Source organism: Quercus suber, unplaced genomic scaffold, assembly GCF_002906115.3.
Source record: "Quercus suber isolate HL8 unplaced genomic scaffold, Cork oak 2.0 scaffold_348, whole genome shotgun sequence".
Lineage (NCBI taxonomy): Eukaryota > Viridiplantae > Streptophyta > Magnoliopsida > Fagales > Fagaceae > Quercus > Quercus suber.
Genome location: NW_027069800.1, coordinates 79,691 through 150,804, shown reverse-complemented (window position 1 = coordinate 150,804; position 71,114 = coordinate 79,691). Strand labels below are relative to the sequence as shown.

The following is a 71,114-nucleotide window of genomic DNA, read 5'->3' as shown; positions in this document are numbered from 1 at the left end:
TATTGGACTCCTTTTGGTCTGTTGATCCCAGTCAGTTGGGCCTTTCTTTTGCTTTATGTATTTTAAATTCTGTTTCTTTCATGGATTGTTGGATCCCAACCCTTTATTTTCTCTAACTTCATTTTCATGAAATTGGCCCAACATGCTTATTTCTTTAGGCCTTAGACTGTGCGCAATTTTTTGAACCTCAACAGAATGCTTCTGCAAGCTTAATAAGCAACGTACTTGATTTGTCAGAGCATTGCTTTAACTCCTCGTAACACATTTGAATGAAAATGGAGAAATGTATAAGGCTTAATTAATTTAGCTCATACTGAGTTTTTGGTAGCATATTGAGTTTTTTATATGTATCTTTATTCGCTGTGGTTGATTGTCATACTTATCGTTTGTGCAAGAAATTAGGCTATATATTGAGATCCTTGCCAATTTATCTTCAACATGTGTTTTTATTACTCTTGACTCCTTAAACTTCGTGCAGTATGACTGCCGTTGCTGCTGAGATCCCTTATGAGTTCGGTCCTAGTCCCATGGAGGGTTCAGTGTTAGGGTTTCTAAAAGAACATTGATCATGCGTTGTTTGGGAAGGTGAGGTAAAATTAAAACCGACCACTTGCTGAATTTCTATATTCTCTTCTTATCCTTTTACATTATGTTGATTTTTTTTTTCCATTTCTAAAATTATAAGTTTGTCAATGGTATTACTAGCTTTGAATGCATAGTTATGCCCATTAGTTAGGTTGAGTTAGATTGGTTGACTGTTGCACACCCTTACATAAAGGTTACACTTAGATAATTAAAGACATTACCATTGATAAGATTTAGAGAGGTTTGACTGTTTCAGTCTTTTAGCATTGGACGAAGATAACCAAATTGAATTGTGAGAGCCAGAGAGAATCAACTTTTGATGTATGTATTCGTTGTAAACATGGTGGGTAATGGGTTGGATTGCTATTATGACAATGTTTACACTAGCATGCACGATATAAGTAGCAGGATAAACGGCTAAAAACAAAGGTATCAAGTGCATTGCATCCTTTTATTTTTCTCTTGCGGCTGTTGTTTTTTTTTTCTTTTTCTTTTTGGGATGATATTTTAATTTCCCTTGATAACCGCTTTATTTTTGTTTTTTGAGATCAATAGCTACAACCATATATACAAAGGTTATGGCATATTGCATCTCATCACCATGGTTCTATCATGTGCAGGATCTGAGGGCACTGAAATGCCGTGGTCGTAATGACGAGTTCCAAAAACGACGAGATCCAAGGGCATATTGCATCTCATCACCAAGAAGAAGAAAATGCTTACTGAACAACTTCAGGATCATCCATATTTTCCAAAGTATTTGCATAAAATGATGCAGCAGGAGATTCATAAATGGGGGTCGTATTTGTAACATGCTGAACTCTAACAGTAGCGTCCGCATCATCTTCATCACATTCAGCCGTATCATCAACATGAGGATTGGGAGTAATTTCATGGTCATCAACACCCCTGTCAAAGTCGCTTTGCTCAATCCTCTCTTCGTACTCATCTCTATCTCCAAAATCTTCCCCAAAACAATCTTCATCTTCATCTTCAACTACTAGAAGTGTAGAGGATTCACCTTGATGTGTACAAAATTGATCTTTGTATCTATTGCTAGGTTCGCTCTCAATTGTTGTTGGTGTCTTTTGAAAAGGGGGTGTATAGCCTCCCAATGTGGTGCATCAATCATCTAGGATTGCAAACTGTAGAGATGTAGTTGTTTGTACAATTTCCTTTACGCCGACTTCCACATGCGGCTCCAAAGTGACGTACAACTCAAAATTTGCTACTTGTTCCCATTTCTGCATCTTGCTAAACATGATCTTCACATGTTTGTCTTCTGTTATCACCATATATTTGTAATTAACGCACTGATTGAGGACTTCATGTGGAGAGCGAAAAGTAATATGTATGTCATGAAAAGCAAGGTTCACTTGCAGCTCTTCCATAATTTTTATTTTCAAATCATTCAGGGTCTTTAGCTTACGGCATATCATTATATAGTAGCACTGGATACCCGGACCTTGAAATAGGAATCCGTCGTCGGCATTGCTAAGGGGTCCACCGTAGTATATATTTATATGGATCATTGTCAACCTATAGATCATCAAATGCAATTGTGTTAGTGACAAATTTATAACTCTCAATCAACATCAATCACAAAACTTTGCGTATGAAATGCCAACAATACTAACCTCAACCGAATTTGCATATACTCACCTCAGGTCACATACAAAAATAGTCACTACCAATTTCATATTCTTTTAAAATTCCAAATCATTCTAGGGGCATGACTTTCAAAATCCATTCAAATAAGTTATGATGAACAAAAATATTATACCAACCAGTTATCCATTGAAATCTTTGTTACAAATCTTAAACAAATATATCTTCAAATAATTTATGGTAAAAAGACTACAAATATTATCTTATGTATCAAACTCACAATCCATTTCATACCCATGATAAAGACCTAAAAGTACTAAATATTCCTAACAATTGATCACAATATTTAGTACTAAATATTCCCAATAATTGATCACAATATTAGTTTAAAAAAAAAACTTAGCATATTATTAATCACAATATTTACACTAACAAAAAAAAAAAAAAACAAATATTCCCATATGTTGTAATAACATAATTAATCACAATATTTGGCACTAAATATTCCCAATAATCAAAATATTAATTTAAAAAAAAAAACACTTAGCAAACAATTTAATCACAATATGTTGTAATAACATTAATCACAATATTTAGTACTAAATATTCCCATTAATTAATCATAATATTAATTAAAAAAAAAACTAGCAAATAATCACAATATACTAACAAATAAATTAATCACAATATTTTTACACTAACAAAAATTTTTTTTTTTTTTTCCTAATATGTTCTAATTTTTTCTTAAAAAAAACCTAACAAATAATCACAACATTGTAAAAACATTACCTATGAGATGAGTGTTGTGTGAGAGCTTAGGAAAGTTGTGAGTGAGTGAAGAGAATACTGAGAGCTGAAGGTGTGAGAGCTGAAGAGACTGAGCGAGACGGGTAAGGAGCAAAACAAGTCCTAGCTAGGACCCACATGCTACACATGGAGGGCTGGGGACCATTCATAAAAATTGAGACTAGTAGGCTCGATTTCCAACTGAGTTATTATCCACGTGACCAGAGCGTGAAAAGCAGTGGAATGAGGCTAGTAACTCGAGTCTAGTAGACTTGATTTCCATGAACAAAAACCGAGTCCAGTAGACTTGATTTCTATGAACAAAAACCGAGTCCAATGAACTTTATTTGCAGGCCTACATGGACAGTTTGTCCAGCTCAGTTTCTGTCACAATGGGAAAACCAAGTGCAATATACTTGATTTATAACCCCAAAATCGAGTCCTCTGGACTTGATTTGTTAGATACCAAATTAGTTTCAAACCTTGGCTAACTAATAAAATAGTTTGGCTTTCATAGTTATTTTCAAAAAAAATCCAAGAAAGAAGAGCATGAGATGAACTTTTTGGTGCAGCCAAGACAAGATAAGAGAAAAAGACTTTGTGGGGGCACGTGTCTTACTAAGGGGGAAAAAAAAAAAAGAGGTTATAACCCACCTTTTCAACCTTCAGCATTTATACTTTTCACCCTCCCATAGTTCTATAATCTAGAAATGCCCAAATAATAAAACAAACTATGCACATATATCCTTACCTTAATAAAACTCATTTCTACAACATTAAAAGAGCATATATCTTCTATAATATCACAATATCAAAGCTTTATGCACTTAAAGTAAATAAGATAATAACAAGCATATAAACTCATAAAATTAATTATGTAATTAGGTTGGGGTGTCACACTTCCTCCCTGGTACAAAAGCTGATTGGATGGAGAGACAATTTTATCTAGTAACGGTCTAAGCCTTGCAACTATAATTTTTGGGATTAGCTTATATACCGTGTTGCAAAGGTTGATTGGGTGGTAATTCCCAATTACTTCGGGGCCTTGAATTTTTGGGATGAGGGTAACATTTATTCGGTTAAAAAATTCAGGGACTTTCCTTTACTCAAAAATTTTCTTGACCTCATTTATGACTGACTCTCCAGTGATGAGCCAGAACCTTTGAAAAAACTCCGCGTGTATATCGTCTGGGCCCAGGGCTTTGAAGGCCTTGATTGTCCACAGAGCACTCTTAATTTCTTTGGAAGTCACCGTACCCATAAGGCTATCTTTTTCCTTGTCAGTGAGGCCTGCTTGCGACTGGAGGCTTGGAGAAGGTTTGAGATTTGTAGAAGTGTGGTTGGTGGTATAGAGGTCCCCAAATCCCTTCCTTGTAAATTCCATAATTTGGGGTTCTCCTTGAATCCACTCGCCCACATTGTTCTTCATATAGGAGATCCAGTTTCTCCTTCTTCTCACAATGGTAGAAACATGAAAAAAATACATGTTTCTATCATCGAACATCATCCAATTAAGCCTTGATTTCACAGCCCATAACTCTTGCTCCTGGTTTAGCACTTCACTGTATTCCCTTTGCACCTGTCTCTCAAGGTCAACCAAGGCAGAGGAAGGCCGGATGGCCATTTTTTTTTTTTTTTGGATGCCATTCAGCCTAGCCATCAATCTTCTCTTCTTCATGAAAATGTTGCCAAAGTGAGTACAATTCTAGTCTGTTGCTTAGTTGCGAATTTTTCCATTGCTTTGGCCAAAGTACCAGATTGGGACCAAGAATCTGAAACCACCTTTGGCAAGGTCAGGTCTGAGAGCCAGAAGCTTTGGAATTTAAAAGGCCTTGGCAATCGGACATTAGTAGTTGGCTCACAGTCAAGAAGAATGGGGCAGTGATCTGAGTGCACTTTGTTGAGATGGGTAACTCTAGCATTGGGGTACATGATACACCATATTGGATTCACAAAGAATCTGTCCAATCTCTCATGTATAAGGGTATTAACCTCTCTTAGATTCGACCATGTGAACCTAGGGCCTAAAAATCCTAGGTCTACCATATTGCAGGCGTCAAGACACTCCTTTAAAATTAGAGACTTGTTCATATCCACCCTTCTCCCCCTAAACTTATCTTCATCTGCAAGCACCTTGTTAAAATCTCCCGTAATAATCCAAGGTTTATTATGGAGGTTAGCCACATGCAAAAGATTATTCCACAACACACATCTTTCATTAAATTTGGGACTAGCATACAGAGCTGAAATAAGCGATTCAAAGTCAGAGGGTCTAACCTTAACTGTGACATGAATTTCCTGTTTTGTGTTGGCTAGCGGGGAGATAACGGCTTTGTCTGAATTGCACAGCAACCACAATCTAGCAGCATAGCCAATTGTGTCTATATGGATCGCACCATCGAAGGGAAGCTTGTCCGTTGAACAAAGAAACAAAGAAAGCAGAGAGAAATAGATTGAGAGAAAACAAAAGGCAAAAGAGAGTTCTAGAATTCTTTATTTCTATAATGTAATCCCCACAATACATCACTGAGCTGTGGTAAGCATATATACACAATTAGAGAGAGAAAGAGAGGAAGCGTAAATCATGGAGGTTGTTATAACAGATTAACCACCTCTAACACATTATTATCACTACATTTAATCCTAAAATATCTGACTTAACCAAACGACAATGTTTTGAGTTTTAGTGATACGGTGCGTTGGCTTCTTCTTACTACGACACTGTTTTCATCTTGCCTTTTGCAAGTCTGAGAGCATCTGAAGGTTCTTTGTCTTCATCACCAGAGATAACTTCATCCTCTGCTATCTTATACTCTTCATCCCCCCTCAAGCTCATGGGGAATTGCCACATGAGTTTGGAAGTCAGCCACTGAAAACGAGGAGAAGCCAGACCCTTAGTCAGAATATCAGCCAATTGATCTTGAGAGGCAACAAACTTAACCAGAAGATCATGCCTCAAAACTCTCTCACGAACAAAATGGAAGTCCACTTCTATATGCTTTGTACGAGCGTGAAAAACAGGATTATAAGCAATAGCAAGGGTTGATACGTTATCACACCACAAGACAGGAGGATCAGACAGAAAAACACTAAAATCCTTGAGAAGCATTCTAATCCAACAGACCTCAGCAGCACAGGAAGCTAGAGCTCTATACTCTGCCTCAGTGGAAGAACGAGAGACGGTAGATTGCTTCTTGGCAGACCAGGTGATTGGAGAATTACCAAGAAACACTAAAATACCAGAGATGGACTTCCTATCCATAGGATCACTGGCCCAGTCTGCATCACTGTAGGCAGAAAGGGCCAATGGACCAGGTGTAAAGGCCAAACCTTGATGAATTGAACCTTGTAAATACCTCAAAATTCTCTTGGCTGCCTGAAGATGATTAGAAGTAGCACTACTCATGAATTGACAAGCCTGTTGGACTGCAAAGGATATGTCAGGTCTAGTGAAAGTCAGATACTGTAAAGCACCCACCATGCTATTATAAATGGTAGGATCTTGCAACAAAGGACTATCATTGGCTAGGAGATGAGCATTAGGAGAGCAGGGAGTCTTGCAAGGCTTGCAGCCAGACATGGAAAACTTATTCAGCAAATTCAAAGTATACTTAGTCTGATGAACAAAGAGACCACTAGGTGTATAGTCTATTTGAAGCCCCAAGAAATAATGCAACCTGCCTAAGTCCTTGAGATCAAAATCAGTACCCAACACAGCAAGAAGAGATGTAATAAAGGCAGCATGATTGCTAGTGACTATGATATCATCCACATAAAGTAAGAGAAAGACCAAATGAGAATCATGATTATAAATGAACAAATTCCTATCAGCACTAGAGGCAACAAAACCAAGATAAAGTAACTGAGAGCTAAACCTCTCAAACCAGGCCCTTGGAGCCTGTTTCAGTCCATACAAAGCCTTATGTAAAAGACAAACATGATTAGGATAGAACTGATCCTCACAACCTTGTGGTTGAGCCATATAAACTTCCTCCTTGAGAATACCATGAAGGAAGGCATTGCTTACATCCAACTGCCTGAGAGACCAACCATAGTTTACAGCAAGAGCAAGCAACAATTTGACAGTGGTAGGTTTGACCACAGGGCTAAAGGTTTCCTCATAATCCAACCCATATTGCTAAAGGTACCCCCTAGCCACTAGCCTGGCCTTATATCTGGCAATAGAACCATCACTGTGCCTTTTAAGTTTATAAACCCACTTACAAGTGACAATATTTTTGTTTGCAGGAGGTGGTACAAGAGACCAAGTCTGCTGCTTCAGTAAAGAATTAAACTCGGAATCCATAGCAGCCTTCCATTGAGGGTGCTTAACAGCCACGACAAAGTATGGAGGCTCCTGAAAGGTGTAATCAGTACCCACCTTAAGAACCTTAGGCTTGTGGATACCTAGTTTTGACCTTGTAACCATGGGATGATTATTAACAGGAATAGAAGAGGATGACTCAGGTGAGACAGACAAAGGTAAAGCAGGAACAGAGGAAGGATTAGAAGAGGAAGAGGAATTGGAATCAGACATACAAAAGTCAGATTGAAGAAGAGGAAAAGGAAAGGAATCAGGAAAGGTAGACAAGGGAGAAGAAGAAGAGGAGGGAGCAGCAAAAGAAGAAGAACTTGACACATTGGACTTGACAGAAAACCAGGCAGAATCTGAAATAGAAGTAGAGAAAGGAACATTGGGAGTGGTGAGATTAGGCCTATCAGCAAATGGAAAAACATTTTCATTGAATAAAGCATAGCAGGTAGTGTATATTTTGTTAGTAGTAGGGTCTAAGCACAAATACCCTTTGGACAAGGAGGATACCCGAGAAACACACATTCTATAGACCTAGGCTGAAGTTTATGTTTGTTGTAGGGTTTAAGGTAGGGATAGCAGGCACAACCAAATGTCCTAAGAGTTGACAAAGGTGGAGAACCAGAATTGACCATCTCCCAAGGAGAAATAAACCCAAGAGCAGATGATGGCAGCCTATTAATGAGAAATGATGCAGTGGAAAATGCATAGGACCAAAAATTTAGAGGTAAGTGAGACTGATACAGCAAAGCTAAACCAGTCTCCACAATGTGCCTATGTTACCTTTCTGAGACACCATTTTGTTGAGGAACATAAGGACATGAAGTTTGATGAACAATACCATTATCAGAACAGAGTTGTTGAAATTGAGAATTAAGGTATTCCTTGCCATTATCAGACCTAAGAATCTTAATTTTAGCAGAATATTGAGTCTCAACCAAATTTTTAAAGTGCTTAAACACAGCAAACAACTCAAATTTCTGTTTGAGTAAAAAGAACCAGGTATATCTAGTGTAATCATCAATGAATACCACATAGTAAGAGTAACCAAATAAAGAGGAAATGGGAGCAGGACCCCAAACATCAGAGTGCACAATTTGAAGCATAGAATTGGATTGAATATCATGTTTATTCAAAGGAAATCTGTGCATCTTTGCACTAATACAAGATGTACAAGAAGAGCAACATTCATCAATCTTATTGAAAGTAAAAGCAAGATTTACAGGTTGAATGACAGAATGGAGAAGTTTTGCACTAGGATGTCCAAGCCTTTTGTGCCAAAGTGAAATTTGAGCAGAAGTAGCTGAAGACAAAACAAATGAAGTAGGATGAACTTGAGAAGAAGTGTAAGCAATGGAAATGGATGAATTGGAGGACAGGGATGATGATGCAGGAATAGGATAGACACCATCCTTACTCAATCCTTCGTAAAGGATCTTCCCTGAAATTAAATCCTGGATAGAGAATCTATAAGCATCAAAATAGCAGAATGCATTGTTTTGTAAACAAAGTTTATGGACAGACAAAAGATTGGAAGAAAGGTCAGGAACACTAAGTATACCATCAAGCTTAAAAGTATGAGAAGGAGTAGACAACTCACCATTGCCAATATGAGTAACAGGCAACTCTTGGCCATTTCCAACAGTCACAGTTTCAGTACCTGAAGTAGGTTGTTGTTGCAAGGAAAGATGAGCAAGATCAGGTGTCACATGATCAGAACAACCAGTATCTGTAAACCAACCATTAGCTCCATGAACCTGAGCAGAATTAGCCACCATTGCAGCAAGCCTTGATGGAGCATGCTTGCCTTGAAAAGAAAAATCCATCCGATGATAACAATCAAGAGCTCCATGTCCATTCTTTCCACAAATTTGACACTGTGGTCTCTGATTCTGACCCTGAAAACTTTGCTGAAACCCTGGAGGTCTTGCTTGACCAGATTGAGGTTGATTGAACTGAGGAGGAGTGTGATTGAAAGGACCATTTGAAGAACCACCACTGAAATTTCCTCTACCTCCACCTCCACGGCCTCTATGATTATTGTACCTACCTCTACCTCTATGAAACCCTTGAGATTGATAATTTGCAGCCATAGCCATGGAATTAGTATCAATTAGACCAGACCTCTTCTTGATAGCCCTCTCTTCAGCATTAAGAAGGATATTAAGTTCTTCAATTGAAATAACATCACTGCGAGTTCTTATAGCAGAACTAAATGAATCATACTCTGATGGCAGACCATCAAGAGCAACATGAAGCAAATCTTCATCATCAAGAACAACTGATACAGCAGCAAGTCTGTCACGAATTTGCTTGATTTTCTGGAAATACACATCAATGGAGTCTGATCCTTTCTTCACTGCATTCAATTCGTTTCTAAGGCTCATCACACTAGACCTAGAAACTGAAGCAAATCATTTTTCTAAAACTTTCCAAACACCTCTACCAGATTTCTGCCCTACGGTGAGAGCAAGAACCGAAGGAGAAAGTGTGGAGTTGAGAAATGTAAACAAGGCCTGTTCTCGACTCTTCCAAGTGAGAAATGCAGGATTGATTTCAGTTGTAAAATTTCCTGAGGAATCCTTCAAGAACTGATCCGGAGCTACAGTAGTTTCATCAATAGCACCAATCATAGAGTAAGTCTCCAAGATTACCTCTATTTGATGCTTCCAAACAATAAAATTTGAGAAATCTAGTTTGACAGTCACCATGGATGACAATATTTGACAGTAGTAACAGTGAGGGATTGATGTGAGTAATGGGATTAACCATTGTAGGTACTGTGGTTGAAGTGGAAGATGAGGTTGAAGATGAATTTGTAGTTACAGACGCCATGAAAGCTAGGGCTCTGATACCATGAACAAAGAAACAAAGAAAGCAGAGAGAAATAGATTGAGAGAAAACAAAAGGCAAAAGAGAGCTCTAGAATTCTTTATTTCTATAATGTAATCCCCACAATACATCACTGAGCTGTGCTAAGCATATATACACAATCAGAGAGAGAAAGAGAGGAAGCGTAAATCATGGAGGTTGTTATAACAGATTAACCACCTCTAACACATTATTATCACTACATTTAATCCTAAAATATCTGACTTAACCAAACGACAGGGTTTTGAGTTTTAGTGATACGGTGCGTTGGCTTCTTCTTACGATGACACCTTTTTCATCTTGCCTTTTGCAAGTCTGAGAGCATCTGAAGTTTCTTTGTCTTCATCACCAGAGATAACTTCATCCTCTGCTATCTTATACTCTTCATTCGTGATTTCCTTAGCCCTTTCCCCTCCTACTCGGGTTTCCATTACCACAAGAATAGCTGGGTCGTGCTTTCTTACCAGCTCTCTGACATGATTCTAAAAATTGGGCTTCAGAGCACCCCTGTAGTTCTAAGCGATAATATTCATCACTAACTGGTGGTCTGGGGTTGGGCACTCATCAAATTGGGGTAGCAACCTCGCTTCCTCCATCAAACTCCATCCTGTCCTCCTGACCATCTCCATTGACTGTCTTGTGCTAGGCATCATTGTTAAGTAAAGCTCCTGTACTCCCATGTTCATCTTCACCGCTTTCACATGGGTGTTGAATACACAGATTAGTTAACACACTTGGAGTAGCTTCATTGCATACTGATTCCCCATGAAGCAGGATTCTACGGTTCTATTAGGTGGCTTCAGCATGGGTTTAGTATCAAACCCCAAAATAGGTCCGAGAGTGGTAGGGACCCCAACGCCTAGCTCACCAAAATTAAAGGGAATAACCATCTCCATGTTTCCCGAAGCTGGGTGTCGAACCAACCCATTAAATGGGTAGGGCTTGCTCATATCACCTCGATCACTACTGAGTGTATATCCACCATCTTTCCTTTTAGGTAACTCGCCCATCTCGACCCTTGGTTTGTTGGAGAAGGTGAAGCTGCCATTGATGGGTGAAGATTAGCTTCAGTGTTTGGAGACCACACTAGTGTGGCCTTGTCTCCACTTTTCTTACCCTCTTAAAGGACGGTGCCCTTGGTTAGGTTTGGGTTAGTCCTACCTCACGCAAGTACCTTTTTGCCCTTAATTGATGTTAGGCCATTCTGACTGACCGCCACCTTGGTGGGGGGGGGGGGGGGTCACTTATACTCAATTCTTTTGGGCTAGGCCCCTTAGAACCATTCAGCCCTACTTTCCCTCTTGTTGGGCCATTTGTGAAGGCCTAAGCCACACTTGCTTTTCTTTTGCCTTTCGAATTGGAAACGTTACTGGGCCCAGCTGGCAACTTATCATGCTTTTTCCCCTCAGCACTACTCGTACTAGTTCCTGACGTGCCTGACTTTGTCTGCATGGTAGTGGGATTGCTCCTACTATCCTTTTTTGTCCCATTTCTCCTGCGCGTAACGACCATCCAAGGACCATACATGTCCTCCCTAGGGCCCACCTCATGCACAACGTGTGAGTCTACCATCTGGCTCCCGCCACCTTTCTGTGAAACCACCTCATGCCCATTAATGTCCGCGATCTTCAGCGGCAGAGCTTCCCTTACTGAGTAACAACACTCCTCCTTGCGATGACCAATTCGACCACAGGAGAAGCAGAATCTTTGCAGCCCTTCATAGAGCACTAGTTGTTCAATGTTATCAATGAGCATTGCATTCACTAAAGGTTTCTCAATATCTACTTAGATGCAGAGTCTAGCGTACCTTCGTCTTGCTTTAGACGCTGTATAGGTATCTATTCTCAACACATTCTTGATGGCTTGCCTGATGAACATAAGGGCTTCCCTATCATAGTACTCGATGGGTAACTCATTGAGCCTCACCCATATGGCCACAGACGAGACAACACCCAAGGCTGGCTTGAAGTTGGGCTCCCATGGCCTAATGGACAAGAAGTTCTCTCCCACAAACCAGGGTCCCTTCTTAAGGACCAAGTCATGGTACTTTTTGAGCGAGAAACGGATTAGGAAGAAGTCCTTGCCTAAGTCAATGCAATCTATCCTCCCTGTCGGCTTCCAGAGGGCAAGGATCTTTCTATGAAGATAGTTGAATCCCACAATTCTCCCATATACCTTAACAATCAAGGCATTCGACCATTGGCCTCTGATACGTGACTTGGTGCTCTTAGGGATTTTTATTGCAACAAGCCCTTGCCTTAGTTCCTTGACCACCTTCTCCTCTTCCTGTGCTACCTTAACTCCCTCCTTGGCCTCCATTCTCTTCGCCAGATCAAAAGCTTGGGCAAAGGCCCCCGGTATCTCTCCCACCAATTTCTCCTTGAAGGAGGGTTTAGGAGAATCATTCCTTAACTCAAAAGTAGGCCTTGCTGAAGTTAAGCTTTCACGGGGAGTACTCACCGTCTCCCCATGGTGGACCTCCTTAACCTTTTTGTTGCTTCGAATGAGTTCCTTTTCCTCTCCATTCTAGTTTTTTCCCTTTTTGAAGATCGGCCTTCAAATTACCAGTCAGATGTCTTTTTAGTTTTTAATTTCCACCCTACACAACAAGTTAGGAGTACAGCAAAAGATTCTAGATTTGACTCTATGGCAATTTTCCAATCTTGGGAAAAATTTTGTTATAAAGGGAAAAATTGTTTCTATTGCTCTAAATTCAAAACTTTGAATCCAAATATATTGTTTGTTGAATGGTAATAGAATATTGGAAAAGTTAACGAATGTTTTGGTTTAGGAATTTTTTTTTTTTTAATTTTACAAATGACAGTTTTTCACAAATCATTAATGATCTCCATCCGATTTTCTCACATCACAATTATCAAAATTAGGTTTAAGAATGATTTGTGAAACTTTCATGTAAATAACATGACTTTACATATATCTATTTTCACTCTTTGGAATATACCAAAAAAATCATTAACTGAATTCACTTGATTACTTCGCATAGGGGTTATATACTTATGAAATTAAGATACCTAATTGGGTTCAAAAGTCATAGGTTAGATAAGGTTTTGAGTAAAGTAGTGATTAATTGTATGTTTCACTATAGTTGTTTATCTTCCTCAACAATTAATACCTATAATTGATTTCATTCATCACATTCATTCAACTGTTTGGAACGAAAGATATCAAGAACTCATAGAATTTTGCTCATTTCTCCTGATTGGGACAACTTGATTTGAATTAGACGGGGAAAAATGTAGAGAAAAATAAGTCCGACAAAATAGTACCAACACATCAATCACAGCCACGTGTATGCAGTGGTTCTTGATGATAAAAATCAGAGTACTACTATAGTTTCTAATTAACTCCATGATTAATTACCATATCACTTAGTCGAGATAATCCCTCTAGAAAGGAAAACAAATTTATGTTTGCTTGTTGCTCTAAAAAAGGAGATGATGAAGAAAAAATAAAATTTGGAACAAGCTATTATCATTTTGAGAGAGAGAGAGAGATATGGGTAAACCATAAATTTTTAGATATATTTATCATAGGATATAGCTGAGTACACGAAGAAATACAACTACAACAAGAAGACTCCCTGCAAGAGGAGCCCCATATATGGGCCTAACCCCATTTTATTTCTCATGCCAGTTTATTACATTCTGCGGCTGAAAACTGCTACTCCAACATCGACCTCTCACTTCACGCTGTAACACAAAAAAACAAACAAATTAAAGGCAGTACTTCATTACACACAACTTTTCAATGCTAGACCAGCTTTCGTTTACTTTGTCTTTCAATCTCTATAAAACAATGCTAACAATACGACATTTTTCATAATTTCTGTCATGATTTGTTATGATTAGATTAACTTCACTTTGATTTATTAGATTCATCATTACCTTTATTTTTATAATGCCCTAATCTAACAGGTCATATTATTAATATTAGTAAAAAAAATTGGTGCTGATCTTGTAACAAAAAAAAAATGTTAAAACCACAACTATTAAAGTTGTGTAAATATGCAAGCATAGAGAGACTTGGTTACTTTTTGCAGTTGGTGGAGGTGCTGATCTCGTAAGGAATATTGACTCCACACTTGCCAGGGAGAGAAGCAGCATTAGCAAAATCAATTCCAGAGATGCTACCAGCAGCTGTTTTCAAACACTCACAATCGGCCTGGCGGTCAGCTGTGGTCTTTGCAGCATTGTTAAGGGACTTAACCCCATTGCAGCAAGCCTGTGTGGGAGACCCTCCACTCCTCAGGAAGCCAATGCATGGAGCAAGGGCGCTTGTGACTTGGCCACATGTTATAGCGGCTTGGGCAACTGGTGCACCAATCACCATGCACATGAGTGCCAAGCAAGTGAGCCTAAGGACCAAGGAGTTAGCCATGACTGAGTTAAGGAGAGGGAGTAGTATTTGGAGAGTTGAGATAAGGAGTTTGCGTTTTAATTTGATTACTTGAGTGACTTAGTTTGGCTACTGAGCTCAGGTGCTTTATGTAGAAAAATTGGACGTATGGCGCCGGGGGGGCGGGGGCGGGGGCGGGGGGGGGGGGGGTTGTGTGGGGGCGCAGTTATTAGTCGGTGGATGGCATCATTTAATGCTTAATTTTGCAGCTGTTTAAGGGCAGGTTAATTCTCTGTATTAGCTTTAATAGAAATGTTTGTACAATGCGTCTATATAAATATGAAAAATGCTATTTCCACTTTATTTTTACAACAAATTATAAGATACAGGTTATTATTAATGGGCAAACAAATAATTTTAGTGATAGATTTAAATTAGAATCAATAGCAATTAATCACTTATAATTTGTTGTGAAAATATTATGAACGTAATACTCTTATATAAACATGAGAAATGCTATATCCACAATATTTTCACAATTAGAACATCCACATCAATGAATTTAAAGTCTTGCAAAATACAAAATACCATTCATTTTACACATTTTGACCAAAAAAACATCTACATCAATAGGTGTAAAATTGTGCATAAATGCACAAGTGTTACAGTAACCGTTCATATGCCCTTAAATTTAATTATTTGTTTAGATGTTAGCTACTTTTATTTATTGGGACAGTTACGAGTTACCCATCAATTCTTAATGTCTACATAACCAAAAATTATAATCTACTACTAATAGAAAACATCAATGATCTTGTTAGAGTAACTTTCCTCTTACAAATAGTGGCAGCTCTAGCAAATTTTATCAGGGTATTATTTTTGAAGTATAAATTACATAATCTAATAAAAATAAAAATTTATATATTGACAACAACAACAAAAAAATAAAAAAACACTCAAATACATAAAGTTTTACAATTTTCTTCTACGTGTTTTCATATTTTGAAATTGTTGCTTGAAAGGCTCCAATATATTGTTAAGTTGCCCAAATTATAGACCAAAACTTAATTTTATTTGCATAAAATTTTTTTAGAGTGGTCCCAATTTTTTTTAAAAGTAAATAAATATAAAATTTTAAATTATTATATATATAATTTTTTTTTTAGGTCAGGGTGGTCCTGGTACCACCCTGGCCATAAGGTGGCGCCCAACTGCGTACAAATTATATGCAACGATCACGCAAGATATCATTAAAAGAAAGATAAATTTCCCGAAAGTCAATATATTGGCACCTAAAATGTTCAAGTGATTAGTATAGGGCCAATTAGCCAAACTACTTAGCGATAAAGCTCAAAGGGGTGCCCCATGCATAAGCCCAAAGGTTTGCTAGAGAGATTTGCTCTGAAAAAAAAAAGGTTTATTAAAGAGAATGACATTTTTTTTTTTATACAAAAAAGTTTTACTCTTATTTTGACAATTTTAGAAAAATTTTGATATCACTTTTATAAAAAAATATTTTTCTTTTCTTTTCTTTTCTTTGTAAAATTTTTTTAAAAATATTTTTTAAATCAAAATATTCGTTAACTTTTTCCATTAGATTAGTTTGATTGGAGCAATGTTCTAAGAATCTAAGTTTAAATTCTTGGTGCACGGTATTTATTGATTTATGACGCCCACCACCTAAAAGCTACTAGAAGTTATGGGAGGTTGTACTTAAGGTCTACTGTCCCAGAGTTTTAACTATAGAGCTTTTGTAAAGCAGAGCTTTTAATGGAAACACATTTAATGTTATGACCGTTCGGAAAATTACAATTAAAACTAAAAAGCGAAATTTTTTTAGATTAATAAAGCATTAAGCATGAAAAGTAAAATGTAGATTTCTTTTCCTTAAGTTGCAATAACTTTAGCAAAATGCACGTGTTAAATAGTCATTTAGTAAAAAATTTAATCTTGACAATGAAATTTTTATTTAAATATAAGTCTAAACAGGTGTCTATTTAAGGTGTTGATACGTGTACATTTTTATAGGAGTTGTCGCAACTTAGTTTGCAACAAATCCTTATTCTTCCCAAAAAGCTCTTAATTTTATCTTTTATGTTTCCAAATCTCCAGTAAATTTTTTCAGAGTATTTCTTAAGAAGTATAAATTACATAATCTAACAAAAAGAAAAATTTATATATTGACGACAACAACAACAACAACAACAACAACAAAAAAATAAAAAAAAACACGCAAATACATAAAGTTTTATAATTTTCTTCTACGCGTTTTCATATTTTAAAATCGTTGCTTGAAAGGCCCCAATATATTGTTAAGTTGCCCCAATTATAGACCAAAATTTAATTTTATTGACATAAAAAAAATTTTAGAGTGGTCTCAATTTTTTTTTTAAAGGTAAGTAAATAAATATAAAATTTTAAATTATTATATATAATTTTTTTTTCAAGTCAAGATAGTCTTGGGATCACCCTGGCCATAAGGTGGCGCTGCCACTGCTTACAAATTATATGTAACGATCACGCAAGATATCATTACAAGAAAGATAGACTTCCCGAAAGTCAATTTATTGGCTCCTAAAATGTTCAAGTGATTAGTATAGGGCCAATTAGCCAAACTACTTAGCGAGAAAGCTCAAAGGGGTGTCCCATGCATAAGCCCAAAGGTTTGCTAGAGAGTTTTGCTCCGGAAAAAAAAAAAAGGTTTATTAGGGAGAATGACTTTTTTTTTTTTTTAATAGAAAAAAGTTTTACTCTTATTTTGACAATTTTAGAAAAAGGTTTGCTAGAGAGTTTTGCTCCGGAAAAAAAAAAAAGGTTTATTAGGGAGAATGACTTTTTTTTTTTTTTAATAGAAAAAAGTTTTACTCTTATTTTGACAATTTTAGAAAAATTTTAATATCACTTTTATAAAAAAATATGTTCCTTTTCTTTTCTTTTATAAAAAGTTTTTAAAAATATTTTTTAAATCAAAATATTCGTTAACTTTTTCCATTGAGATTAAATTTTATAAGGACGTGGTGTAAAACCCATGTTTTGCCCTTTCAATTCCAACATGCCACATCATCTTATCACATATTTAACAATAAATACAATCACACTCAATCAATTCTAATATTTATATATAAATCCAACCAAATTGGGAATCTATTGAGATGTTATTAGGTGTGGTATGATGTATTGAATTTTAAGTAAAATACTAATGTGACAATCACTTATTAAATAGTGTAAAATATAAATTTTATACCCCATCCTTATAGAATTTAAATTTCTTTTTCATTATATTAGTTTGATTGGAGTAATGTTCTAAGAATCTAAGTTTAAATTCTTGGTGCATGGTATTTATTGATTTATGACGCCCACCACCTAAAAGCTATTAGAAATTAGGTGAGGCTGTACTTAAAGTCTTCTGCCCCAGAGTTTTAACTATAGAGCTTTTGTGAAACAGAGCTTTTAATGGAAACACATTTAAAGTTATGACCGTTTGGAAAATTACAATTAAAACTAAAAAGTGAAATTTTTTTAGATTAATAAAGCATTAAGCATGAAAAGTAAAATGTAGATTTCTTTTCCTTAAGTTGCACAACTCTACCACCGACCATGTAGGTGTGTTGGTGCTGGGGTTTCCTAATGACCTGTAACTCGGGGGTTCTATCATCCGCACTTATCTAACCAAAAAAAAAAAAAAAAAAAGTTGCAGCAACTCTAGCAAAATACATGTGTTAAGTAGTCATATAGTAAAAAATTCAATCTTGACAATGAAATTTGCATTTAAATATAAGTTTAGATAGGTGTCTATTTAAGGCGTTGACACTTATGCATTTTTATAGGAGTTGCTGTAACTTAGTTTGCAACAAATCCTTACCCTTCCCAAGAATCTCTTAATTTTATCTTTTATGTTTCCAAATTGAAGGATCATTTTGAAGCTCTTTAGAGAAATTGACAATTTTTTGGAAATTTCTCTTGAACACTTCTTGGCATCGTCACCAAAAGACTTGAGCTACAATACTTGAGCAGACTTTTTTACAAAAAAAAAAAAAATCAAAAACAAAAACAAAAACTTAAGGGATTTTCAAAAGTTAGGTGGGCCAAAGATGAGTTTGTTGAACTTTCTTAAATATTTTGTTACAACTATTCTGTATGAGATGTTATCTTGTGAGACGGGTGCATGCCCATTGTCTCATTGACATATGGATCTAACGCATGTGGAACCCACATGTCAATGAGATAATGGACACATGCACCCATCTCACCCAAGATTTTTTCGTCTTGTATAGAAGATTGTAGTTGAATATTTGTCCCTATCACATAAGTCTACTTTTTTTTTTAGTCTGGCACTTAGGACATTTGTAACAAATATCATTATTGTTGAAAAGAGGCTTTTGTCAAAAATTTTGAGTCAATGATTATTTACATGGCCTTGACTAAACTTGTTAGTTTGCCGGACTAGAAAAGCCCAAAACGTGCCATAAAAATCATGGATTTTGTGAAGTGTAGTCTGCCATTTTTATTGGGTTTTTAGCCCAATGTGTACTATTTTTTACAGAAAAAAAAAAAAAAAAAAAAAAAAAAATCAAAAACAAAAACAAAAACTTAAGGGATTTTCAAAAGTTAGGTGGGCCAAAGATGAGTTTGTTGAACTTTCTTAAATATTTTGTTACAACTATTCTGTATGAGATGTTATCTTGTGAGACGGGTGCATGCGCCTATTGTCTCACTGACATATGGATCTAACGCATGTGGAACCCACATGTCAATGAGATAATGGACACATGCACCCATCTCACCCAAGATTTTTTCGTCTTGTATAGAAGATTGTAGTTGAATATTTGTCCCTATCACATAAGTCTACTTTTTTTTTTAGTCTGCCACTTAGGACATTTGTAACAAATATCATTATTGTTGAAAAGAGGCTTTTGTCAAAAATTTTGAGTCAATGATTATTTACATGGCCTTGACTAAACTTGTTAGTTTGCCGGACTAGAAAAGCCCAAAACGTGCCATAAAAATCATGGATTTTGTGAAGTGTAGTCTGCCATTTTTATTGGGTTTTTAGCCCAATGTGTACTGTGCTTTCCATTGAATGCCATCAGGCTTCGAAGCCCATTTTACGCCCTTCCCAGATAATTTTTGGTAGTATTAATTTCTTTCATTTTCTTTTTGAGTGGTAATATTTTGCTCTTTCTTTTGGCTGAAAATATTTATATATAAAAAAAATTCTAATGTTCTATTTTGTTGGGAGGATGGAAAAATGGGTGGATAGAAATGTGTCCTCAGCTTGGGTTTTTGGCTGAGTTTGAAATGTATTTCAAACTTGTCTTTAATTTGCAATGGGTCTTTTTACCATGTTTAATTCAGTATTGTACTTAGGTTTTCTAATCAAATTTAATTGTATTTTAAATTGGCTAATAATTAATATTGTTGAATTTAATTGTTTTTTGTGAAAAATAACACTATTTACACATCAGTAATTGATACAACCATGTGATTGAAATTGATAAAAGAAATCTATGGTAAATAGAGTGGCAAAGCTAGAATTTTTTTTCCCTAGGAAGCCAATAAGTAAAATTATATATATATATATATACACACTTATATATATATATATATATTTTTTTTTTGGCTATAAAATTTAAAGAGGGAGGAGGGGATTTAAAAAAAAAAAAAAAAACCTAGGAGGAAATTGTTCTAAGCTTTGATGTATACTTCATTTTTACTACCAAAAAAAAAATTATACTTCATTTTTCAATCTTTCAAATACTATTGAGTGCTTAAATCGATGTTCATCTAAAGTCTCTAGGTCCTATTTGTTTAAATGTGCCACTTGAAGGTAAGGGTGTATATCTAACCAACAAAACCGATGAAACTAACTCCTTAATCCAACCTAATGCCTTATATAGGTTGGTTTTTCGTGAGTTGGTGGGTTAAATTGAGTTGAAATTTTATTTGAGACTTGGTTAGGATCGAGCTCAACTTAATAGTTTTTTCAATCTGTTCAACCCAACCTAATGTAAGATATATACAAGTATTTTATCAACTTTATTTTAATTTTTTAGTTTGATCTATTTTGGTATTTTGCTAAATCTAAAAATTTGGAATATAATTTAAGCATTTTAGGTCAATTATCATAATTTATTGAAAACAAAGTGCTTAAGTGGTTGATCAAAATCCAATGATTTACCCAGCATAAAAGTTTAAGCACAACCCATCAATCCAACCCAATCTGATGCAAGTCCGATTTTCTCAAGGAAAACATTTAAGAACAACTGGAAGACCCAACCCAACTTCAGATTTAGTTATCTGATCCATTTACTCTCTACATAATTTTTAGTTGTTACTTGTCACATTTTTTTTTCTTTGTGGGAACTCTTTTCTACGGAAGTAAAAGAGGGGTGGGGGGGTGGTGGGGAAGGAAGAAAATGGAGGGAAAATATAAAGTTTGTTGCGCATGGAGAAAAAAAGAAAGATTATCATAATAATAAGTGACATATATTTTATAAAGATAGTCATTTCATAGAACGACAGAGAGGATTCATGGTAATAACATACAAGATATGATGATCACAAGACTAGACCATAACAATGAAGAGAAGAGACTCGCTAAAGTGGAGCTCCATCTGGACTCGACGTAATGTCTTTATTCTTAATGCTACTTATATTGTTGCGGCCTCAAATTGCTTCTCTATCATCTTCACTGCACTTTGCAACAAAACCAAAAAGTTTTCGATGAGAGGGGGAAAAAGGTAATGAAATAGTACTGTCTTGACAAATAATCTTACATATACAAGATTTTTCACAACTATAAAGTAATAAAGTCTCTCATTAACACCATCTTTTTTGCATATCATTTATACTGACTTACAATAAAGAAGGTCTAACAAAATCCCTATACTAAAATAGTATGGCAGCTAGGGTGTGCTACGTGAAATTATTCCATGGGTGTGCTCTGATAATTTATTTTGTATTCACTTTTTTTCTATTCACTCTTTGACAACCTGTCCCTTCTCAGATTCAGGAGATCCTCTATCAGAAGTACCATATTAACATAAGATGAACCACCTTTGCTTATAGCAGCCATTGCCAACTTGCTGAGTTTACTCACTCGATTCCTCATTCCTTGCACTGCTTCACTCTCACCCATTAACCGAGTCACCACCTCCTCAACATGGTCCCTATCAACCAAAACACCAATGTTCTCCTCCTCTCCCCATGCCAACCCGGTTTTGACACCGATTCCAGATCTGATTCCCAACCGATTCAGCACAAAATTCTCATTATAAAACTGTTCAGCAAAGAGTGGCCAAGTTATCAAAGGCACACCAGCAGTAACCGATTCCAAAACTGAGTTCCACCCACAGTGAGTCATGAACCCACCAACTGCTGAGTGATTAAGAATGAGAACCTGTGGAGCCCAGCCCTTTATGACAAACGCTCTGTATCTAACTCTCTCTTCAAAATCTTCTAGCAAAAACCCATCTCCATAGCTATCTCTGATTACCCAAGTGAATGAAGCCTTCGAAGATTCAAGGCCTAACCCAATCTCCAAAAGCTGTGACTTTGAAAAATTACAGAGACTACCAAAACAAACATAGAGCCAAGTTTGGTTTCTTCGAGTCCAGCCATGTAAGCACTTGATCTTTGTCAATGGAAGCTCTATTCCCTCTCTCCGCTATGTCCAAAGCTTTAGTGTTGAAAAGCGAAACAAGTCCAACCGGCCATACCTTTTTGCCAACGAGTTTTTCATAGTGTTTGACATATTCTGGTTCAATCTCACAGAACGTATTGGACACGACACCGTACATGTCACGCTCAGCCTCCATGAATTTCTCAAAGAATTCATGCAAACCCAAGTTGCCAAAAAACCGGACTGGCATCTGAGACATGGTAATATAAACCGGGTGAGGTAAACCAGGCACCAAGAATAGCTCTGTATCAGAGCTCACAGTAGCGTGAGGCTTATACTGAGAAGCACAGCTACTGAGACATAGAGAAAAGCAACATGTTCCATGAAATACAAGCCGTGGGATGCCATAGTTTCGAGCAATCTCGGCCGTCCATGGAAAGTTAAGGTCGGAAATGATTGCATCAGGTTGGTGTTGTTGAACAAGTTGTTGAGCTTGAGGTTAGAGCGTCATGATGGCCTTCGTGAAATTATAGGACAAGTTTCGTGATGGGAGAGTGTCGAGGTTTTCATAGTTTTCTGGCAAGTTTGCTTCGGAGTAAGGGAAGTCGAGGACGAGTAGGTCGATGATGTTGTTGTTGTTGGTGGTGTGTTGGTCGCGGTTGAGGATGGTTTGGAAGCGAGTGATTTTTTGAGGGGTGGCGAGGATCGTGGCTTTTGTGCCATGCGAGGCAAAGAGTCGAGCTATGTCAATCATGGGACTTAGGTGGCCTGGTGACATGAATGGGAAGAAAAACACATGGAGTGGATCATTGGATTGTGCAGTCGATGCCATTGATCTGAGAGAGAGAGAGAGAGAGAGAGAGAGAGAGAGAGATATGCTGTGTTTGTGGGAAAACTTACTGTTATATTAGTAATGGTGATCGGCTAAGATTTGGAAGAAGCTTCAAGTCTCAGGTCTGATGGCTGAGTAGCAAAGTCCTACAAGTAATAGAAGGAAGCTATTGGGAAGTTTCCTTCGTTAGACTGACTTTTACATAGAATTCTTAACGGATTGAGATCATTTGGTCACGTTGACTTAGTACCCGCCAAAACCATTGAACGCAACAGGTATTTTTCTTAGTTCTTAAAATATTGCTACAGCTTTTGTCTCTTGAAGATGGATTTACCTCTAGTTGTGGCTTCAAATCTGGAGGGTGTCCCAACGCCTAACTTGACCTTAAGCTAGCTGTTCAAGAATTCAAGCTAGCCTATAGAACTCAAGTTCTTCAGAATGTTAATATGTATGTTGTAAGGTAAAATTGTGTTCTTCAAGTGAGTGTGTATCTATTTTTCTACAGCTCCATCTGCCCCGCCTTGCATGAACCATTAATTAGAGCGCCATAAGTATGCACATTAGGAACAAGGTCTCTCTCATTTAATTCATCAAACAACACAAATGCCTTTTTCATATTTCCCAATCTAAAATTCCAACTGATAATTGAAGTATAAACATGAACATCTGCTTTTATCCCTTTCTTACACATTTCCTCAGACAACTTGTTTGCCTCTTCAATCTTGCCACAACTCACATACCATTCAATCAAAATTGTATAAGTTGCTACATTGTAAGCCACTTGATCCCTCTCCATCATGCTCAACATCTCATTCACCGAAAATTATATTATGTACCTGGCATATATGCCGGTTCTCTCACAGGCTGGCGGGCCCTACAGTGTGTGGGACCCGCCAGTCTGTGAGTGACCCGGCATATATGCCAGGTACACTATATAACTGCTCCTCATTCACACCCCTAAAATCCTTTCTTTCAACATATGCATTCACAAATGTGTTGTAAGTGATGACATTGGGTTTAATCCCTCTACCAACAATTTCAGCCATCAACTCCCTACCCCTTTCAACCTCTCCTCTCCTACACAACCCATCAATCACACTAGTCATTGCATAAACCGTAATCTCAACATCCGACTCAACCATTTGACGAAAGAACTCGAAACACGACTCCACCCTATCACACTTCTTCAAAGCAAGCAAAAGCACAAAGCAAGACCTTTCCTCAATCTCAAACCCATTCTTCTCCATATAATCAAACACCCCAACAGCCTCTTCACACATTCTATTATCCGAGTAAACCCTCATTAGCATATCACACAATTTCACAACAAATTTAGGCTCATTAAACCCGTCCTCCTCAATCAACGAAACAATAATCGAAACCGGGCATTGGAGATTATCATCAGCCACAATACAAATCAATATATTCTTCATTTTAGTAAACTTTCGAGCCCCATATAACCTACAAACAAGAGTTACATGGGCTCGAAGATCGGGTTTTTGTGGAGTTAAAGATTGATTTTTTTGCAAAAATTTGAAGAAACTCAAGCAAGAACGAGGTGGGACATGTGGGTTTGAGAGAACAAGGTGGATTATGTGGGAATTGAGATTGGAGAGCAGGGAAGTTGTGGCCTAAAGGGGTTTAAGGCCCGAGCTCATAAGGGTTTTAGCTAGCTTTTTGGCAATTATTTCTTGATTCGATATCGAAGTGGGGTTTGAGGGGATGACTTTGTTGAAGATTTTCAAGAGCTTTGCGATCGACATTTTCTACGACAGAAATGGAAGAAAACTACAACTGAACTGGTTGCACACCCAACTCAAGTTGTGGGCTATTCTTCTTCTTTTTCTTCAACCTCGTCACTTCGCTGTCGAAATAATTTATGCACTTTTGTGAATTAATTAAACTAGTCACCACTGGAAAGTTTGTTCAAAATAAAGATAGTTCGTTCAAAATAAAGATTTACATACATATGAAACAAAAATAATTTTGTTAGTGCAAAACATTCGAGTGGCTTCCCATCAAAAAAAAAAAAAAAAACATTCGAATGGCTACTACATGGGTGTGGCTTGATGGTAGGAGTTTTCGTTCTGCACCCAGAAAGGAGCGGTTCGAACGATATTTCCAGTAAGGCCCGTGTGGTATACGTGGTATTATCCATTGCTATTATACGGCGTAAGGTTGATGAACCAACACCAGAGACCCTCCTTTTTAATTCAGCAAAAAAAAAAAAAAATCGAGTGGCTATAACAAATGTAAGCAAAATTATGGATCCAAAAAAATATACAAAACTATATATTGCATAATTTGCAGCAAAACATATAAACAGCAAAAAAAGAAAAAAAGAGAACGTTTGACTATGGCATAAAAATAAGGAACCACAGATTGTTTCAAAGTTAATTTTGGTGGGGCCACATTTCCTGAGATTGGTAAGGCTGGGTTGGGTATTGTAATCCGAAACTGGCAAGGGAATGTTATGGCTTCTCTCTCAGAACAAGCCCCACTTCCTTTCTCTCTCGATATTGTTGAAGCTATGGCTGCTGCTAGGGCGATTTCATTTGCTCAGGAGCTTGGTATCCGACCTTTCATCCTTGAAGAAGATTCGGAAGCGGTGATCAAAACCTTCATGGCTGCAAAAGACTCTCTTTCTTCTTTTGGCCACATCATCTCTTTGGCTAAATCCACCTTAGTTACCAATGAGTATATTTCTTTTTCTCATACTTATAGGAGTGGTAATAAGGTTGCTCATAACCTAGCTAGACATGTTTGAGGTTTGACTATATGGAAGGAGGATGCTCCTCCCCACCTTTATTTTGTTATTTTATTTTGGCTAATAATATTAGATGTCTTCCTTCTCCAAAAAAAAAAAAAAAACTAACAAAAACTTAGGCATATGCTACTAAAAAAAAAAAAAAAAACTAACAAAAACTTAGGCATATGCTACTAAAAAAAAAAAAAAAAACCATAGAGAGTGAGTTGAGTTGGATTGGATTATCAAGTTGAGACTTTTTTTGTCAAACTTAATAAAAAAGGGTTTCCATTTCAACTATTTAAATTCATTATTAAAAGTGTGAGTTGTGTGGAGTTACATGGGTTGAAACTCATGCAAAACCTAAACTTGAGTCAGTCCAAGATTGTTTTTTTTTTTTTTTTTTAATTACAACCCAACTTGTCAACCTACTAAAATCTAATTCAATACATTGTCAGATCAAGTTAGGTTGAGTTCAATTGGCTTAGTGGGTTGATTGCACATCCTAAATTATATAAAAATATAAGAATAATTTAAAAGTATTTAGAAGCACAAATATATTCACTTTTATTATGTATTTGATATATACAAAGTAAACCACAAATATTAAACGATAACAGCCAAACTATTCAATACAATTATTCTTATCAGTTGTTTACTTTAAACTATATACATAATCATTGGCATTTAGAATAATTTAATTTTGTTGTTCGTTGAGAACATAGATGGCTCTCATCCTGTTGTATTGAATAATTTTTCCAACTTTCCCTTTGGTCCAAATTTCAATTCGAAGCAGATTTAGGATACAGAAAATATAAATGATAAACAGGCTTTTCCTTGGCATCGAATATTCCAAACCTTTGGTCACCCGCTTCTAGTTTACCATTTTCATCGAACATGGAATAAACAAACCCTTCCCCGTAAGTGTTTGGTCTTTTTGGTGTACCCTGTCCCGCAGTGATATGTCTCAGAAAATTCTGATTATATGTCCTTGCAAGTTCTGGAGTAGTAGTTTGACCATTCCCAGTGGAGGGCCAACCTGTTTCACCAATAACCATTTTCACAATCAATTCACGTTTCTCCATTGCCCAAACGAAAGCATCCACCAAGGCATCAAACATGTTCCAATAACCTAACCCATTGTCCCAATACACAGCTTTATGTGCAGAAAATGTTGCAAAATCCTGACAGATTAGCCCATCTGCAAAAAAATAGCAAGGTCACACTTCGATGAGTATGGGTGACTGTTGCTTGTAAATGTTGTAAAAGTGGTATCAAATCCCCTTCTGCCTTTGCTGAGAATGCAGCATTTGAAGGTGGGAAAACCGCTCCCAATACGGCAGTGGACACCAAAGTTGCCACTTTTATTTGACTTAATTTATTATCAGCGAGTACCCTTTGAAGATTTTTCACTACCGGCAAGACATACTTGCCATTGGGTCCAGGGATAACTTTGTTGCCAACAACAATATAGTTCACGACAAATTCAAAAGGAACGGAGGGCTTCAAATTGACTTCAAACCATGACTTTACAGCTTCATAGCTTGATGCCAGGACAGGCAAATCTTCATCTTTTACGCCAACAGTTGCTTCAATTCTCATACTCTTTGGAGATTGAATTGCAAGCTCATCGGTATCCAAAATCCTTATTCTGCGAATACCATGTTTATGGCAAACAGTAATTGCTGCAGCCGCGTCAGGTATGTTATTCCCGGACGTTCCATAGACAACACCTGAATATAAAATATCGGCTTGCAACTTTTTGATGGTAGATAACATTATCTGGTAACTAAATTAATGTGCGTTACCATAATTTAGAATTCCTAAATTAATTAATGTATGTCTTCTAGCTATGTTAAGAAAAACAAATCTAGTATCACAAACTATTACACAACTTATTTGCCTGATAAGGTGTGAATAATTATTGCAAAAAGTTATAAAATAGTCTATGGTCCTGCAATTACTCCTACATTAATAACACTTGTTTAAAAAAGATTCTAATCCTGTCAAGAGTTTTGTACTTCAGTTGAAACCTCCTAATATAGAGAAGCCATGTTAAAATTTATCAAGTTTGAGAAGAAAAAGTATCTCAATTGTATTAACTAAATCAATTACACTGTACTATGTATAATAAATAAATATATATATATATATATATAAACAGGGACGCAAAACTAACTAACTAAACAGGAAAATAGAATTTCCCTCTCTAAGTTAGTTAAAATTCCCAACTAAAATATGGAACCATGACATCTGGACTTAATAAACACATGCAAAGCACAATATAAGAGAAAAGTTAATGGATGTTTGAAGAGCATTAGTTTAGGATATATTTTTAGAAATCCTTTTATGAGAGGAAAAAAAGAAAAAATTAACTTTTTTTTTTGACAATATTTTATATTTCATATGAAAGTGGTATTAAAATTTAGGATATACTAAAATGGTCCATTAACAAATATTTTTAGAACACCCATTAATCGGACCTATAGTAAAGACCAACTACACGACTTGAAGTTTAATAGCTATGAAGGTGAGAGGCTGAAAGCTATTGTCATTTCTATCGTTTAACTCTTTCTTGACATTCGACTTGTTTTTCCACAATGCTTTGAGATGCCAACTCAGCAGAATACTATATATCATGACCTGTTAGCTAGCTAGTATCTGTGTGAAAATGATTGAAATGGGTGGGTCGTCTCTTCAGTTAGCATCTGTTCAGATGGTGACTCCAGTCCACGTTATCATATAGTATTTGTGGGTGAGCTTCAACATTGCTTTACACCCACGACTCCAAAATCAAAATGGCAAAAAAAAAAAAAAAAAAAAAAAAAAGCAAAGTACTGGACGAAACCCATGTGCACTTTCACATGGCATTTTTGTTATTTACTAATCAAACTTCCCCCACCCAGTTTTCTCCCCATTTTAGGGAGAAACTTTTTGATGGAACTAGGGAGAAAACACCCGAACCCCCCACCATCATTTCCCCTCTTCTCCTCTCAACCAAACACCCTCCAAAAAGTTCTTCTTCCTCATTTTCTCTCATTTATTTTTCCATCTCTCCCTAAAATCCATTTTACCAAACACACCCTAAGCGTCAAGTTGATTTCATCAAGTTGGTGGATTAGGTGCATACCCCTAGCTATGAGCAAGGACCCCAAGAGAGTTTTAGATTTTTCTATTTTAGATTAGTAGATAGTGAGATAAGGGGATTGTGGATTATGCATTATTGATGTCTTACTGTATATTGGCCAAACAAGACTTTTTTTGGGCTTCCTTTGTTGAAATGGTTGAAAAGGAGCTATGAGTCCCAAGCTACATACAAGCATCCTCATATTCCTTGGAAGATTTGGTTTCCACAAGCCATCTGGCTTATTTGGCGTCACATAAATTATTTTTGATTCCAAACTAGAAGGGTCGAGAACAATATACCCACTCCCACTATATAAAGAAAGGAGCAGGATTTTATACAGTTGTAGCAAATAACACTAATAAACCTCCAAGAACACAAATGCAAGTGAAATGAAACAAACCCCTACCGGGATGGGTGAAGCTCAACATAGATAAAAAATATTTAAGAAAAGAGTCATTAAGAGCTCCAAATTGGTTGTTGGAGGTGGTGTCCTTCGTAATAACACTAGGGATTAAATCTTGAGCTTTTCAAGGAATTTAGGGACCACTTCTAGTATCATGGTTGAGCTCTAGGCCCTTAAAGATGAACTTGCTATTGTTTTGTAGCTGGAATTTGACAACATTAATGTAGAAATGGATGCTAAAGTTATTGTGTATATGTTTATTTCTTTAATAATCCCGCATATGCTAACCTTATGTTAGAACCTCTATTATCTGATTGTAGAAACTTGATGGGGACCTTCACTAACTCCATAATGACACGTATGTTCAAAGAAGCTAATAGATGTACAAATAATTTAGCTAAATTGGGTGTTGTTGTACAATGAATTTTGAATAACTCATTGTCTGTGGTAGAACCTTTGCTAGCTTTTGATAAAGCATAGCGATTTTGTAATAGACTTGTTTATAGCTAATTAATATTATGAGCATGTTTAACCAAAAAAGAAAGGGGAAAAAAAAAGCGAGGGACAAGTAAGGTTTGGGATACCACAAAAGATGTCATTACCCTCAACTAGTGGCAAAGTCAAGATTTGATTTTAAAGGGTCAAATTTTACATACAAATATTCATATGTACTTGAATATATATTACTTGAGATTAATATGAAATGTAAAAAGCCCATTCATGAGTGATATATTAGTATAAAAAAAGAAATAATAATCATTATATTTTGTTTATTTTTGAGGGTTTTTTTTTTTTTTACATGATAACCTATTTTTAGATTTTTGTAAATAAAAATTTCACTTGTAATTGAAAGGATATTTAATAGTTAGATAGACACTAGTTACAACTTACGTAAATTTATATTATATGTTATTAGTCACACAATTTTATAACTAGAATAGATTATTACATAAATAATTTGAGGTTCCATTAGTTTTAATTCTTTTTAATAATCTATTAGTTTTAATTTATATAGATTTTTTAATGAGAGAAAGAGATAGGTTCTAAGTTCTAACACAAAAATAATATTAATATGTATGTGGTGTGCCTTAAATTTTATATCACTTTTAAAAGGTAACAATAACGTTCTTTTTTCCCCTTCTCCCAACTTCTTTATTTTATTTTATTTTATTTTCTCTGTTTTCATTTTCTTTTATAGATTTTGGGCATTAAAAAACAAATAAAATTGAAATTTTTTTTCTATTTTTATATAAATTTTAACACATAAAAAAGATAATAGTGTCGTTAATTATAAGTATGATATAAAAGATATATAGCACACATACATAAAAGAAAATCATCAAAAAGAAAAGAAAAGAAAAGATCAAATTATATAAGGTGGGTGAGAAGGGGAAAAAGTTGAAAATCCAACCTATTAAATTTTGAACCCAGAGATAACAAGATTTGATTGCACTCAAGAAGCATAAATCAGAATTTCCTTTGGGCTTCTTCTCAAAAAAAAATGTAGAATTTCCTTTGGGCTTAAAATGGGTATCAATAGTGCAGCCTGGGAATCAATAAGCCCAGTACTAAACATAACATAATCATGTGAGCCAGACTAGCCAATAAAAACTCTTCTGTTATTGTTGAAACTTATTAGGCCCAAAGGGAATAGCTGTTCTTAGCCTAATTTCATCTGATGATAGGTGGGCTTTTAACAACACCAAGCTCGACTGTCAAAGCAGACGTAGATCACAAAAGCCCAAAAAATAGAGCTAGACTCACACCCTAATATCTTACACATTGGTCGTTAAAAATCAAAAATTAAATTGCAGATTGTTGTGAGCCCAGAAGTGAGGAATTAGATAAATTGAGAGATGTCAAATTTTTGTGAATTTTTGTTGTGAACAGCTCTAGAAATGCCTAAAACCAAGGTTTTGAAACCCGGACTGAACCGTATGGTCCGACCGGAAAAACCGTGAACCTCTCATCATCACAAGTTCTTTTAAGTTTAAGAACCGATCTATGCCAAAAAAGCAGGAAACCATTCAAACTGCGGTTCAACTGCACGGTTCTGAGAATCGTGCCTAAAACAAAGAACTTAAAAAAAAAAAATGAAGAGAGAAAGTTTGGCGGTGGAAGTATTTATCCAATTATTATATTCATGGTTATCCTAAGTATATATAGCTTTAGGGGAAAAATAAAATGTTTTAAACCAATGTAGTGTTAATAGATTTTATGGACACCCCCAGAGAGAGAGAGAAAAGAAGAAGAAGAAGAGGAAAGAATCATAGCTCTTTTTTAACATCTAAGCTCATTAGACTCAACCCCATTGTTGTTCTTCGGCCTTGAAAAAAAAAATCTTAAAGGCACTGAGTCGATGCCTCATGACTTCTTATGTGGCCCCCACATACAGGAGCTAAATGTACAGAGAGAAATACCTACATTGGCTTAAGAAATGATAGGCTTCTTTGTTTAAAGCTCTAAGATGTTATTATTTTCATTTTGCTATAGCACAAGCTCAACTGATTCCATTGCTCATTCTTCTGAACATATGCAGATAAGAAAGTTTTCCACAGGCATGATTTGTTGTTTGGGTNCCCTTCTTCTTCCTACCCCCTGATTTCCCCATTTAATTTCAATCTCTCTCTCTCTCTCTAAAACACACACAAATATCTATCTATATGTATCTAAATGAATAAAAAAGCAGCAAGCTTGCAAAGAAAAAATAAAATAAAATTGTGTTTATGAATAAAGACAGAGAAATGGGTACTTACAATTTACAAATAATAAGCTCAAAGATGCAAGCTTTTCTGTGAAGATTTTAGCTTCTGTTTGATTGCCCCAGACGATGGGTTGGGTTGAAGATGAAAAGGGATTTAGTTGGGAGATACGTTTGTTTGGGTTTGGAGCTCAGTTGGTATGGGAGAGAGAGAAATTGGTAATGGAAGTGAAGGGAAAAGATTGAGGAGGGTTTAGGAAAGACACAGTGTATGAAACCCTAGAGCGAGAGATGGTGGGATCAGAATCCGTTTGTCATTTTTGATAATCAAAGTTTTGCAGTTGGTCATCCTTGACCGTTCGATACGTCCAATGTTGTTTCATCGTGGACTCTATAGATCAATCTCCTTAAATCGGACATGTTCATCACATCCAGCAGGGTCCATGGGATCCAAATGAATCCCTGCGTTGCTGATTCGACACGTGGCAGATATAATTCGTTGTCCATTTAACCCACCGCTTTTTTGTTTTTTTATGTTGAAAGAAATTAATAATATGTGAAAAATCTACCTAGTACGGTGTTCTAGCAAAACAAGAGGGTGTTTGTGGTGCAGCGTTTGAAGTGAAGTGATAGAGAAAAATTGGTGATACTACTTCAGTTCGGGGTTTTTTTTTTTTTTTTTTTTTTTTTTTTTGGGTGCTTTGTTTTGATTTGTTTGGACGTGTTTTTTTTTCTTGGATATGATTTTTTTTTTAATAATAAATTTGGGTGATTGCTTATTTTTTGGTTGATTGTCATTTTTTTTTTAATTGTGTATCATTTTTTAAAAGAGTATATGAGTAAATTTATACAAACTCACTTTTTTTTTATCTTTCCACTTTTTCACTCCCAACCAAACAAAAAAGAGGGGAATATAAAATCTATTCTATCCTCTCACTTTTCCATCGTCTTACCATTTTCTATTCTCCCACTTTTCCACTCGTTTAACCAAACGGACCCTTAAGGTTGGCAGGTTGGGGTTGATAGGTTTTTTCAATCCATCTGATCTAATCCCCATATCTATAATTTTATTCTATTACTCTTATTTTTATTTAAATTGGTATTCTGAGAATTATTTTTAATGAATTTGAAATTTTAAAATACAATTTAGGCATATTATGTAAATTGTAATAATTTATTGAAAACATTTCTTAAACAACTTATACAAAACATGTAAGTATAATCTACTAACCCAATTCATATAGGTTGGATTGGTTTCTACACATGTGATGGGTTGGGTTGAGAATTTCTCAATCCAACAAGATTTGAGAAACCCTTCAACTTGGTTCAACAGGGTTGATAATTGGGTCATAATTTGCCCCCTTACTTGGGTCAAACCATTCACACAATTTCAAGTTTGCCCAAAATTATGGCCTTGCTATTTATCAGATGGTGTGATCCAGATTCAAAACTGAAAACACTCTCAACATCTTAGAGTTATCTTATACATCAATTGCTTGCAATTAGTGTCTCACAGCTAATAGGAACCCAATATTTCTAAGACCACAATCTTTAATTCTTTATCATACTTTTTTTCACTACAATCCTATATGGTGGACTATATATGGCTGCCAATTACTTACACATAGACATATCACCTATTCTTTACTACTCACAGTAAGCCATATAGATTCGAATAGTTGTGGGAAAAAATTGGGTAGAGGTCGTAGTCATAGATTTTTTGGGTGAGAACCACTTTGTTATGAGACAGAGTGCATTAAAATTGATGCACACGAGAAACTCCTCAACATCAGTACAATGATGTGTTATATCATATGGTAAGCCAATTCTATCCAGCAAGGCCACACGATAAATATTTAGAGCCCCAAATATATTCCCTATTATGCATTTTACATATGCAAACAAAATCACAAATACTAAATGATCATAGCCAACTATTCAATACAATTATTCTAAGCAATTGTTAATTTTAAAATACATACATCATTGAAATTTAGAACAGTTTAATTTTGTTGTTCCATGAGAACACATGTGGCTGTCATCCTGTAGTATTGAATAATTTCTCTGACTTTCCCTTTCGTCCATATTTCTTGCGATAAGGAAAATATAAATGATAAACCGGTTTTTTGTTGGTATAGAATATTCCAAACCATTGGTCAATTCCTGTTGATTTATCATTTTCATTGAACATGGAATAAATAAACCCTTCCCGGTAAGTGTATGGTCTTTTTGGTGTACCCTGTCCTGCAGTGATATGTCTTAGAAAATTCTGATTATATGTCCTTGCAAGTTCTGGAGTAGTCAATCCACCATTCCCATAGGCAGGCCAACCTGTTTCACCAATAACCATTTTCACATCCAAATCAAGTTTCTCCATTGCCCAAAAGAAAGCATCCACCAAGACATCATACATGTTCCAATAACCTAACGTCTTGTCCCAATACTGAGCTTTATGTGTAGAAAATGTTGCAAGTTGGGGTTGATAGGTTTTTTCAATCCATCTGATCTAATCCCCATATCTATAATTTTATTCTATTACTCTTATTTTTATTTAAATTGGTATTCTGAGAATTATTTTTAATGAATTTGAAATTTTAAAATACAATTTAGGCATATTATGTAAATTGTAATAATTCATTGAAAACATTTCTTAAACAACTTATACAAAACATGTAAGTATAATCTACTAACCCAATTCATATAGGTTGGATTGGTTTCTACACGTGATGGGTTGGGTTGGGTTGAGAATTTCTCAATCCAACAAGATTTGAGAAACCCTCCAACTTGGTTCAAGAGGGTTGATAATTGGGTCATAATTTGCCCCCCTTGGGTCAAACCATTCACACAATTTCAAGTTTGCCCAAAATTATGGCCTGGCTATTTATGAGATAGTGTGATCCAGATTCAAAACTGAAAACACTCTCAACATCTTAGAGTTATCTTACACATCAGTTGCATGCAATTAGTGTCTCACAGCTAATGGGAACCCAATATTTCTAAGACCACAATCTTTAATTCTTTATCATACTTTTTTTTCACTACAATCCTATATGGTGGACTATATATGGCTGCCAATCACTTAGAGACATATCACCTATTCTTTACTACTCACAGTAAGCCATATAGATTCGAATAGTTGTGGGAAAAAATTGGGCAAAGGCCGTAGTCATAGATTTTTTGGGTGAGAACCACTTTGTTATGAGACACAGAGTGCATTAAAATTGATGCACACGAGAAACTCCTCAACATCAGTACAATGATGTGTTATATCATATGATAGGCCAATTCTATCCAGCAAGGCCACACGATAAATATTTAGAGCCCCAAATTTATTCCTTATTATGCATTTTACATATGCAAACAAAATCACAAATACTACATGATCATAGCCAACTATTCAATACAATTATTCTAAGCAATTGTTAATTTTAAAATATATACATCATTGAAATTTAGAATAGTTTAATTTTGTTGTTCCATGAGAACACATGTGGCTGTCATCCTGTAGTATTGAATAATTTCTCTGACTTTCCCTTTCGTCCATATTTCTTGCGATAAGGAAAATATAAATGATAAACCGGTTTTTTGTTGGTATAGAATATTCCAAACCATTGGTCAATTCCTGTTGATTTATCATTTTCATTGAACATGGAATAAATAAACCCTTCCCGGTAAGTGTATGGTCTTTTTGGTGTACCCTGTCCTGCAGTGATATGTCTTAGAAAATTCTGATTATATGTCCTTGCAAGTTCTGGAGTAGTCAATCCACCATTCCCATAGGCAGGCCAACCTGTTTCACCAATAACCATTTTCACATCCAAATCAAGTTTCTCCATTGCCCAAAAGAAAGCATCCACCAAGACATCATACATGTTCCAATAACCTAACGTCTTGTCCCAATACTGAGCTTTATGTGTAGAAAATGTTGCAAAATCCTGACGGATTTGTCCGGCTGCAAAATAATGGTAAGGATACACATCGATGAATAAGGGTGAATCTGTTGCTTGTAAATGTTGCAAAAGTGGTATCAAATCCCCTTGTGCCTTTTCTGAGAATGCAGCATGTGAAGGTGGAAAAACCGTTCTCAATACGTCAGTGGACACCGCAGTTGCCACTTTTATTTGAGTCAAGTTATTATCAGCGAGCACCTGCTGAAGATTTTTCACTGTCGGCAGAACATACATGGCATTGGGTCCAGGGATAACTTTGTTGCCAACAACAATATAGTTAACGACAAATTCAGAAGGAACGTAGGGCTTCAAATTGGTTTCAAACCATGACTTTGCAGCTTCATAGCTTGATGCTAGGCCAGGCAAATCTTCATCTTTTATGCCAAGAGTTGCTTCAATTCCCATACTCCTTAGAGATTGGATTGCAGTGTCATCGGTTTCCATAATCCTTATTCTCCGAATACCATATTTATGGCAAACATCCAATGCTTCAGCTGTGTCAGGTGTGTTATTTCCGGACGTTCCATAGACAATACCTGCATATAAAATATCGGCTTGAACAATGCCATTGTTGTTGTGATTAATGGTTGCTACAGCCAACAGAATTGACGCAATCCAAAAAGGAGCCATCATTTTATAAACACCTGTTTATATATGCAAATATAAATTATTAGAACCGCATTAAAATATATATATATATATATATTCGTCATAAAATTTCATAAACAAAACGCTTTTTGTTTAAATATTTATTTACTTTGCATGAAGCCCATATGCAAGCAAGAGTGAATTGTTTTATACTTTTACCCTATTTTGTTTAATTAGTAAATGATCAATTTGAACAAATATGATAACTAGTCATTTAGTCCTTTCATTTCGCATAAAGATGACAGTGAAACCCAAGCAAAAGAGTGGCTAACTTGCATGGTATGTACGTGTTATTGAAAGCATCTAACATGTACCTGTTAATCGAAATTTTCTGATAGATATATTGTTCCATGGAGAAAGGGACCTCTTTGTGCTGTCTCAGCTCTCAAGTCTTTTTATGATGATAAGGACTTGAGACGAAAAAAAAAAGATAAAAAGAAGACAAATTGGACGATTTGTAAATCGTGGCTTTTTTTGGTCTTCAATAGTGATATATATGGTGGTAGCTAGCAACTTCAAACATTATCCGCAAGTTTTTAATGGTAGATAACATTGTCGGGTAACTAATTAATCTTGGAACGTAGAATTCTTAAATTAATGCGGTTGCCCAGAATTTAGAATTCCTAAATTAATTAATTAATGTATATCTTGGCTATGTTAAGAATATCAAAACTATTACCCACTTCTTTGCCTAATAGAGTGTAAATGCTTGTGGCAAAAAGTTGTAGAATAGTTTGTAGTTTTAAAGAAAATTCTAATTTGCCAAAAGCTTTATACTTTAATTGAAACCTCTTAATATAGAGAAGCAACGTTCAAATTTATCAAGTTTGAGAAGAAAAAGTACCTCAATTGTATTTAACTTTATCAATTATACTGTACTATGTACAATATATATTGAAAACAGGGAAACAAAACTAACTAACTAAACAGAAAAATAGAATCCCTCTCTCTAAGTTAGTTAAAAATTCCCAACTAATATATGAATCATGACATTTGGACTAAATAAACACGTGCAAAGCACTATATATATAAAGGGAAAGTTAATGAATGTTTTAAGGGTATTAGTTTAGGATATATTTTTAGAAATTTTTTACAATATTTTATATTTCACACGAAAGTGGTATTAAAACTTTATCAAAACAGTCCATTAAAAAATGCTACAAGAGTACCTATTAACTAGACCCAATAGTAAAGACCAACTATATACACGACTTGAAGTTTAGTAACCGTGAAGGTGAAAGCTTTTGTCATTTCTATTGTTTAACTCTTTCTTGACATTCAACTTGTTTTTCCACAATGCTTTGAGATGCCAACTCAGCAAAATACTATATATTATCTCTATAACCAAACATGCAGTGGCATATATTTTGTGCATGTGGTTGTGTTCATTTTTTTGGCTAGGTCTCATCCCACTGTTAGCTATTTTAGTGATGGGCAAATATATTAGGATAATTGGAAAAACGCATAAATCTCAAATTAGGATGAATGATAAATTTTGACATTTAGTATATTATATATATATATATGAAAATTGGCATGCATATTAAGAAATATAGAACATGTAATTCAATGGTTGGATTTTTAAAATAGGAATTCAATAATAAGTTATACATGATATAACGTTTTTTATACTAGGTCTAACTTGAATCCAACTCATATATATATATATATATAAGTATGCGCATAATGCTTAATCTCGCCATCCGTGGATTCCACCACTGTTTGCACATTGAAGGAACTCAGCACAATGCTGGACCATCCAACTTTCGCACCACATGCTTTGTGTATTATATTTTGACGTTCGTATTCACTGGTTCTGATTTTCTTCTAATGAAGTCAGATAACAAAATACTTTTGGCTGCAGAGTTGCTTTGTTCAGGGTTGTTATTGATGTTTTATGCAAGGAATTCTAGCACATAATGTGAATTTTGTATTATTATCGTTAGTTTCAAATTGGACAATACAAGGACTGATTTAATTTCTGAATAAATTTATTTTATTATATAATTACTAGCTAAATTTAGAAAACGATTATATAATTACGTTGTCCATGAATGAACAATTATTCTTTCTTAGGTAATTGTCATAATTTGACTTATTCTTACTAACATAATATCAAGCTTATTTCTTACTACTAATAGTTGCAATGCTTTTCCATCAAATATCAGCGAGATTCAATGGAGACCTTAACTTCAACTATAGAACCCCGATTAACATAATATGCAGATAGCAGATGATCATCATTCATTTCAATGGAATGGCTGAGAAGAGTGATTTTTTGAGCTAGAATGCCCCAACGCCTTTCAATTTTCTTCTTCAAATCAGCCACCTTTTGTGTTTCTCTCACCCTAATGCAATCTTCAGCGGTAGAGGATTTCACTAAAATGTCAAATTTTGGATCTCCAGAAAGTGGTGTGACAACTAAACCAAGCGTTTCAAATGGCTGAAACTCATAAGATTCAATGGTGCGATCATTTTCCAGCTCTGTGGCATCAAAAAAAAGGGTTTGCCTTGCAACTTCCACATTCCAAAGCTCATAAATCCGCTCTTTCAGTTCAAGAATAGTTCCAGAAGATGACATTTCAATCTCAGGTTTCAGCTCACCTCCGGTGATTCTGAAGCGCACCATGGTACTGATGACAAACCAGAAAAAAATAAAAAATAAAAAATTGCAGGACAGTATTGTTGCAAATAGTTTCTTTATATTTTTATTTTTATTCTCTTTTTACTAGTTTATAAGTTAAGGCTTTGTTTAGGTAAATATATATACATAAAACTATAGCTGGAAGGAAGGATGGTAATGAATGACATGATTGGTTCACTCTAATTACGTTTTACTGATGGGAATAGGATTTTCATTTTCTGTCTTTTTGTTGTGAATTTGGGATGGATTGATGTGCAAAGTTAGAAGGTGTCTAAATCAGTATATATATACGTGAATTGAAGCATGTACTGCTGGAGTATAACCAATCTCATTTTTGCATGTAAAATCTGAAAGTAACAAGTACATGATGATTCTAATTTTATTAAGCACAAAAAAAAAAAAAATGATGATTCGTATTTTATTATTATCACTACTTTTTTGATGGACCTTAACTAGCTAGCTAAAAGGTCATGATATTTGTGAGCCCACCCTTGTAGTTCGAGTGGGTGATTATATATGTCAGACGTACACATCATATACTATATATCTTCCATTCAAATTCAAATTATTGTTGCTCGCGAAAAGTGAATTGAGTTCATTTTTGAGCTTTTGCTAATTTGCCTTTAAAAAAATAAAAAAAATAAAAAAAAAAAAAGAAGTTAAAAACACACACACAAACTCATGATTCAAAAACGTGATTTAATCATATATATATATATATAGGGTTTTATGCATTTAAATTTTGAAGGTATTTTGGTAAAATAATAATAGTTTTAATTTTACTAATAATTTTAATCATTAACTTCTTCTCTTTCAATTTTATTAATATATATATATATATATATATAGCGTCTATTCCAAATTTTAGCAATATTAATGTGGCTGCATTTTATTTAAGCAATTTGCTCTGTTTGTTTCGGTGACAATTTTTTTTAGAAAATAAGTTGTTTTTCAAAATGTATTTTCTATCAAATTATCTCATTTTCCTATAATTGGTAATAACCTTAAATGAGTAAAAAAAAAATCCTTTAACTTCCCTTATTTAACTTTCTATAAGATAGAATTGTTTTTCAAAAAAATTAGTAGAAAATAATCTCTAAAAAGAAGTCATATTTTTTTAGTTAACTAAAATAGTTTTCATTTGACTCATTTTTTTTATGCTACAAAATACAAAAAAATATGAAAACTATCTTTACATAATATTTTTCATCGAAACAGACAAAGCACAATCTCATTTAACATAATTATAAAAAAGAAATAAAAAAGAAATCTCATTTGACCTAATTCATAATCCACGTTCTCCTATTTTTGATTTCTCAAATACATTCGCCCACCCAGTTTGAATAGCAGCACCTCCTTAGTAGGAACATGGCTTCTTTTGGATCGAATGATGCAGAAGGGGCTGGTGCAAATCTTCCTCTTCCTCTTCAATTGGAGTTGGTCAGTTAAAGTTCATAGAGTAAAGTTTCATATATGTTACTCCGACAGTGGCCTTTGGAGTAATCTAGAGTGGCTATATATATATATATATATATGCACTCCATCAGTGGATGCATGTCTAGCAATGCAGAAAACCACTCTCTTCTTTTCTTTTTTTTGGGATAAACAGCAATTTCATCCAACCAAAAACTAGAGAATAATCTGCCTTACAAGCATCAGCTATGACTCAAGGAAAATTGCAATTATTGGAAACAAAAAGACCTACTAAGCCTAACTACATGCTTTGAAGACACAAGCAGCAATATTATTACAATTGCTAACAATTTTAAAAAGCCTGAATGTTACTAATTAGTCTAGAAATAGACCAATCAGCATGGGATTCATCCAAGATTTCTGATTAGAGGATCAAAACAGGGCTTCACGTCTCCAATTCAATGATAAATTAAGCTGCCATGCTATTTGCTATTAGCAAGTTGAATAGCCCAAAGAGTGGCAGACTGGCAGTAGCTTCTGCTTGCAAAGGGGAGCAAATATAGATCTTGGAAAACCTGGAGAACCTCACTTTTATTGATCATTTCTAGTCACCGCAGCCAAAGCAGTAAGGTTTTCAGACACTGCAGTCTCTACATTCTGTTTAATCCAGCTTGGTGCAGGTGGATACTAGGCAAGCAATTCTGGATTTGAATTGACTGAATTTCTCATTTGCCAAGGCCAATGTATACTCCACTACCCTTTTCTCTATGTGGCCAATGGTTCTCGTGGCCACTGTTGTGTAATATCTGATTTCTCAAGCACCGAGTCCGGATGCATCCAGTGTGAATACCATTTTCTGTCACTTACATCATCCATACTTTAGGTTTTTTTAATTGTTTTTTATTATTATTTTAATGGATTTAAGTAATACGGATATAAGAAAAATTTAACGGATATCTTAAAAGCATTGATTTAGAAAATATTTTTAAAAACTATATATTTATGAAAAAAGAAAAAAGCTTACTAACTTTTATGAGAACTTCTTATATTTCCTATGAAAGTAGTATCAAACTTTCTTAAATTTGTCAATTAATAAATATCCTAAGAGTACATGTTAACAATACCCTATAACGATTACAATATTGTAACACAACATTTTATCAAAATTTTTAAAAAGAAATCAACCCAACTCTAATCACTACCTTATGTGATGCTATTATTCATGTGAGAAAATGAAAGGGCACAAACAATGGGTGAGCTCTTCCGTGTTCGGAGGGGGGCATGGCCCCCTTAACTTTTCAAAAACTCATCCTCCCTTATATTTTTGGTAAAAAAAATAAGATATAAATTTAAATAATGACCCTCAAATAACTCATTAATTTAAATTATATTTAATGTATTTTATGAAAATAAGAAATTTAATTTATATATTATTAATGCATTGAATCTTTCTTTAATTACTGATACTCTTATACCATAATAGCATATCCTAGATATATAATAGTACATCTTTTTAATAAAAACATTAAATGTTTATTTAAAAAAAATTAGAGATATGGACATTTTTTTACTTTAGAATAAACAATAAATGTTTTTTTTTTTTTTAGAAACAATAAATGTTGATATCATGGTTAGGGTTTAAAAAAAAAAAAATTATAGAGGAAGAATGCTACAAATTTTATTAAGAAAAGTTAGGAAGATAAGCTACAAATACAACACTAAGGTGTGGAGGAACAACTTCTATCCACACTGAGATACCACTAATATGTCTAGCAAAGTTATAAGCAACCGAATTTCTTTGTCTCTTAGTTAGTAGTTAAAAATCTTTTAGTTTTTAGTATGTTATATATATACTTTGTTATAGGTAAGAAAATAACATTTGAAATCATGTTACAGACATACTTTGTGTGCTTACAGTTTATTCTTTGAATTCAATTTATAAATCTTGGCCCCTTGAATATATATATATATATATATATATTGATACTCAGAGGGGAGGGGGGGAATCTAGCAATTCAATGAATGATCCCAGTCCCCAAAAAAAAAAAAAAAAAAAAGATCCCAGGTTTGAACCAATAGATTAGCCGTAGTGCTTGGTATGATTAACCAAAAAAGATCCCTTCATTGTTTGATTAGTTATCTCCCCAATATTTAGGTTTCGAAATTTTGATGAGTTTGGTTTTTTGGACGTTAATCACTTGCTTTGGTATGAGTTTTGCTGTATTTTGGTACCTTGGTGCGTTTTGATTGGATTCCAAAGTCGTTAAGTTCAACCCTAAACAAATCTGATTTGTCTATTATGAGAATCTTGTTTTCTTGTTCCATCTAATTTTGTTTGGGTTTCAAACCATGATTTTTTTTAGGATGAAACTTTTTGGGGTTTTTCTTTGTATTTTATCCCCGGTCTTGCGCTGCTGTGTCTGTTCTTCTGATAGGATTTATTTAGTTAGTATTTCAAGTTCTTACATGAATAAATTATATATTATGTGTGCATTAAGATCTTTGGTGATATTAACCATCAGAGTGACATACTTATTTGTTACGTCCCTTAAAGCTTTTGGATTGTCAAGCTTCTATAGCTTTAGAAGAAAATGTCACCATTAAAGCCTAATTCTCACACGCTCAACCTCTTTATTTTAGAAAAAAAAAGATACAATATCTGTTAAAAAGTATATTTAAAAAAAAGTATATGTATGATCTAATCATTAGACTGGACACAATTGGACCCAAACCCGTTAATTTGACCGAACTTGATGGAAAAAGATGGGTATGGATCGGAGATTTTTGGACCCACCAAAAAAGAGTCGGCCTGCAGATTAGCCTGGTTGATCGGTTTATGGGTGTGTAAAATACTGTGGACCTTGCTCATCAAATGCCAAAGCCCATTTCCCAAATTAATTTCCTTTTGGGCCCCTCTCAATTGACAGGTACAAAACGAACGTACTGATCTCAATTCTCAAATGATGTGAGGTTCTGGGTATAGACTGTCACTATAATAGTGTCCATAGACACGCACAGATGAGTCTCAGTGATGAAATGAAGAAGCATTGCAGCAAAGTGATTAATCTGGTGAGGACTATTCAACACTTCACCTAGACTCACAGACTCAGCTGCCCTTTACTCTACACACATTAAGTTCGGACAAATTAACGGGTTTGGGTCCAATTGTGTCCAGTCTAATGATTATATCATACATGTACTTTTTTTTAAAAAAAATATATCTGTATCTTTTTTTCTAAGATAAAGAGGTTGAGGGTGTGAGAAATAAAACGATTTATGCATTCTTCTTACTAATAGATCGTGATTTAATAAGTAGGTTTCTCAATGCCTCAATGGTATTATTAGGATGCTATGTGGAGATGAAATTAGATGGAACAAGGGACCAAAATGCAGCAAAACCCATACCAAAGCAAGTGATTAACGTCCAAAACACCAAACCCATCAAAATTTCGAAACGTAAATATTGGGGAGATAACTAATCAAACAATGAGGGGTTAATCGGAACAAACCGCAGTATTTGGGTGCGTGGGCGCCGGCTCAGAACGAAGCCACGGCGGCTCCGGCGGAGAGGAGGAGCTCCGTTGGTCAGAGGAGAGGAGGCGTTGGTGCTGGTGCTGGTGCTGTTTTCTCCAGGTTAGGGCTTCTGAACACGTTCTATTTGGTTGTTTTGGTTTTATGTGAGCTACAATCCTGTGTGATAGAGTGTATTGAGGCCTCTTTGAATATCTGATGTGGCAGCTCCTCATTGGTAGAGTAAAACCTCACTTTTCTGCCAGCTCCGGACAGAACGTTTTCTCTTTTCAGAATTCTCCAAATTAAAAAGAAATTTGGATTTCTCTCTCTCCTGAGTTTTTTAGAGAAAAAGGATTGCTCTCTGTGCCTCTGCTACATCCAACCTCTTCACAAAGAGAGCAGTCCTAATCGAACTGAGGAAAAGAGCGTGAAAGAGATCAGAGCTCTCCTCCCCAGTGCAAGCCTTAGCTTTTCAAAATTAAAGGTAATTCAATTTCACATCTCTCTCTCTCTCTCTCTCTATATATAGAGATATATATATTAATGCTATATTTTGGTGACGAATTGTACTTTAAAAATGAAAGGGTCGGCCTGATTTTGCTGTGGATTCAAAAATCGTACTTGGGTATTGAGCATTTACATGTAAGAATACAATTTCTTCCTTGCATTTGTTTGATTTGTGCTCTATTGATAGCATGCCTTAGCTACATACATCACTGCATGCAATGAGACATGGACTTAAAAAAGTTAATCTTTTGTGCAAACCCCATTGTGATAAGAAGTTTACATGTGATGTCTCTACTTGTTCTCACACTAGTTACAGGGTTTGGTCGGCTGATTATGCTGTGGATTCCAAAAAAAAAAAAATCTTAAAATCCCACTTGGGTATTGGGCATCTACATTTAAGATAGAATCCTTCCTTGTCACTGCATTTCCAATTATCTTGAATTGGTCTAGTAAGTTCATCTGTAACCAATGCAATGAGATATGGACTTAAAATTTAGTCTTTTTTGCAAACCCATTGTGATAAGAAATTCACATGTGATGCCTCCACTTGTTCTCACACTAGTTGGCTGATTGTGCTGTGGATTCAAAAAATCTTAAAATTCCACTTGGGTATTGTGCATTTACATTTAAGAAAATTAAACTCCTTTCTTGCATCTGTTTGATCTGTGCTCTATTGTTAGGATGCCTTAGCTAAATACATTACTGCATTTTCACTTATCTTGAATTGATCTAGTAAGTTCATTTGTAAGACTGTAACCAATGCAAAGAGATATGGACTTAATAGTTGATCCTTTATGCAAATCTATCATGACAAGAAACTCACGTGTGTAAGGGGTGAATGCCCCTGGATTACCCGGCAATTGGTTCTGGTAGGGGGTCAAGAGGAGAGTCCAAAGGGCTCTTATTGGAAATTCATGTCGTTATACATATCCTTAATTGGCTTAATATACTTTAGGGGAACTCCCTTTTTCTTCTAAAATCCAATAGCTAACCTTTGTAGGTCATATGGGGTTTTAGGGGCAACCATTAGAAATCTGGGTTTAATTTGAAACTGGTTAATATTATGGGGGATTGATGTAATTTTTCCCTGTACTTTCTGTTTTTGTTCATTGTGCAGTGTGCTTTGGGTGCCGCTCAAGCTTTTAGAGGCTTTTTTCTGAGTTGGTTGATGGTGAAGAATGTCGAGAATCAGAGACAGGACTGAGGATCTGAAGGATGCTGTGCGACAGACTGCTCTTTCTTTAGGATATAATGAGGTTAGTTTATAATTAGTATTCATTTTGTCTCTAATTATGTTTATGATGTGTTCCGTCCGATGGAAATATTTGGCATGATGGAGTTCTGGGAAAAGGGGTTTGGTTATAAAGTTTGTTTAAATCTACAAGTTGTAATTTTCTTTTGGTTTTTCTGTATTCTCTAGAATTTGTTGCTTTGCTATTTTTCATGTTTATTAATTAGAAACCAGTCAAAATCTACTTGTGTCTTTATGTATTGTGAAATCATATATCTTGATAAGTGACTTTGCTTTTGCATATAATACATAATATTGCTACCTTGATAAATTAATAAACTATGTTTTTTTTGTACCTCCCTTTATCTGAATGAGGTATTGTTGCTTTTGGCAGTCGAAATTGGCAGCTGTTTTGGCATCTTTCATTATTCATAAACCTCGGCAAAGGTCAGCTTTCACCAAAGCTGCACTGAAGACGGTATATTCGCTATTGTCTGAGTATTTAACTTTTCTGTTCCCCTTTACTTTGATTATGGGAATTGGTTCACTAGAAATTTGATACAGATGGAGGGATTCTGGGTTTTTCTTCTTCTTTCTTTCTTTCTTTCTGATGGAAAGGGTGCATTTGAACATCTACATATAGTTTCTTGTTAACTCTTCTTCTTTCATCTATAAGCTTGAAAGCATCGAAGCTTTGGAGCAGTTTATGTTGAAACATCGAAAGGATTATGTGGATCATCATCGCACCACTGAACAGGAGAGAGATAGCATTGAACATGAAGTATGTTCTCAAACTTATTCTCAGAAGCCTTTGTTTAAGACATTTTAATATCTTCATCAACATAATAAAGATATGGAAAATTACTCTATTACCTAAAGTATCTTTAACAATAGAATCATAAGCTTTTGTTTTTGTGATGAAGCTTAACATGTTTTTGTCCTGCATGGATGATTAGAGATTACATGTCTCAGGCATTCAATGTGGCTTTGTAAGTCTGTTATATGGATATGTAAGAAATATTGTAGTTCCTTCCAGGTTGGCCCTGTTTTAAGTTTTGGAGCAAGTGCTTAATTGCCTAGTTATACTTGTTTCCATTCTCCAGAACAGAGTAACTTTATACAATATATATTATATCTCTCTTTTTATTAGGTAAATCCCCTTTTACATTCTTGAGAGATGAAGCTGAATAGTTATTATTAGACTTCACTTACATTTTCTAATTAATTCTTTGCAGGTTAGTACTTTCATTAAAGCATGCCAAGAACAAATTGATATTTTAAAAAACAGCATAAACAATGAAGAAGCAAACTCCAAGGGGTGGCTTGGTGTAAAGGCAGATGCTACTAATGCTGATACTATAGCACACAAACATGGTGTGGTATGATTCTTTTCTAATTTTTACGAAAACTATTTATCTTTTATTGGATGTATGCTGGGTTTGGGCAGCATATTCGTTTTAAAAAGTCTGGTCATACCTGCTCTGGAAATGGCCAGTTAGTATATTTTAACCACTTTGTGAGGCTTGATTCATGTTTTCATTTATGCCTTTGTCTATCTCAATTGGCTTATCTGCTCTGATATGGAAACCCTACTTCTAACTGCCTGATGTGGTGATCATAGGACCACTTGTCTTGTTTTCATTATTTCATGAGGTTAACCTTGCCTCATCTGAATTTATTGGGTGGCAGATTTTTTTCCACAGTTGTCTGGAATTTTTGAATACTGATTGGTAATGTTTTTTGCCCAACATGATTATTAGATTAATCTACTTTTATTCTACTTTCTTGAACTGCAGGTTTTGATATTAAGTGAGAGGCTTCATTCGGTCACAACACAATTTGATCAGCTAAGAGCCATACGCTTCCAAGATGCCATTAATAAAGCAATGCCTAGAAGAAAACTTCAGCGCAAGGCCAATTCCAATTCTGTAGATACCTCTAAATCAAGTACATCAGAGCTCAAGGAGCCTGATGAATTTCAACCTGATCGTCTAAGAGTCCAACAGCAGCTTTTGGATGATGAAACACGTGCCCTTCAGGTAACCAAATTAGTGGCTCTCTGATGACATTTGTTTAATACTCCTATTCTCGTGTTTCTTTTCTTATTCTTCTAGGCTTTGAGGTTGTCCTAAAGTTAAAGCTTTTTTCGGGTGCTCATTATGCAGGTAGAGTTGACTAGTCTTTTGGATGCAGTTCAAGAAACTGAAACTAAGATGGTGGAAATGTCAGCATTGAATCACCTCATGTCCACCCATGTTCTGCAACAAGCCCAACAGATAGAAGTTCTGTATGATCAGGTGAGATATTTTATCTGTTTTCCATATTTCTTCTTGTTTATATGTTCAGCAACAGTTCATAATGTTATCTCTGGCTTTGTACAAGTACCACTAGTATCTGTGTGAAAATGATTGAAATGGTGCGTCTCTTCAGTTAGAATTTGTTCAGATGGTAACTCCAGTTTATGTTATCATATAGTATTTGTGGGTGGGCTTCAACATTGCTTTAAATTGAGGAAACATTTGCCCTCTGCATTCAATTCCAGAGCTGCAGTGCTTCTATGGGTGAAGGCTGCCGGTCTTGTTGACCTGTTAGCCTGATCTGTTGTAGTTGGTAATGGTCAAAAACATCATGAAGGACCCCCTTTTCTTTTTATATCACATGCTAATCTTCTCTTATGATGATTGGAAAATGAAAGGCCCTATTGTCTGTAGTACCTGATTTAAAAATTTTAGAGACTAAGGATATGCAAAATCATTCCAATCAGTTCTACCATGGAACTTTTTTTATCAGAAAAGAGAAAAAAAAAAGAAGGCAAAGGTACCTATCAAAAAAAAAGAAGGCGGTTTTTTTTTTTTTTTTTGGGGGGGGGGGGGGGGGGGAGGAAGGCTACAATTTTTTTTTTTTTTTTTAATTTTTGTTTTTGCTTCTTGCTGATTTTTAGTTTGTTGATTCTAATTTATTACAATAAATGTCATGTTGGAAATTGTTTTGGGAATTTTCTGGTTGCTAGGAAGTTTATGTTTGTGTTTCTAATCAAATCCTTCATGACTCACGAGCCTTCTTAATCATTATAAATTCCTTTAAAACTTTTCCTAATCACCTATGTTGTCTTTGTTTGAAGAACCTGCTAAGAACTTAGAAATTGAAGTGTATGATGTTGATCAATATAAAATGCAAACTTAGACTATATACTCATCTAATATAATTTCATACTGTTAGGTTAATACTCAAATGAGCAAAACCTTCCAAAACTTCAACCATCTGTATGATGAATATTTGATTGGTGAATCTTTGGAATTAATTTATGAGGAATTGATATTTTGATTTTGAAATTCTTACAAACAAACTTGAATCATGAATTCTAGTTTTAATGAGAAATTGTTAGTTTGGTTTTGAGATGCTCAAAAATGAATTTATTGTTTTCTTTATCAGTGGGATTAAGCTACATGTCAAATAAGTATTTATGCATAATCATGTTCTATTGTTATACTTCTAAGTATTTTAAGTTTTGATATAAATGTTAGTTTGAGAATTTTCTGTGTGCAGGGAAGTTTATATTTTATGAGATGCATATATGTTGGAGGAGGAGAGAATCATGATGAAAGATACAAGTGTCTTAACCGGAGAACAAAAAGCTTTTTATGAACAATTCCAAGAGGAAATCATGGCAAGACGATGTTCACGTAATTAATGGGTTTGATTGCATTTTGGATGTAGCTTAGGCCTTTATGTATTTTGTAATGTTAGGAAAAGGTTGGCACATTTAGGTGATACTTTGGTAGTGGCTTATGATAGGCCTTTATGTATTTTGGTAGTAACTTATGAGAGGCTTTCATGTATTTTAGTAGTGGCTTATGTCACTTGACTTTAATCTTAAACTAGATGTACGTATAAACCTTTAAATTTATCGTTCATCTTGTTTGTGTTGTGACTTGTGCATGTGTGCTTGTGGGTATAACGATTGCTTATGGCACTAAAAGCATGTATTCGTTATGTTTCTTTCATCTATAGTAATAAGAAGATGAGAGAAAGGATAGGATATCATTGTTTGGTTGATGTGAATTGGAGTGGAGGAATGGAAAAGAGAGGGCTTAATTTCCTCTTGTTCTGCTTTGATCTTTTTGTTTACTTTAGCATAAAAGAACTTAGTATTCTTGTCACCTCTTTCAACCAATCTTGATGCCTAGTCTGCATTATCTCAAATTTGAATGTCATGTGGAAAACTTTCTTATTTTGCATATCTGTTCAAGTTAGGATGAGCAGTGGGCAATCATTGGAGCTTGTGCTGTAGCAAAATGGTTCACCTTAACGTCTTAATTAGCTTTAATCCACTATTTAGATGCAGTTGCTCTATCATGACGATTGAGAAATTTTTTTTAGTCAAAAGATAAATTTGTATATAAATAATTTCAGGTTAAAACAAAATATTTGTCGAGGGGAAAATTTTGCCTCTATCTAAGATGTTCGGAAGCCAATCCGAAACTCGACTATGGACTCTTGAGATGGTACCCAAAGGCTTTCGGTGTGATGATAAAGTCTATCCAAGCAAGCAACAAAGACTGCACATGACAAAACAGCAACAAGAGCCCAATGAAAAAACACGTTACGTTACTTAAGTACATTAATGGTCCTAGTTTGATAATTCAAATCAGTCCTCTAGTGGTACGGTATTATCTCCAGTGGTAGGGTAATTTCAGGTTATTAAGTGTGTTTACATGGTAAAATCATATTTTTTTCCTTATTATTATTATTAAGTCAACATAAAGGAAAACTTCCATAATTTCCAAAACATTATGGCTTTCATCATAATAATACTAAACAAAGATTAAAGGCTTCATAGTTACAAATAAAAGAGGAATAAAAGGATGGAATGAAGGGAGAGAAAGATCCCCAACTCAGTGCAGCAAGTATTAAACTAAGATTTTGATGAGTGTGTGTTCATAAGGCATGAATGAGACTATATGGGCTGTTTTGAGTATGTGGGATGAGATTAACTCTGAGCTTAAGGCTTTTTGTGAGTAGTGGGTTGTTTATGAGTAGTGGGAGGCATTTATGAGCTATAATTGTGTAAAGGAGAGGAAAAAATGTCTGAGGTTGGATGAATGTGGGCTGAAAGGGATGAGTAGTGAACTTAAAGAGAGCTAAAATACAAGTAAAATGGCAAATAAATCAAGAGTTTTAGAGGAGTAGCTGCTGTGTTTGTGGGCTGAGATGCTTATGCTTTTATAATGGAGTTTAGAGGAGCATTGGTTAACATGAGTCCAAAAAAACGTAGGGTTAATCAGAGGTGGAGAACCATGGTTAATCTTCCTGGGATTTTTTGGTTAGAAGTAGAGGATTTTCTTTATGGGTTGCTTTGCTTCTTTGGGTAATGATGGGATTTTGCATTAAATGTTAGGATTTTTGGGGCTGAGCTTAATTAATGTGATTGGTGCGTGTATCAAGAGCAAATCCTAAAGCTACAACTGAGATTTAGATCCCCAAAAAGTAAGATTCAACACCCCAAGCTAGGTGTCAAGTTCTAAGCCTACTTTAGGGAGTTCTGCTGGAGGTTCCTTTATGCCCTCCAAACCACATGTTCCCAATTTTTTCCCCTTTAGGATTCATGGGCTTGGCTTATGAATCATGTCTTGAACGTTTGTAACATTTATACCATCAATTTGCTAGAATTTGAATAATTTGGTTTCAACTCCCTTTCCTCTAGAGGTGCAGTCTTGAAAAAGATGATGGAGTCCCATTACCCTTTAGACTTCAGCTGATGTTACAAGCCTCGGGTACTGTTCACGTCAGGTAGAGAGTGACCAAAAGTCGATGGAACAGCCTTTAGTTCATTCTTAAGGACCTGGTTCTCTTGTTGTACTTCGATCAAGGATGAACAAGGGCTGTTTTGCCTACTTTCAGTCCTCTGCCTCTTGCTGGGATCTCTTAAATTGGGCTTGTTCACTTGGGCTAGTTCCTTTGGGTCGAGTTGTGTGCATCCTACGAAATCAACAACACATGTTGCCATGGGTTTTCCTTCCTTATGGACTTTTATTAATAAATATTCTTTGGGTTTTCATAGATACTTGCAATTGTAATATCTAAAACAATATGACAAGTTTTCAAAATACCTCTGAAAATAACTTTTACTATGATGGATTCCGTTAATTAACGTTCATGGCTTCTAATAGTCGCATCATAATTTAAATGATAAGTTTGTGGGATCGAGTACTTTCCATGAGCGTTGAAGATATATTTTATGGATGTTGTGATGCAAGTGATGACCATGTGTTTTATGGGTTATAATGTGAGAACATATTCTTCAAAATAACTCCCTATGAGCTTTTATAAAACAATTGTCATGGTTTTTTGCCATAATAATACTTAAGCAATAATTATGCCATGATACTTTTCTCTTTGCCAAGTGTTAATAATCTCGGGTTTTTTTGATAAAATAGTGCCAATGGAGATTGGGCTTTTGATATTGCCAATGAAGATTAGGCTTTTGAATTTGCCAATGAGAATTGGGCTTTGATATTGCCAATAAAAATTGGGCTTCTTTTTTTTTTTTTTGAGAAACTCAAATGTTGTGTTTGAACTTTGAAATTGGTGTTTCTGTATTGATTACTGTGTATGGTAAATTATATAAGATTTGTTTTTATATAGACTCTGTTTAGTTGGATTAATTAGCTATTTTTGTCCCATCAAATATATATATATATATATCTATTTTTGTAATGTTGATTGTTGATGGAGATTTTGCTACTTGCTAGTTTAGATGAATATGCGAGTTTGTATTCAACTAAACTAAAAATACATACTTAAAATAAATAAAATGAAAATTTATACATGCCTTTTTTATTTTATTAAATACGAATTTACAGTACCATCATTCTTTCTAAATATTACTTTTTTTTGAAGGATGTACTGTACAGGTGTACACCGCTTGTGAACATTCACTACAGTAAAACTAAAAATTTAGCTATTTGGCATTATAAAAAGTTACTTTATCTATTTTATCTATCCAATTTACAAAACATCCAGTAGAAACGAATCTATTTAACTTTTAACACAATAAAATAATATAAATATTACAATAAAATAATATATCTATTGCAATAAAATAATATATCTATTACAATAAACAACAATCACAACCACCACAACCACTACCGCTCTACCACCGACTCTTCCACCATCGCCGCCACATGATAGCAAATAATTGTCTAGTGTTAACAAGTGATATTTTAAACCCCAAATTTTACTTGCACATTTTTTTTTTTACTAAAACAATTTCTCAATCATCTGATAGCAAATAATCATCTAGTGTAGTAATATATTGTTAGGGTACTTTTCTTTACACATAATTTTATTTGACTACCATCTATTTATTTTCAAAATACACATATCCTATTCTATTTAAAGCCCAAGAATACTTATGCTTGATAATATTTGAAAAACTCATGATTCAAATCCATGACAGAACAATTTTATCAATAGAATTCAAATCCATAATCAAAGTCCATGGTTTAAATCCATGGTAATTTATTTATCCAAAAGCCCAATCCTCATTGGCAATATTTGAAGCTGATGACTTGCATAATTTGGCATAATTTATCACTTCTCAACTTTAAACTTTAGTCTAATTTTATTTAATTTTGTTGATTTTAGACTTCATTATTGNAAAAAAAAAAAACACATACACAACATTTGAGGTTATCACAACCAGTGTAGACCTGTACTGTACATCCTTCGAAAAAAATGTAAAACACAGTGTAGACCAGCAGTGTCAGACTTTCTTTTTTTTACCAATCCGCACATGCAGATTTCCTTGTTGCCGAGTGGCAAGTAAAAGAAACTTATTTTGTAGAAGCAAGTTAGAAACAAACTTGCCAAACTTGGAAATTGCAATAACAGAATTTAAAATACCAATTTAAGCTTAAATTCCAATTAGAAATTCCGCACCCAAATACACAGTAATACTTAATGTGACAGACTAACAGAGATTAGTCTTACCTTATCAAACTACCAGTGGTCCTTGCACAGAAATGACAATAAGTCATTGTCTTTGATATGCAAAAACAAGCCTTGAAGCCACATTTTTTTCAGTTGTGATGCTCAGCTATTTTGATAGAAGCCATTAGAGTGTATGCGTCCCACTCAAGTATTAGATAAGTCGTTAAATGTCAAGCCAGAACCTTTTAGTTTTTGCATGGTTACTTGATTGATTTTCTTTGCAATTTCTGGTGTAAGATGATTCTTCCAATCTCCAACTTGAAATTTTCTAAAAAATACACTGTTTTTTACTGCCAAGGTGTTAGCGTCAACTTGCATGGTTCCACTTTTATTTACCTTCAAACTCGATAAGTTCTCAAAACTACAAAGATTTGTAATCTTTTGAACCACGCCTTTCTCTTCTTCTAAGGAGAAGGGTAACCCTTGAACTGAGCCATTTTCTTTACCCAATATACAGAATCATTCTTCAAATCTTCGTACTTTGCAAATAATATATTTTCTGGTGATTGCAAACTTGCTGTCCAATACCCTAACACATGATCCCAATATGGTCCAAAAAGAGATAATCCCTAACAAAATAATTCAAGTGTGTCCTCCGAATGAAGATCTTCTGTGCCTATGGCCGAGGCTTCCACAACCTTAGGACTCATCTTGTAAGAAAAGTGCCATAGAGACACAAATACATCTTTTGGATCCCTGCATATGTAAATAATTTTACAACTTGAATTTATAATAGAGTTTGGTAAGGAAGTGTAGGGAATGTGTGTAGCTGCAATTGGAACATTTAGATCCAACTTTCGTGGGTTTGAAAGTAGTTCAAAGTTCAAACTCCAAGAAGGGTACCAAATCATGTGCTGATCTAGTGAGTAAGGGATTTGTAGACTCACCGAAATGTGATCGTTTCATAATGTCAAAACTCAAAGCCTTAAGCCAAGATGTGCCAGATTTAGGAGCACCACTCAAGATTAAGTGATTAGGTTGAGGCTTGATGGTCTTGAGCTGACAACGTCGCTTCTAAGGCGTGTGGATCGTACCAAAAACCTTCATACTGGTAGAGATCATCCACCCAACTACACTTTCTTCTTGGGGTGGTTGACATGATCTCTTTATATTTGTTAAGGGTTTTTGAATCATACCTGTACTCTTCTTTCTCATTACCCTTTGGGCTATGGTTCATTTTGGAAGAAGACGAAGCAAAACTTGCTTGGAATATAATTGGAAATATATACCTGAATGAGAAAGAAGGCCATTATTAATAATAACTTGCAAGTTAGGTGATCATTTTTTTTTTTTTTTTTTATTTTGTACACTAAAATACACCAAATTTTTAAATTTTCTAAATATCTTTTTTTAGTTAATAATTTTAAATTAAAAAATACAAACTAATTAAAAAAGTAATTTAATGCTCCTAAATTTTAGACATTTTTCTATATCTTCTTCATTTAACCTAAAACTTTGAACACTATTTTTATTTATTTTTAAATATTATTTCACGTTATCCTACATTTAAAAAAAAAAAAAAACAATTATTTATATATTACTTTTAATCATAAACAAATAACTAAAAAGAAGATTATCACCTAACTTGCATGATGAGTCTGGTAGTCTATTATTAAAAAGATCTTATCCAATAGTCTTGAAATGGGAGGCCTGAAANCCTTGTTCTTCACGTTCTTTGTGTTCTTCGTGTTCTTGATGTGTTCTTCGTCTTCGAAGGTTTGTGGTGGAAGTTCTTCGGTGCTTTAGAGGCTTGAATCCGTAGATCTTTCAATGATTTGTGGTTTATGAGGTTTCTGGAGGCTTTTGAGCTTGATTCCAGTGAACTTTGAGATTTAGGAATATGATTTGGATGATTCCTCTTCGAATGTTCTTGGTATTCGAAGGTTTGTGGTGGAAGTTCTTCGGGGCTTTAGAGGCTTGATCCGTAGAGCTTCACTGATTTGTGATTTGTTGATGTTTCTGGAGGCTTTTGAGCTTGATTCCAGTAAACTTTTGGATCTAGGCGGATGATTTGGATGATTTTCCTTCGAATGTTCTTTGTATTCGAAGTTGAAGTTCTTGAAGTTCTTGGAGGCTTTAGAGCTTGGTTCCGGCAGAGCTTCTGGACTTCTGAGTGCTTCCAATGGCCTGGTCCTCCTTGGATTTCATCCCCTTTCAGATCTCCTTCAAATGCCTTAGGAAGGCTTCTATTTATAGGAGTTTAGGGGTAGGTAAGTGACACATGGCGGAGCTTGATTGGTGACACATGGCAGAGTTTGATTGGTGACACGTGGCAGAGTTTGATTGGTCCGCTTATGTCATCGCTTACACGTGCGAGGCTGATTGTGTCATCGCTTACACGTGCGATGATGTGTGATTGGTTTTTGCATGACACTTGGCGAATTTCTATTGGCTTCTGAATAGTGATAGCAAAACCTAGCAACAATATGTGGCGCTTTGTAATTGGCTGCATTTTGTGGACTTGGTACTGTGATGTGTCAGCTTGTGATAGGTCAGAAATTTTCCCTGTCTACAAATGCCCCCTCGAGACTCGTTCACACACACAGTTTCAGAGCGTGGTGTGGGAATGAGTCTCGAAAACAGACTTTTACTCCTGGCTCTTCAAATGAAGTAATTGAAGGTGGCGGAGCTTTCAGCAGGATGAGATAATTTCCGAGGAGTAGACCCACCCATATGAAAGGATTTGGTAAAATCGAAAACGGGTCTGCCTGTATTTGAATGTACTTGCATGACCGAGCCTTCTCAGCAGAGGTTAAGTTGAAGTAACTTCAGAAGAGTGTTTTTGGATTGTTGGCGGTGATCACATGGTGTAGAAGATGGGGAAGACGTGAGGATGATGGATGGGTACAGCACGTAGAGTCGTGGGGCTAGCCTCGTGTTTTTAAGAACCGCTGGTGAAGTTATATCAGAAGAGTATACTTCGGATTACGGCGAGGCCATGTGGGAAAGTGGTTGAGTGCGCATGCGTCATCGTTTTACCCAGGTTGAAGTAATTTCAGAAGCTTATGGATCCTGGAGATGACGATGTTGGTGGTGAAGAAGACGGGGATGAAGCAAAGCGAATGGGTGAAACATACGCCACCATGGTTCTGATCCTGTATGTCGGGAACCCTCTGGTGTAGGTGTTTCTAGGAGATACACCTTTGAAAATGGGATGGCTGTATGTTTGCATGTGGTCTGACAGTAAGTCATTGAATGTGCGTGTGTAATGGGACCATACTGACAGACGTCAAGTTGAAGTAATTTCAGAAAAGTTCATTCTGAAATACTTCAAGTTGAATTTAAGTTGGAGTAATTCCAGAAAGACACAAAGAACGTGAAGAACAAGGGATTTCTAACAAGCTCATAGCCAGAGATTCATTGTAATTCTGTTTCAACAATCTTCGATCTATCCCTCAACCAAATTGAAGGATATCTTGTGTTCAAATCAAAATCACATTACCACAATTCCAATCAACAAATCTTTTAAGGAGATCGAATCAGAGGATCACTCTTTTGTAATTACAGAGAATTGTACCACACATTCATCAATACAAATTCACATTTGTGACACTATTTTACTTGTTTGACTTATTTCGAACCGAAAATTATTTAGACGTAAAAAATAAGATATTTTAGAAAATTTAAAAATTTGTGTGTGTATTTTAGTGTACAAAATAATGAAATCCAAATAAAGAATTTTATTATTAATAGTACAGATAGATAACATATATATATATATATATATTCCTACCACTAGGCAATACCGGAAGAATAAATACTAGCAAAATGGTGAAACTTACAACTTCAAAGGAATTACTTCCAACAATAATTAATACTCCAGAAACCACAAATTAAGTTAATGTTGGACAATTCTCAAAAAAGAAAAAAAGAAAAAAAAAAGTTAGTTTTGGACAAGGGCATGTTACCCTTGTCCAAAACGTTAGTTTCTGAATCAACTAAAAGGGCACACGTATTGAGTGTCCAATTACATTATTATTCACCCCGAGGCCTACAAGACTACCCAGAAGTTGTACTACGAAGGGCCAGCTTTGACAAAATGTCAACAGCTATTCACCACGACGAAGGACCAGCTTTGGCATCTATTCCCCGCAACGAAGGACCAGCTTTGACAGAATGTCTTTTTTTTTTTGATCAACCATTCTTTGACAGAATGTCAACAGCTATTCCACAGTCCCCACACAACTGTATATTTAAAATAAATAAATTAAATGTTTGACAGGCCCAATTTTTAGTCTTTACACTACAGTAACCAAAAGTGAAAATTCAAATAATTTTATGAAACAATTTCATGAGACTTATGTCTCAATTATATGTAGGTCTTATCTATCAAAAAAAAAAAATTTATATGTAGGTCTCACGCGTGTAGGATGTATATATTATTGAGACATAAGTCTCATAAGATGATCTCATATAATTTTTTTTTTTCAAATTGGAGTCATTGCGGCAGAGTTGAGTCATGGCGTGCTTGTCTCAGAATCATGGTGAAGTGGCATGGAGAGAGAATGTGTATGGAGGTGAGAGTGTGAGTCTTGTGACCCATCTAGGTAATCCTGAAGACATTTCCAAACATATTTTAGGAAAAAAGTTTGACTCAAAACCTATTTGAAACTATTGTTTTCCACCCATTAAATGGGTATCAATAATAAAATGTGAAACTATATTTTTAATTCTTGAAATTTATCTTGTAAGTGCAATTGGTCTCTTAATTTTCAAGTGAGCATTATTGGTCATTCAAATTAAAAAAAAAAATTGTATTAGTCTTTCTATTAACTACCATTAATATTATTGCTTATGTGGCATTAACAGAATAGTGACTTAGCATTTTTTTATTTATTTATGATATAACCATTTTTATTAAAAAATTGCAAAATTTATTTTACACGTGAGAAACCCACTAACCCCCAAATATTAAAAAAGAAAAAAAAATCAAGAAATTAGAAGAAAGAACACGGGTGGGTTCACTGGAGATTGGCCTTCGCCACTACAGTGTTCAGCTTTAAATATAAAAATATTGAAAGTTGAAGTATGTTTGCCAGAACAAAGAAATAAATAGAAAGGAACTACGATGAGCCAAAGAGCGGTGGTAGTGGCAGCGATGCCCTGCTGAGCTCTAAATATAAATATGGGCTTTTTACAAAGAAATCAAAACAAACTAATCAAGAAAAAATGACAAATCAAAATTTTAAAATTAGAATTGCTCTCCCACATTGTCCCCAAACAAATTGGTCTACATGATTCAAATAAGATATCCACTGAATCGACGACGATGACTTGGCAGCTCACCAACAACCGCGTGGAGTTGATGAATCAGGCTTCAGGTGAGAACTTTGACTAGATAATAAAGCTCTTGAAGAAACAAGCATTGGTTTATTGTTTAATTTAGCCAATTAAACCCAGTTCTCCATTGGTCCTCCTGAAGTTCTTCGCCGTAGCACTGGGTTTGTCATTAGCCAAACCTAATCATTAGGTTTGATTAGGTACAAAATTTCGTGTTAATGAGTTTCATATGTGTAAAATAAATTTTGTAATTTTTTCATTAAAAAAATTGCCACATCATTAAGAAAAATGCCTAGTCACTATTCTGTTAATAGAAGGACTAATGTCACTTATTTTCAAAACTTGTGGAGTCAATAGTAGTCACCTAAAATTTAAGGGATCAATTCCACTTACATGGTAAATTTTAGGAACTAAAAGTGTAGTTTCACCGTAATAAAATTCAAGTGTGCAAAGTGTTTTGATATTATAATGTCGTGTGAACTCAAATCAACCTCAATGCATATTTAAAGCTAGGGAAATACTAAAGAATACCTTAAAAGTATTAGTTTAAGAACTCTTTTTAAAAATGTTTTATGAAAAAATAAAAAAGTAATTAATTTTTTGACAGTTTTTTATATTTTCTATAAAAATTGTGTCAAAGTTTTTCTAATATTTGCTTTATTTGAACACTGACTGCTAAGCAGACATTGTAAATGCCAACCTAGATCCTGTGAATGCGATCTCTTGGATTTGAGTGGAGATTTCTGTGGTTTTGAAATGTTTATTTGAGATTTTTGCAATGAAAAAGAAGAAATATGGGTTTTAAGCGACAATGAGATTTGTGCAATGAAGAAGAAGAAATATGGTTTGAAATGTTTATTTGAGATTTTTGCAGTGAATTGGTATGAACGCATCTAATGGAATTTATTTAAGTTTGATTGAAGCGTTGTTAGTTTAGGTGGTGTCTTTTAGATCAGGTCAGTATTCGGTGAAATCGGGTTATTCACTACTGCATCAGTCTGCATGAGTCACCACCATCAGACCCTATTCAGACCGAAGAAGTTGAGGCTAGAAAATTGTTTTGGCGACGTATATGGAAGCTCAGAGTACCAGGAAAGATTAAGCATTTTATGTGGAAATCTTGCACTAACTCTCTGCCTACAAAAACAAACTTGGTGAAGCGTACAATTACTCAAGATCCGGTGTGCCATCTATGAGCTAGTGAATCTGAAACTGTTTTGCATGCTCTGTGGGGATGTGAGAAGGTTCAGCAGGTTTGGAACAATGATTTTAGTTGGGTAGCTAAGTCTAAGGCAGCATCGGGATCATTCATGGATTTGGTTCAGTTGGTTCAAGAGAGTACACAGTTACTCCCTTTATTTGCAACCACGGCCTGGGCCATTTGGCATCATCGAAACAAATCTCGCTTGCAAGAAACCTCAGTGCCACTGGAGAGGATTGCTAGCTTTGCAAAAGAATATTTGCTTAGCTTTAAAACTCTGAACAGCCCCCCTCCCACGGTGAAGAGGCAGATTGTGCAGAGATGGTTTCCTCCGGATAGAGATTCTGTGAAGGTTAACTTTGATGGGCCGTGGTTTCCAGAATCAGATGAGGCGGGTACTGGAGTGGTGATACGTAATTCAGATGGTGCTGTAATGGCGGCTATGGCAGAAAAGATTGCAAAACCACCGTCAGCGGAGGTCTTGGAGTCGTTGGCAGCAAGGCATGCAGTTGTGTTCACCTTGGAGGTTGGTTTTCATCGGGTATGTCTTGAGGGGGATGCTGCATCAGTTATAAAGGCCTTACAGAATTCGGGAATGGGGCTTCCGTTGGGTGGTCACATTTTAAAAGACATTTTGTCTTTAGCTAAATCGTTCTAGAGCTTATCTTTCTTTCATGTTGTCAGATAAGTTAATGCTATTGCTTATGCCTTAATCTAAATCTAAAGAGCAAGACTTTCTTTTCTTTTTCAAGTATGACTAGAGTATTTTGGTTTCTCAAAAAAAAAAAAAAAAAAAAAAGTTGGTATCTTTTGGGATAATATATTATGTTAGTTCAGGTGATGTCTTTTGCACGCCGTATTTCACAAACTTGTAGGCATTAGCGTCTTTTTCTTTTTTTCATACAACTCATGTGCATGTTACGAGTCTTTTGAGTGAATATTGTAAAAAATCAAGTTTATTTGTGATATGAGTACTGTTTAAAGTTATTTGAGAAAATGAGGAGAGAAGCAAATTTCGACAATCCCGTTGCTGAAATTCTAACAACAAATTATGAGAGAGGAGAGTGAAATGATGTGACAGTGGAGTGAGAAAAGAATTAAATTTCGGTAATGAGGTTATCGAAATTCTTTCTGCTAGATTTCTGCTACCCAGATCGATGTCCATGAAGTGCCCAAGGGAGAAATGCTCAAGAAAAAACCAATTGTGACAATCAAGTTGTCCAAATTCAAGGGAAGTGAGGAGAGCGAAAAAGAGGATTATGGCAACCAAGTTGCCAAAAAAAAAAAAAAAGGAGTGATATTTTACTCCAACACTCTCACTTTGGTGGACCCCTGCACCACATTTCTAAAAAAGCTGGCAAGGTCAACAATATTCACTATAATAAATTTTTTTTTTTTTTTTTGAGAATCATAATAATATATATATATATATATATATATAATTCTAATATTGCTGCTCTTGTACAGTACTACTCAAGTAAAGGAAAATTGAATGCTAACAACTTTTTTTTTTCCGACAACTTCTTGTTATTTTGTTTTTATTTATTATTATTTGATTGTGTTGTCACAATTTTTTTTCCTTCTCATTTTCGGCAATTTCGTTGCCATAATTTCTATTTTTCTCCCTTATAATTTCAGCAACTTAGTTACCACAATCCTTTTTTTCTCTCTCCTCACTTCCCTTGAATTTTGGCAACTTGGTTACCACAATTGGGTTTTTCCTATTGAGCACTCCTCCTTCAAGCACTTCATCAATCTAGGCAGTCAAATTCGGCATAAGGAATTTTGGTAACCTTATTACCAAAATTCAATTCTTTTCTCACTCTGCTATCACATCATTTCTTTCTCCTCTCTCATCCTTTTTTTGTTAAAATTTTGGTAATGGGGTTGTTGAAATTTGATTCTCTCCTCAATTTTCCAAATAACTTTGAACAGTACCCATATCACAAATAAACTCGATTTTCTGCAATATTCAGCCAAAAGATTCGCATGTTACTCTTATAAGAGAGAAACAAATGAAATTATTAGTAGCAGATTATGCTACTATATATTGACCAAAATTCCATTATTTTCAGTTGATGTCATTTTCATAATATCTTATCCATTATCTCAAAATTACACTATTTTGTACTTTATTTATTACATTTACTGTTTTTTTTATTAGTTACAACAATTGGGGGACGGGAGTAATACTATTTGTAGGGACTGGATCTGAGCACTTCTTCTGCTGGACGAGTGGACTCAAACTTAACTAGCCCAATACAATGAATTTGTAGAGAGTGAGACAAAGAACTAGACTTTAGTGCATGAACAACGGTCAATGTGATGTTCATAACAATCAAACATAGATGAACTGAGATTATCTAAGAAAGTTTGTCCTCGGCACAATCCGAGGAGCTTTGTGATAATAATTATTGAATGAGGATGGTTACATAAATTCCTCTCCCACTTTAGGATCCATTTTTCCTATTATATAGTCCTCTTTAAACGATCTTTTCCTTCCACTTGTTGATCATCCAAGCTTATACCTGACTACCTGTCCTATCAGCCATCTTACTAAACCTCCTATGAGTTGCAGCAACCAAGGCAGCACTGTTTAAAGGTCATTTCTCTATTAATGTGGCTAGAACGTTAGTTGTGCGCATTTAATGTGGAGGTGACAATTTCTCCTTGAATTTCTCCTCCACCATGCTTTCATGGATGACCCATCATACTTGTCTTTTTCTTGGGGTGCTTAGGGAGGCCGCCTTTGGTGGCGTGCTGCCCTTCCTTGCTGTGGTATCAAATGGCCGAGGACAAGATCATCCTCGACGATATTTCTTGGCAACTTGGGCTTTCTACGCTTATTCTCGGACGATTCTTCATCCTTGGCATGGGCCTTGGGCTTAATATGAAGTGGGCTGGGGTTGCCAGATTCTTAGGCCCCACAATAGCCTGTAAAAACCCTACTGTCCAGATCCTCGGACGGGGATGAGGATTTTGATGTCCTCGGGCCTTTGTCATGACTTGTCCAATCTTGTCCTATGTCAATGCTAGAGTCTTTTCACCTGTCTAATGCACGTTTCTGGCACTTTGGTATACGGCGTGCACCCATATTAAATTCTGGCAGCTCTATACTCCCCACGTTAACAGTGTAATGGTAATCCAACGGTGGGGATTTTTTGCCTTTATGGGCGGGAAACCCCGCACAGTTGTTTTTATTAAGGGTATAAATACCCATTTGAACTGATTTGCCTCTTTGCTTTTGCATTCAAGAGTTCTTGCGCACACACCCTGAATCCGGTCAAGTCTCCAACCTAACTCGCGTCTCTTTGCAGCATAAAAAGCTTGTCCTGGAGCCTTTCCTAATTTCTGTAAGTTCTCTTCTTACTCTATCTCGTGTTTTCCCCTTTCTGATTTTCTTTTCCCCTTATTCCTCTCTTTCTTTAGCTCTTCCTTGAGTCTCTCTGCCGTTCTTTAGGATGGGTAGGTTTAAAAAGTTGGTTGAATCTAAGGAGGCGATGGAGAAATTCATCGCCGATCATAGGATACCTAGTAACGTGGGTCTGAGGTACTATGAAGAGGAGAATTGGTATATCAGGAGGGAGGTGGGTGAAGTAGTGATTCCCATAATCGCCTTCCTTGAAGGCGGTATGAGAATCCCTATGGGGCCAGTGATGAAGGACTACCTTAGACACTTTTGATTGGCCCCTGCCCAGTGCGCACAAACGTGTTCAGGATCCTGGGTTGCGTGGATGCCTTAAACGAGAAGATGGGGTTGAGGTTAACCCATCACGACATAAATTGGTGCTATAACCTCCAACACCTAAAGGTTAAGTACTATTACATGAAGACGAGGGAAGATAAGATTTGGCTTATTCAGTGCCTCCCTGAGTCCAGTAAGGTGTTAGATAAGGACTTTCTCATAGTGTCCGGGGAATGGCATGACAGCTTTCATTGTCCAACAGAGGAGGGGACACCAGGTAGGGTGCCTAGAATAGGAGAGGACTTGATCTTTTGTGTTATTGTAGTTTGCATTGTTTGGTTCCTAATATGAACATGCTTTCTTTTTTGCAGATCCACATGCTTTCGGACGACACCTCTATTTGGCCAATTAGGAAGACTTGGAGATTGTACTAAGGGCGGAGATCTTTGTAAATGAAACCGACAATCAAGTTAGGGCTGCTCACAAGATCTTCAGGTACGATCCGATCCAAAAGTCATTCTCGGCTCCGAAGTACGTGATCAGAGCCAAAGATCCTCAGCTTCGCAAAATAACCGTAGCGGAGCACGGGTTTTTACTCCCTGAAGGGTCTTCTATCCTAGAGGGCATTCCATTGTTAGGCCCTTCTTTAGCCCATCGGGTTACAGAGGACAAGGGAGAAAGAGCTGTGAGAGAAGAGGAAGTTACTGATTTGGGTTCATCCGAGGACGAATTTGGCACTTTTGACCAAGTGAATCCATCCAAGGACCCCTCTGTGACCTAGGCGACCCCAACTTGACCGAAGTGGATATCTTGTCAGAAGGGATTTCTTCTCCTACCGAGATGGGTTTCAAGAGGAAGCCTCAGACCAGCCTGCTCGATCTAATTAAAGGCCAGCTGGGGAAGGATGTGTCGGGGAAGGATGCGCCATGGAAGCAACAATCCAAGCTTCTTCCTCCTCCACCCAAGCCTCAGCCTGTGTAGACTAGGTCGTCCTTCGTTCAGCCGACCCTAACTCCTCAACATGAGTCCGCTGATCCAAAGAGGAAGAGGCCATCCAAAGGCAAGAATCCAATCGACGGGGAGAGATCTCGCTCTTCCTAGAAGGAGGATGAAGCTAGAAGACCCTCTAAGAAATTAAGGATTCAACACCAGGGCCAAGAAAAGGAGGTCGCCCAGTAGTTCGAGCCCCAAGCCTGGCTATCTGCCCACATGCTTCATGGGGAGCCCTTGATAAATAATGCCTTCCTTAGGGACTTCTGAGGGGACAAAGGCGCTTACGTGGCCAATGACCTGGAGAGGTCCCTGCTACTCCCCACCGACATGGCCGAGCTGGGGGGCTTGAGGAGGCAGGAGGTTGTCCTTAGTCTCAAGAGGTACCTGGGTATGGTAAGACCTTTGACACTTGTGCCTTCGTTGAATTCTGTTCCTTAGTTCCCAACTTACTATGTGCTTGTTTCGATTGGTAGGCTGTCCAGGCCACTTTTAGGTTGGAGGAGGAGGCTAATAACCAGAGTAGGGCTCTGGATCAGGAGCACGACAAGAACTTGGATGCCGTAAGGACCCTTAAGAATTCCAAGGCTGATCTCAAGAAGGCAAAGGAGGAGCTGAAGGAGATGACGAGGGCTAGAGACAGTGTGGTATCCGGCCTATCTGGTGCTAAAAAATAGGTCGAGGACCAGACAGGGCGCCTACTAAAAGTTGAGGATCAGCTGTAGATTGCCAAAGAGCATATTGCTGACCTAAAGAAGAAACTGGCTGAGGCAGAGGGGGCTAGAAATGTTGCCGAATGGGCCAGGAAGGAGGCCTTGAGGGGTAAAGTAGAGGCTAAGTTCGTGAGGACGGAGGCTGAAAGCTTTAAGGAGCAAGCGGAGGAGGAGGCTTTTGATTCGGTAGTGGCTGAGACTGAGGCTAATCCCAAGGCTCAAGTACCTGAGGTATGCAGACACTACTGCTCCCAAACTTGGAATGAAGCCCTCAACCAAGCTAGGGTTGAGGCCTCGTCTGAGCTTAGGAGGTCCGAGAGAGTGTACTACCCCCCGTCATTCGTGAGACTGCCTCCGTCAACTCTAAAGCTGGCACCACCTCCAAAGCGACAGACGAAGGCCAGGCCAGTGTTGCCAAGATCCAATTTCAACTGATAAGCCAGTCGAGGAGACTAAGCACCAATGGTGTGTTGGAGAAAGAAGAAACCAGTAACCAAGAAGCGCCCCAGGATGTGGTGAAGCCTCCTGTTGACTCCCAAGCCACACCTGCTAACTCTCAGGCTCTTCTTGCCGAGAAGGAGCTCTCCGAAGTTACCCCTCCGAGCCAGGATCCCAAGGCACCAGACACAACCTCTCGACAGACCCCCAAGGACAAGCTGTCTATCAAGTTGAAGAAATAGGCCATCTCAACATGCTATCTTATTTTGTCGACTTGGGCCATTATAGTCTTGTTTTCTTTTCATTTTATTTTATTTTTTATCTTGGTGATACTGTAATGAAACTATTTTTTGTGTAATATATCCAATTGTCCGCGTTTATTTCTTCGAATGACGTTTCCCTTTATTTATCATGCTTTAATGCTTTACTCAATACTCGTTATCCTAGCAGTGTGCCAGTAGTACTTGGATAGTTGAAAACGGTGGACCCATGATGTAAATTTTGCCTCAAGTTTTAACCGAAAACTGAACAGTCTCAGCAATGCAACTTGTTTCCCCTTTAGATGAATCACAAAGGATTCTGGTTCACAACGTATACTTTATACAAACATACACCTTTAATAAACTTGCTGAGCCCACAGAGCGTTTCAGCACTTGAAGGGCTTTAAGTGATGCTCATGGGCTTGTTTTCGTTTCACATTTTTATCGAAGTAGGCTGGGGCAAGTGATTCGAGGCACTAGACTCCCCGCTGGCTGAGCTTGTAACTTAGGTGAATACTTACGCTCCGTTTTGTTGAAAGTAGCTAGGTTCCCCACAGGTTTGAGTCCGAGGACCATGCAAGACCTTGGTTCTGTCTAGTACTTAGTCTTGTGAAGTAACTAGTTTCTCCATAGGTTTGAGTCCGAGAACCATGCAAGACCTTGGTTATGTTTAGTACTTCATCGTTACTGCTTGGAATGAAGGAACTTGTCCTTTAGCTNTTGTGTAATATATCCAATTGTCCGCGTTTATTTCTTCGAATGACGTTTCCCTTTATTTATCATGCTTTAATGCTTTACTCAATACTCGGTTAATCCTAGCAGTGTGCCAGTAGTACTTGGATAGTTGAAAACGTGGACCCATGATGTAAATTTTGCCTCAAGTTTTAACCGAAAACTGAACAGTCTCAGCAATGCAACTTGTTTCCCCTTTAGATGAATCACAAAGGATTCTGGTTCACAAGTATACTTTATACAAACATACACCTTTAATAAACTTGCTGAGCCCACAAGAGCGTTTCAGCACTTGAAGGGCTTTAAGTGATGCTCATGGGCTTGTTTTCGTTTCACATTTTTATCGAAGTAGGCTGGGGCAAGTGATTCGAGGCACTAGACTCCCCGCTGGCTGAGCTTGTAACTTAGGTGAATACTTACGCTCCGTTTTGTTGAAAGTAGCTAGGTTCCCCACAGGTTTGAGTCCGAGGACCATGCAAGACCTTGGTTCTGTCTAGTACTTAGTCTTGTGAAGTAACTAGTTTCTCCATAGGTTTGAGTCAAGAACCATGCAAGACCTTGGTTATGTTTAGTACTTCATCGTTACTGCTTGGAATGAAGGAACTTGTCCTAGCATTGGAAAGTTTGCTTCTGGAGTGATAAGGGTTTTGGCCTTGCTTTGCCGAGGAGGGGGTTCTTCCTCAGACTGGGCCTTAGGCCTACATTGACCTGGACAAGGGCGGATTGGCCTTCCATCCTCATATGTGACAGTAGCCCCATCACGCCAATTTTTCACCACTTTGATTACGAGGTGTCTTTTGGCTGTTCGAGTTGTGTACCTGATGTTTTGGTACATGAGGCACGCCTTCATTAATATCTTTATGGATTAACGCAGATCCAGTGGTTGTGGCTTATTTGGAAATTGGTCGGGGTTAATGTCGCTTGTAATTCTTCCTTCAAGTTCCGTGCGAATTAATTTCCACTAGCCTTCGCCTTCTATATAAGGCGCTCTGGGAGAATTGTTCTCTCACATTTTACAAATCTTTGAGCTCAACAGGAACTTTAAGTTCTCAACCCTCTAGGCATTTCCAAGGACTTTGCCAAGATTGTGATCAAGGCCTAAGGAAATGGGATGGCCCTGGATAAGGGCGAGGGCAAGGAAGCCAAGCCCCTTTTAGGAACCAAGAATGCCTCCCAGATCTTGGATGACACAGTTGAGGTAAACGAATGAGGCCAAAGATGTTCCTACCTTTCAGCCGAGCAAGGAAGAATACCCTCTTCTTCAACAGAGAGTCGAAGCGAGAGTGGATCACATCAGACTTTCAGTGTGACAAAGATTGAGTCTCACCTTGATGGCAGGACATTTTGCAGTTAGGAGAAAGGTTCGTGAGAAAAATAACATTTTTCTCCAGTATGCGTCTTTGCCTGCCTTTCAAGAGGGTAGTGATTCGCGTCCATTTACTCACCGATGGAGGTTTGTAAGATTGCGGAACTGTTGATGCCCAGGTGTTGTCACCTCTAATGCTTAATTATCATGAAACTGGGAGAGGATCAAGGGAAAATCTTGGGATGGGGCCATCAGGCGCTTCTGCTTCTTCTCCTTTCTCATCGTCGGTACCATTCATACTAGCTCGATTGCTGTTAGTAGCCTTAAAACAAGCCTACCTTAGCCTTTCTTTCTATAGCTAGCTTTAGAACAAGCCTGCCTAAGCCTCTTTTTTAATAGTTAGCTTTAGAACAAGCTTACCTAAGCCATTTGGTGTATGATGTACTTTTCCTTTATTTAATAAAAAAGCTATACTTTTTACTTGCTTTACTTTCTGAATCTTTCATTTCTCTGCAATAATTATTTCATGAGTGAGTGTTTTGTTGTTTTTCCCTCCAATGGGACCTGGAATTGGTGTTGTTGACGGTAACGAAAAATTGTCTTCTCAACTATAACGAAATCGATGGTAGCACTCAGCCGTTAACTTTAAATAAGTTAACAACGTAGAAACAATCAGGATCATAACCATGTGCTTATTCCACTGGTTGCGCAGTCATCAAAGAATGTTGCCAGCGCGCGTTGATCTTCCCGAAGTAGGAGGTCCGAGGACCCGGCCTGACTAAGGTTCCGTTTAACCACATCAAAAGGTTCCAAGATATTAATATATTCCTTCCAGGCTACCAGACCTGCGAGGACTAGCCCTTGTTAGAGGCACGGGATGTATACTTAATGTCAGAAGCCCCAAGATTGCGCCCCATTTAACAATCCTTTCCGCGTGGTCAGTACGTCGAAGCGTATACTTAAGGGGACCGCTAAAATGACCCTCTTCAGGGATCCTTTCTAATGGGAGCTCGATCCTACCATGATTGACCGTTGCACTCACTAATGCACAAGTTCTTCCTACAGACGGCGCCAATTGTAGGGACTGGATTTGAGCACTTCTTTTGCTGGAGAGTGGACTCAACCAACTAGCCCAATACAATGAATTTGTAGAGAGTGGGACAAAGAACTAGACTTTAGTGCATGACAAGGTCAATGTGATGTTCATAACAATCAAACATAGATGAATTGAGATTATCTAAGAAAGTTTGTCCTCGGCACAATCCGAGGAGTTTTGTGATAATAATTATTGAATGAGAATGGTTACATAAATTCCTCTCCCACTTTAGGATCCTTTTTCCTATTATATAGTCCTCTTTAAAGATCTTTTCCTTCACTTGTTGATCATCCAAGCTATACCTGACTACCGTCCATCAGCCACCTTACAAACCTCCTTGAGTTGCAAAACCAAGGCACACTGTTAAGGTCATTTCTCATTAATGTGGCTAGAACGTTAGTTGTGCGCATTTAATGTGAAGGTAACATTTTCTCCTTGAATTTCTCCTCCACCATGCTTCCATGGATGACATCATACTTGTCTTTTTCTTGGGGTGCTTAGGGAGGCCGCCTTTGGTGGCTCTGCCCTTCCTTGCTTGGTTCATGGCCGAGGACAGGATCTCCTCGACGATATTTCTTGGCAACTTGGGCTTTCTACGCTATCCTCGGAGATTCTTATCCTGGCTGGGCCTTGGCTTAATATGAAGTGGGCTGGGGTGCCAGATTCTTAGGCCCACACTGTTATTAAAGGTACATAAATCGGAATGATTTTGATGTGTTAACCTTGTTAAATAAGACCGTCATAATAAATAATCCAAGCACACTTTCTCTCTTTCTTTTCCCTTCTTTTAATTTCTTTTTTACTTTTGTCATGGCAAATCTTTCTTTCAATCTCATTGACTTAGCCTTTTTTTTTAATGATTCATTCTTATGCACATCTTACTAGATAATTTAGTATTAGTATAAAAGATGGGATTATTTTATCTTTCACAGATTTTGGCATTCATATCTATCAATTAATTAAAGATGCAAAAAATATTAATTGAAAACAATAAATGATCCCCCTCAAAAAAAAAAAAAAAAAAAATTGATGAGAAGAAGTGTTCTTTTTTCCTAATATATATATATATATATTTATTCCCCATTTTTTTTATTCAATTTTTTCCCCTTTATGTGTGTAGCATTAACAAATACAAAACAACACTTACGTATGAAATAAACATAGAATATAATATAATTTATTTATTGTTTTAAATACAAATTTATGTTTACATAAATGTTTATGTTTATTCTTTTAGTAAAGCAATCATTGAAGATTTCATAATTGTAATAATGTAATAAAGATAATAGTAACAAAAACACTATATGATACTTGACTTTCTTTGAATGCATTCCTCATTCTAAAGAAAAAATGAAGACACACATCACCTTTAGCTAGTTGCTACTTCAATGGAGGGTTTGTATTGCATTGCGAAACACTTTGGAGGTCAAGGAATGACACATGACTATAAATTATATGATCGTCAAAATGCCCGCAACGCCGAACATCCACCCCCATGGATGACAACTATTTCCCTCATGTCAGTTACATAAAATTGAATTATAGCATAGAATCGAAAACTTTT

The 71,114-nt window shown here is 36.1% G+C and overlaps 8 protein-coding genes and 1 pseudogene across 9 annotated transcripts in view; 1 reads left to right on the top strand and 8 right to left on the bottom strand.

Annotated features, from left to right (window-relative positions):
* Positions 1–1,976, bottom strand: part of LOC136061748 (uncharacterized) — a 10,498-nt gene extending 8,522 nt beyond the window's left edge. Inside the window, exons 1-2 of the mRNA XM_065759956.1 lie at positions 1,755–1,976; positions 1,309–1,670 (exon numbers count right to left, since the gene is read on the bottom strand). Of these exons, the coding sequence (XP_065616028.1) occupies positions 1,309–1,670; positions 1,755–1,976 (584 nt within the window). The remainder of the gene's footprint in view (positions 1–1,308; positions 1,671–1,754) is intronic.
* Positions 1,977–4,081: 2,105 nt separating this feature from the next.
* LOC112012650 (uncharacterized) lies at positions 4,082–4,603 on the bottom strand. The gene has a single exon (XM_024045028.1). It carries the CDS (start codon positions 4,601–4,603, stop codon positions 4,082–4,084), a length of 522 nt encoding a protein of 173 aa, XP_023900796.1.
* Positions 4,604–11,947: 7,344 nt separating this feature from the next.
* LOC112012649 (uncharacterized) lies at positions 11,948–12,481 on the bottom strand. The gene has a single exon (XM_024045027.1). It carries the CDS (start codon positions 12,479–12,481, stop codon positions 11,948–11,950), a length of 534 nt encoding a protein of 177 aa, XP_023900795.1.
* A 1,202-nt stretch (positions 12,482–13,683) lies between these two features.
* Positions 13,684–14,699, bottom strand: LOC112012660 (non-specific lipid-transfer protein 1-like). The gene is made up of 2 exons (XM_024045043.2): positions 14,214–14,699; positions 13,684–13,872 (listed from the first exon to the last, which is right to left on the bottom strand). Exons 1-2 carry the CDS (start codon positions 14,558–14,560, stop codon positions 13,863–13,865), a joined length of 357 nt encoding a protein of 118 aa, XP_023900811.1. The 5' UTR covers positions 14,561–14,699; the 3' UTR covers positions 13,684–13,862.
* A 6,792-nt stretch (positions 14,700–21,491) lies between these two features.
* Positions 21,492–22,971, bottom strand: LOC112012648 (UDP-glycosyltransferase 73C3). Its single transcript, XM_065759955.1, has 3 exons — positions 22,676–22,971; positions 22,147–22,492; positions 21,492–22,064 (listed from the first exon to the last, which is right to left on the bottom strand). Exons 1-3 carry the CDS (start codon positions 22,969–22,971, stop codon positions 21,492–21,494), a joined length of 1,215 nt encoding a protein of 404 aa, XP_065616027.1.
* A 499-nt stretch (positions 22,972–23,470) lies between these two features.
* Positions 23,471–24,770, bottom strand: LOC112012647 (pentatricopeptide repeat-containing protein At2g32630-like; annotated as a pseudogene).
* Positions 24,771–26,499: 1,729 nt separating this feature from the next.
* On the bottom strand, positions 26,500–27,496 carry LOC136061747 (probable glucan endo-1,3-beta-glucosidase BG4). Its single transcript, XM_065759954.1, has 2 exons — positions 27,151–27,496; positions 26,500–26,918 (listed from the first exon to the last, which is right to left on the bottom strand). Exons 1-2 carry the CDS (start codon positions 27,494–27,496, stop codon positions 26,500–26,502), a joined length of 765 nt encoding a protein of 254 aa, XP_065616026.1.
* Positions 27,497–35,251: 7,755 nt separating this feature from the next.
* LOC111990285 (probable glucan endo-1,3-beta-glucosidase BG4) lies at positions 35,252–37,007 on the bottom strand. The gene is made up of 2 exons (XM_024022075.2): positions 36,861–37,007; positions 35,252–36,542 (listed from the first exon to the last, which is right to left on the bottom strand). The coding sequence occupies exon 2, from the start codon at positions 36,529–36,531 to the stop codon at positions 35,446–35,448; it is 1,086 nt and encodes a 361-aa protein (XP_023877843.2). The 5' UTR covers positions 36,532–36,542; positions 36,861–37,007; the 3' UTR covers positions 35,252–35,445.
* Positions 37,008–44,356: 7,349 nt separating this feature from the next.
* Positions 44,357–48,271, top strand: LOC111990294 (syntaxin-81). 2 transcript variants are annotated; one of them, XM_065759975.1, is made up of 8 exons: positions 44,357–44,600; positions 44,701–44,758; positions 45,741–45,879; positions 46,249–46,332; positions 46,531–46,635; positions 47,090–47,233; positions 47,651–47,893; positions 48,020–48,271. In XM_065759975.1, exons 3-8 carry the CDS (start codon positions 45,802–45,804, stop codon positions 48,254–48,256), a joined length of 891 nt encoding a protein of 296 aa, XP_065616047.1. In that variant the 5' UTR covers positions 44,357–44,600; positions 44,701–44,758; positions 45,741–45,801; the 3' UTR covers positions 48,257–48,271. The 2 variants fall into 2 exon arrangements, with proteins under 2 accessions (XP_065616047.1, XP_065616046.1); XM_065759974.1 differs by lacking the exon at positions 44,701–44,758 and having other exon boundaries at positions 44,358–44,600.
* Positions 48,272–71,114: the final 22,843 nt, after the last annotated feature.

Excerpts from the sequence above, each read along its gene's own strand:
- LOC112012650 (XM_024045028.1), bottom strand. The coding sequence starts at position 4,603 with ATGGCCATCCGGCCTTCCTCTGCCTTGGTTGACCTTGAGAGACAGGTG.
- LOC112012649 (XM_024045027.1), bottom strand. The coding sequence starts at position 12,481 with ATGGAGGCCAAGGAGGGAGTTAAGGTAGCACAGGAAGAGGAGAAGGTG.
- LOC111990294 (XM_065759975.1), top strand. The coding sequence starts at position 45,802 with ATGTCGAGAATCAGAGACAGGACTGAGGATCTGAAGGATGCTGTGCGA. Across the intron at positions 46,636-47,089 it reads GAGATAGCATTGAACATGAA|GTTAGTACTTTCATTAAAGC; the intron begins GTATGTTCTCAA and ends AATTCTTTGCAG. Across the intron at positions 47,894-48,019 it reads ATGAAACACGTGCCCTTCAG|GTAGAGTTGACTAGTCTTTT; the intron begins GTAACCAAATTA and ends CTCATTATGCAG.
- LOC111990285 (XM_024022075.2), bottom strand. The coding sequence starts at position 36,531 with ATGATGGCTCCTTTTTGGATTGCGTCAATTCTGTTGGCTGTAGCAACC.
- LOC136061747 (XM_065759954.1), bottom strand. The coding sequence starts at position 27,496 with ATGTTATCTACCATCAAAAAGTTGCAAGCCGATATTTTATATTCAGGT. Across the intron at positions 26,919-27,150 it reads AGTTATCCCTGGACCCAATG|ATGGGCTAATCTGTCAGGAT; the intron begins GCAAGTATGTCT and ends ATTTTTTTGCAG.
- LOC112012660 (XM_024045043.2), bottom strand. The coding sequence starts at position 14,560 with ATGGCTAACTCCTTGGTCCTTAGGCTCACTTGCTTGGCACTCATGTGC.
- LOC112012648 (XM_065759955.1), bottom strand. The coding sequence starts at position 22,971 with ATGGCATCGACTGCACAATCCAATGATCCACTCCATGTGTTTTTCTTC. Across the intron at positions 22,493-22,675 it reads ACTCTCCCATCACGAAACTT|TAGCTGTGCTTCTCAGTATA; the intron begins GTCCTATAATTT and ends TCTATGTCTCAG. Across the intron at positions 22,065-22,146 it reads CTTCCATTGACAAAGATCAA|CTTTTGGAGATTGGGTTAGG; the intron begins GTGCTTACATGG and ends TCAAAGTCACAG.